A 70,801-nucleotide genomic window follows, 5' to 3' on the forward strand; every position below is an offset into this window, starting at 1 on the left:
TATCTATTAGTCGTATACATAATGGTATTACTGAATCGTTATGCCATGCGTTATCTATGACCGTCTCTTTTACAACAATAATTTAACCATTAAGAAAAGCATTATATATGAGAACTTCTTATTATGACAATTATTATGTATGAGCATCATTTTTTATTTTTCAATTTTTTATTAATTCATTTTTTCAAAACTATAATATACCCATTTTAAAAAATTGTTGATCTAAAAATTAAAAATTAAAATAAGAAATATATTTTTTAAATTAGTATTTAAATAGATTAAAGTTAATTTTAATTATTGAAAATGAGTTCAAACAATTTTGTATTTTAATTAAAAAAAAGTAAAAAATAACTTGACATCGAAAAAAGTAAAAATCCTAAATTCTTCTACATTTAGACAACCATCGTCGCTCCTCCTTCACGCTGCCCAACCTTAATTCCTTTTCAGCGCCACCGCCTGTTTCTCTCTCCCGGACGCCGGCCTCTTTCTATCGTCTGCCACTTGCCATCGCCCCCACTTTATTCAATTGTGTTGCCCTGCCTCAGAGCCTCCATGACAAACCAGTATAAACCTACAGCCCACCACGCCTCAGGGTATGACTGCGTGACCTAGTCTTCTTCGTCGCCTTGCCTCGCCTCCTCTGAACTCGGTACCTCCAGGTAGGGCAGAAGCCCTCACGCTATTTTTTTTTTACCGAATTCTTTCCTATAATTAAATGAGTTTATATTTTCATTTTTCAGCTATAAACTAAGTAGAACCTTCGCGGCTTCACTGAACTGCAGCCTACTTGTTGCCGTCAGTTGCCACCATCACCGCCGACAGCAATAGCAAGTGCTATTGCCACCTCTATTTAACGGAGACGACTAGCCTTCTCAACCACCACAGTCGTCGGTTTCTCAACCTTAGTTAAATTGTTTGTTCACTTGTTTGCCTCAAATTAACAGTGTTGCACTTTTATTTATTTTTGCTTTGTCCAGTTGTGCGACTTTATGTCACAATTTGCTTTATGTTACAAATATTGAAGAGTTGTTTATTGTATAGCTATTGACATTTGATGATGGAAAATTGTGATTGACAGTTAATCTATGTTGGAGATACTATACAAGCTTCAAACATGACATTACGTGCATAGAGAGAAGTTTCAACGGCTTTCGAAGTAAAAACTGATGAAATCTTTTATTTCTCTTGGTGTCGTGGTCCTTTGAGATCATGGTGGTGTTGCACCATGAATGAAAATTAGAAAAAAAATATTTCGGGATGTGCTCAAAGCATTGTGTATGAATGTTTAGATGGCAATGTATGAATGTTTTGTATGATATATAATATATGTTATTGATGAATTTATCATTTTGTTGTTTCAAAATAATTTATTCATTTTTGAGATAAATAACAGGAAAATTTGAGAAAAAAAAATACTCCCTCCGTCCTGTAGTATATCACATAAGGGATGGTGTGGGTTTTAAGAAAAAAGTTGGTAGATAAATTGTTGAGTAAAAATGAATGGTTGTGGTTAAATTGATTGTGGGATTATGTATAGATGAGTGATTGTGGCTAAAAGGGGAAAGTGGGGTCATGTCCCAAAATGGAAGTGATACACTCTTACGGAACGGACGAAAATGGAAAATGTGATACACTCTTTTGGGATGGATGGACTATTAAATATGCTAAAAGTTGTAGTTGGAATACATAATGGTATAAAATTCGTCATCTAAAATAGAAAAAATCATTATCTATAACAATATTACAAAACAAAAATAAAAACATATATAACGATAAAAAAAAAGTGTTATGTATTATTACATAGATAACGGTTAAAATCGTTGTGTGAATATTTCTCATGTCTAAAATTAAAGATAATTTGAGTATTTCTCATTCATCTTTTTTTCACTCTAACAAAATATAATAATATCACATTAAAAATAAAGGGATATTTTCTCTCTTTAGAGTGAAAATAAAAAATGTAAAACAACGGAATTCTTTTTTACAGAAAATGAGGGAAAAAAATATTAAGGAAAAAAGAAAATTTATTTCTTATTTTCTCGTGATAAATTTTTAAGCCAAAAAATCACACCTTAATTAATTTATTTCCTCTAAAATTTTATGATTTTGATGGTACAACATGGGGGCATGCATTATTATTTTCAAAATATCAAGATCTTTCTTGACTATAGAAACAGAAGCATTCGTCATTCGTAACAAATAGTGACAGTTGAACTTGGCCGAGAGCAAATTAAATTTTCAATTATGATAAGTATACATACCGCATACGTAGAGAGAGCACAAGTGGCTTGCATGCAAATTGAAGGGCTATAAATTTAGGCCAAATTCCAAGTCCCAAACCCTCAATTTATTTGTTCTCATACGACTAAAAGTAGAAATCTTTGCTTTTTTTTGAACATGGATTCCATCATCAAAAATGTTGGGGTCTTGAGTTGGTTGTGAAAAGCATAATGTCTAAAGCACAAACCTTCACAACTTTTTTCTTGCATTACGTATATATGTTTAAAATATTTAGTCCATTTTGGCTTCACATGGTTTTCGGTTTTCTGTATTTGAACTTCTTTCCAGCAAAAGCTTAATTTCCTTGAATTTAGAAAGTTAAAAATGGCCAAAAAATCATTTTTATACGGTAGTCCATCCGTCCCAATTTAAAAGGTGCACTTATTTTCGATACGAGATTTAAGGAGAATAAACTTGTAATGTAAAAGTGTGTGGGGTCACATTGATTGTAGTGTAAAATTATTACCAAAAATAGAAACGCATCATTTTAGGTGAGACGGCTCAAAAAGAAATACGCACCATTTAAGTTGGGACGGAGGAAGTATTATTTTTTCTGTTTGAGTAAATTTTTTTGAAACAATGATTTAGTAGGAAATTAAACACACAAACTTATAAGAAACAATATACTTGCATGATCATTTTGAAGAAGGAAACACAATATTTAGCCACTAATTGAAAAAAATACAAAATTTGACAATTTGTTACGTTTTAGGACTGTTTTGCCCTTAATTATGGCGGACGAGATTCGGGTTTGCGCGCGGGTTAGGCACACATGGCACTTTTAGTGCCATTAATGTCATATACTCAGTGCTGCACGAATGGTACTTATGACCATATCATTAGTGCAATACGAATGGTGCTTATGGCCATATTAGTGTCATATACCTGTGTGCTAATATTATTTAGATGGGTACAGTTATATGACCATTTTGAACACTTCGCCGTAGGGTTTAAATTATCCATTTAGGGTTTAGATTATCATTTAGGGTTTAAATTTCTCATGTAACGGTTTAGATTATCCATTTAGAGTTTAGATTCTCCATTTAATGTGCTGCACGAACAGTACTTATGACCATATTAGTGTCATTAGTGTCATATACTCTCTTATGTAGTGTTGCACGAATGGTACTTATGGCCATATTAGTGCCATTAGTGCAATATACTTCGATTTTTTTTTCAGTTGGCACATATGGCACTAATAATGCCATATGTGCCTAACTCGAGTGCAAACCCGAATTCGATCCGAATCCGGTCCGCCCTAATTAAGGGCAAAATAGTCTTTACACGTAATAAATGGTCAAATTTTGTATTTTTTTTAATTAGTGGCCAAATATTGCGTTTTCTTCTTCAAAATGGCTATTTAAAAAGAGCTCTCAACTTATAACCATCGACCATAGGATTTAAAGAATTATAAGATTTTTATATACTCATATTCTGAGGCGAAGTTATTATCTAGCTAAGTCTCTCTCTCAATTTCAAACATATATTACATGTAGTGGGAAATGAGGTTTTTTTCGTATCATTTATCTCAAGAGGTAGCGAGCAATACTAGAAACAACTCGTACAAATGAGATTTTTTCGTACTATTCGCCCCAAAAACTTGCGACATCTCTAATGACGAATGGTAAGAATTGGCCCATTCATCCTAAAAATTGGCACACAATACTTGGTACGAGTCAGGCACGCCAAATACAAATTGTTTTTTGTACAACTGAATAAAATATAACAACTACACCTGGAATATATATATATATATATATATATATATATATATAGGGTGTGGTTCTAGAGAGAACTACATTATTTGTGAGAACGTGAGAATCATCAAATCTAATGCATTCACTGTAAAAATTAATGCATTCGCTGTTAAAATTAATGCATTCAAAAAAATTAAAAAAATTGCTCCCTTCAGGATTCGAACCCAGGATCTGCATTCATCCAACAAGATGATACATCCACCGTAGATCTTGATAATCGAATGGCTGAAAATGGTTCTCCGTTCTTTTTTTATTTATGGTTCTTTCCTGAACCTCTCCATATATATATATATATATATATATATATATATATATATATATATATATATATATAGGGGTGAGCTAGAATAAAAACACTCTTAAGTGTATAAAATATAAACGTTTCTTAATGTACGAATTTTATGTAGAACACGTATGAATTTATCCAACAGAGTTACGAATTGCGAAAAATAAATTTTTGTTACCTTTGGGATTCGAACTCAGGACCACGAATTCATCCAACAGGGTTACGAATCATCCGTAGATCTTGATGATCTAAGGGCTGAAAATCATTTATATTTTATACACTTAAGAGCGTTTTTATTCTCGCCCTCCCCTATATATATATATATATATATATATATATATATATATATATATATATATAGTGAAGAAACACCAAAAATTGACTAGTTAAACATCAAATATGATTAAAAAAAAAGTACATTCGGAGCCCTAAATAGAAGAAGGAGGTGAAACACCAAAATTCCTTCAAAAAGTATATGAAGAAGATGACCAGAAAAATATATGGAGAAGATGATTATAAAAGTAAATAAGGTGAAGAAAACTTTTAGCAAAATAAACACTTGATAATACGAATGTTTTCCCCGAAAAAATTACCTACACCGAAAGGAATTGGGTTTGAAAAGGTGAAAAGAGAGAGTGATGAGGACAAAAATATGCATCACTTGAAGATCGGAAGATTATCCAACCTATATACGCTGATAATGAAGTTGTTGGCTAGGGAACAACCCTGATTTTGTGGGATTTGATGCTATCTTGAAGGATTTAAGCATCCGATAAAGTTGGAGATCAAGTTGGATATAAGATCAACTTAAAGAGTTTTAGTTCTATTATAATATATATAATTAAAGTCCTATTTATAATAGGATTCTCCATGTTTTTAACCTATAAATATGGGTATATATTCATTATTCATCGCTCAACTCTGTAATTATAAATCCCAACCACAAATAGTGAATTTTTCGGCTGACTCTTTGTAGACGTAGATCTTTATGATCGAACCACGTAAATTCTTGCGTTCTTTTAACTTTTCGTTAAAACTGTTATTTTTTAGCACAACAAAGAGATAACATGAGATATAGAGAAAGGAGTTGATTATAAAAATTTACCATAATAGAAATATAACAAGAGACGTCTTTTTGTATGAATATTGTTGTGCATGTGTGCTTATGAATCTATAAGAGGCGTATTTTTTATTTAATCAAGAGACGTCTTTTTGTATGAATATTATTATGTGTATTTATGAATATATAGGAATATAACCACATTATTATATATGAATATTGTTGTGTATATATACTTATGAATCTATAATAGTAGCAACATTATTATAGTATACTGGTGGTAGGATGTGATGAAAGACCAATTGTCATTTCAGAAAAGAAGGTTTGGATATAAACAGTGACGTACGTAGCTAAAAATATATTTTAAAGAGCTAACTTATCATAATTTTTTCATAATTAAATTGTAAAGATTAAATTTAGAAATGAATAAAAAATATATATAATACGGTTTAAATCATATCATAATTCAATGTGTAATAAAAAAAAAAAGTATCAAAAGTAAAATAGGATCCCCTCATAATATTTCTCTGCTATGCTTCATAATCTAAAAGTGCTCCATACTAGTGTAAATTGGTAACATTTCCAAATGCATCATTCATTTTCTAGTAGAAGTAATGTAAGTCCCAGAACTGCATCGCCTTTGTCGCCTCTTCCTTGTTACGAATTTAGACTATTATGAAGCACTTTTAAATTATGAAGCATAACATAGAAATATTATGAGCTAATCCTATTTTACTTTTGATATTTGTTTTTATTACATCGAATTATGATATGATTTAAATAAAATAATGTTTTTTTATTCATTCCAAACTTAATCTTTACAATTTAATTATGACAAAATTATGATAACCTGTATTTTTAGCTACGTACGTCACTGATCATATCTAAACCTTCTGTTATGAAATGACTATTGGTCTTTCATCACATTCTACAACCGGTATACTATAATAATGTTCCTACTATTATAGATTCATAAATATACATAAACAACAATATTCATATACTCATCCGTCTCACAAAAAATGAACATTTGTAAGTTGCATTTGTAAGTTGCACGGATTTTAAAAAATATTAGATAAAATTGTATTGTGAGTGAAAAATGAGTCACATTTTATAAAAAGTAGAGATAAAAGTAAAGGGATTATGGTGGGGTAGTGTACAAAAATAGAAATGTTCATGTTTTTGTGAGACGGTCCAAAATGGCAAAATATTCATATTTTTGTGAGACGAAGAGAGTATAATAATGTGGTTATATTCCTACTCTTATAGATTCATAACTAGAAATCGTGTTGGTTGTGAATTCAAGTTTTAAAATTTGAATTCACAACCAACAATAATGTTGGTTGTGAATTCAATTAATTCACAACCAACATTAGTTATGCCGTTGTGAACTCGAGTTTCAAAGCTTGATTTCACAACTATTTCTTGGTTGTGAATTCAATTAATTCAAAACCAACACTAGTTATCCAGTTGTGGATTCAAGTTTTAAAACTTGATTTCACAATTAAAAATAGTGTTGGTTGTGAATTCAAGTTTTAAAATTTGAATTCACAACCAACATTATTGCTAGTTGTGAATTAAATTAATTCACAACTGACAGTAGTGTTGGTTGTGAATTTGAGCTTGAATTCAATTAATTCTCAGCTGGAGCAAGGCGACGTAGAACGACAGTCAGTGCGGGCGGTAGACGGCGTAGAACACGGCAACAACGATGAGGGGGAGGACGAGGATGATTAAGAGAGTCGTCCAGAGGCTGATGGAGCAGCAGCAGCTCCGCCAATGACCTCGTCGCGGTGGTTGTGGGCGGTACGCCGGTCAATTGGCGTTATAGAGCTGAGCTTTGGTCGCCAGGAATGTAAGGTTGGCGTCGCCGTTGACAGCAATGGGGACGGGACCGCCGTTGGCGATTGGCTTTGTTGTTGGATACACTTTGTATGTCATGTGTATAGAGAGATAGAGTTATTGTTTCTCAGAAAGAAAGAGCCACTGCTGAAAGAAGTTTTGGAAGAAAAGAATAGAATGGAAAGAGAAAAAATGGCTAATTTTTAAGTTTTTAATGTTAAGGGTAAATTTGTATTTTTGCACAAAAAATGACTAATATTTAAATTTTTTATGTGAGTGGACAATTTTTATTTTTAGTATAGCAAAATAATCATTTTTATACACGGACTAAAAAGAAAATTACCAAATTAATTTAGATTATTCGAAAAGGAAAAGAAAAGTGTACTAAATGATATATCTCGTGAACTAATTAAATTTTTCATTTTTGTAGGGTGGTAGGATCACACAAGAAGATGTCTAGTGTGATTACCACATCTTTCAAGAAAGTGAAGAACCCAACTAACTTTAATTGGAAATCGACTCCCAACAACATCAAAAGATTGTACTTTGATGAATTCAAAGTAAGTGTTATATATTGATTTATGTTATTTTACATTTATCCTTAATGAATATTAATGAACAATTTTTCTATAGAAAGTGTACACATGGTCCGAAAAGTTTGAGAATCAAGTCTACAAAAAATGGTCTCAAAGGACAGCCATGAGATATAGTGACTTCGTGTACAACATGAAGTTAAAGAGGGGATAATACAGTTGAGGGAGGAGGTATGCCTGGATACATTGAAGATGATGCATGGGAGGGCTTTTGTCAGTATCGGGATACCGAAAGTGTCAAAGCAAAGTCGGAATAGGCAAGACAATGCAGGTTATCTGAGCCTGATAGACCGGGCACCAGGATTGTCAAACATAACAGTGGGTCAAAATCTGTCGAGGTTATCGCTCAAGAGTTGGTGAGTACCTTAAGTTAATATCATTATTATTATTGTTGTTGTTATTATTTATCGTATAGTTTATTTATATCTTCATAAACAGGCTGCAGCGAAGGGAGTCTCAGTGTCAAGTGTGATCTATGATTCTTTTCGAGCTTTCCATGTGAAGAATGATGAGACTTACACCGATAAGAAGTCTAAAAGAATCGATGCAAGTCTTATTTAAAATTCTTTAATATGTATCTTAATATATTTTATACAATATTTTTATCGACGATGAAGCGCAGTCTATTGGTAAGACGCTTCTCCTCCAATCAATAGGTCGGAGGTTCGAATCACCTAGAGGGCTAGAGTGTGAGTGTGTTTTTCCTTTCTTTGGGCATAACAATTAAAAAAAATACAATATTTTTTATCAATTAGGTGGAGGTACAAGAAATTGTTGCGGAGATGGGCCGATCTCATCCTGATACGCCCGTGGATATGAACAAAATTTATTTGGATGTCTTGGGTGGCGGTCTAGATAAAAAGCAAAGATTGTTAGGCACAGGTAGCCTCGCATCAACCTTGAAAATCGATATTTCAGGAGAGAGTAGCACTTCAGCTATGTTCGATATCGACAAAGAGCAGTATGTCACTCGCCTAGGAGATGTAGAGCAGCAGCTGCAAGCAGAGCGAGAAAGGACATCTTGATTAGAGGAACAAGTTAAAGTTGCAATGGAGATTATCAAGCAGTTGCAAGGGCAATCAAGTAGCGCCACTAGCCATCCAAATCCACCACCACAAGTTCCATGATCATACATGTGTGATTTCTAAACTATTTTGGTTTATGGACTACTATTTCTAGGTGTTTAATTTTGAAATACTTGTTAGATATGTGATTTCTAAAGTATTTTGGTTAATGGACTACTATTTCTAGGTGTTTGGTTTTGAAATACTTGTTAGATAGTATGTGATGATTTCTAAACTATTTTGGTTTATGGCTTTGATATTGACTATTATTAGGTGTTTAATTGGTATTAAAATAGTTGATGGGATAATGAGTATGTGTGTTGGATATTGAAATAATATTAATTGTTGAAAATCGAGTATGTAACAGGTTGTAACTAGGTAAACAAAAATTAAAATAAAAAATACTCCCTCCGTCCACCAAAAGTATTCCACTTTGGCCGGGCACGGAGTTTAATGAAATGTGTGATGATGTTGATGTAGTGGAGAAAGGGTCCCACCACTTTATGAGATGTGTGGTTGAGATTGAATTTGGGGTGAGTTTTTTGTAAATAAAGAGTGTTTGTAAGGATAAAATATAAAGGTGGATGGTGGGACCATGGCTTAAAAAGGAAAGTGGAATACTTTTTGAGGACGCCAATTATAGTAATTGTGGAATACTTTTGGCGGACGGAGGGAGTACAAAATTTAGCAACTTAGCTACGAATTAGCTACGGATTTTTCCATAGCTAAATCCAAATCGCCGGAAAAAAACTCCGATCGCCGGATTCGATTACTGACAGACTAGGTATGAATGTTTTCATAGCCACTTAGCGACGGATTTTTCCATAGCTAATTCCGTTGCTGATCGTTAGGCGACGAGGCGACACACTCCGGCGAGGGAGATTTCCATAGCTAAATCCGTAGCTAACATTAACGATAGAACGCTTTACCGTGGCTAAAAATTTAGCAATGAGCCATATATCATCGGACGACGTCCGTTTCCTATCCGTAGGTAAAACTGTTTAGCTACGGAATTAGTGTTTTTAGCTACGGAAATTTCCGTAGCTATTTTCGGCGAAATTTGTAGTGAATTCGGTTCCTTCACTCCAATTATTATTTTATTGTTTTGAGATAATGTATTTTATTTGTCAAAGTTTTAACTTTTGCTAACAACAAAATTGAGTCGTTATCTTTTGACTTAGGTCAAGATTTTTTTTATTTTTATTTTTATTTTTAAATAAGACTTAGGTCAAGATTAGCTTGTTGCAAACGCAATTTTTGCCACGTATATGAACAAAAGTATATGAACTTCTGTTTTACAAATAAAAATACTGGAACACATTTAAAATAAAATAAATGAAGTATAGAAACGTAATCAAGAAAAATAAGTGCACGGATTCAGAAAAATATTCAATTCATAGAACTCAAACATACTTTAACTAATATTCCTTTCAAAGTAAAATATATATTTTTTTGTACCAAAGGACAATTTAATATATTGATATATAGTATAAAGTTACCTTTAATTTCTGCACCGCCAATTAATCTAAAGATTTTATATACGCATCTTTGACTTGAGGAATTATAAACAAATTATTAAAATGTTTCTCCCACCAAAAGAACAGCTTTGACGTTCATCTCAGCACTTAGAATAAATTTTGCATGGTTATGATCTTAATTAATTAAAAGCATTATTTTTCTTATTAATATGTAGAACAATATGATGAGACCTGCATGACTCTGACACGCATGTGGATATAAACAATGCAAGTAATCAAATTTGGCTGTGATATATATCAAGAGTTAATTACATTGAACTAGCATTTGCACCCCGTGCAATGCACGGGAAATATTTTTATATTTCTAAATTTATATAAAATTGATAACAACTCAATATCACATTTATACATATAATAAAAAAAATTAACTTTACCTAATTAAATATATTTTATTGATTATTGAAAAAAAAAAAGAATCCACAATAATAAAAAAAATTGATATTATGTAAATAAAAAAAATAAGTTAAAAAATTAAAAATTTAAACAATTAAAAAAATTATTCAAAAAAAAATGAGAGGAGAGATAATTTTTAAATAAATATAAATTTTATATTATAAATAAAATATATCAAATTAAAGTTCTTATCACAATCTTTAATTTAATATGCATATTAAATATTTTATAATTAAACGAATTTCAAAATTTTTGAAAGGAACAAACAAAGAAATAAAAAGATAAAGAAAAAGAAAATAAAACCCTTTTTATAGATTCTAGAACTGTAAATAAACGTTTGTTAGAAATGTGAGTTAGTTGACTTAAATATTTTAATATTTTATTTTAAATTATGAATCGTAAAAAAAAAGTTTACAAAATTAAAAAATAATGAAAAATGAATTAAAGAATAGATTTAGTAAAAAAAGATGAGAGAGGAGAGAGAAATTTTTAAAATTTTAATATTTAAACTAATATAATTTTTACATTTTAAATCTTATATTTACATAAACAATAGCAAATTAAAGCTCTTATCGTGATCTTTAATTTGATAGGCATATTGAATATTTTATAATTAATCGAATTTCATAATTTTAGAAATAAATAAAACAAAAAAATAAGAAGTTAAAGAAAAGAAAATGAAAAGAATAAATAGAGTTTATAAATAAATCTTCAATTTTGTCTTAACTACAAAATCGCCATTCAATTTTCAAATTGATTTGAAATCAATTTCTAATTGAAAACTGCTGTTTTAATATAGTATAGATGTGAGATTTTGGCTCTCTTTTTTTTTTTTTTTTTTTTTGGCCTACACCAATATTTCATTTGAACTTATTGAATCGAGAGAATCATGACCAATATGAGTTGAAGTTGATTGACAAAGAATATTGTGAAAATCTGGTTTAAAATTAATTTGATTATTTTACACTATTCTTAGAATTTATTTATTTCTTTTAACATTTTTTTAATTATTTTATTATCGAACTAGACTCAAAAGAAAAAAAAAGTAAGTATATACAAAGGAGCTGAAAATGAGCTAACTATTTAGTTGCAAATTAATTATTGAATATCACATTTAGTTTCAAAATAATTATCAAATTTGATACGAATGAATAAGTACGTAGTTAAGAGCTGATCAAGGAACATGTACGAGGTATCAAGAAAAAAATGTGTAATTCGGGATTTCGGGGTAATTGTTTTTCTTAATTCCATAAACTTTGATACGTTTTTTTTTTTTTGAGGGGTAATTGTGTAAACTTTAATTTTTTTTTTTTTTTTTTTTTTTGAGGGGAAAAGGACTTCCATTAGAAAACTAAAGTGTCAGTTTACAAATGGAATGTCGAAAAAACGAGAAACCAAAGCAGAACGAGAAAAAAGGCCTTGTTTAGCCAAAGAATCAGCAGTGTCATTGTTCTCCCGAGGACACCAGCTAAGCTCCACATTTGCAGCTATGGTTTTCGGCTCGGCATAGAGGAAACAACAATCTGTGGTTTGAGGGCTCTCTCTGCAATTGTTAGACACTCAATGTGGGTGATTTTCTTATCCTGAAAGACAGAGGTTTTGAGCATACCAGCAAGCCCAACACAGAGAAGCAAAAAGGTTATGAACTTCTTTATCCGGAATGCTTCGTATCCTTTCAACCCAAACCTTGACATTCCATGGATCACTTTGATTTACCGGTGTGAGGCGAAGAGGAGAAATTTCCCAAAGAAACGCTGCCCACGAGCAGTCCCGAATAGCATGCTCAATACTCTCCATTTCCTCTCCACATCTTCTACACCACGGTTGAAGCTCAACTGATCTGGAAACGAGGGCTTGAGCAGTAGGAAGGCTTCCACTCAAACACTTCCAAAGGAAAAGTTTGACTTTGGGTATAACTTCCAGACCCCACACCCAATTCCACAGCTCAGAGTCATCCACCGACGTCGAAGCTTCATGAGAACTCCTAAGGGAACTCGCAAGTAAATACCCTGATTTAACCGAAAAAGCATTTCCCTTCCCTGTCGGCCAAATGGGTCTATCAGAAACAGTCGGTTTAATCTTAAAGTTATCTGTGAATTTCCAAAGTTCATCCCGAGGTACAATCGCTTCCAGTTTGTCCATGTCCCACGAAGGGTTAAGCTCCATCAATAAACTCTCTGGCTTTTCATCCTTCCATCTAGGGCTGTCTAAATGGTTATCGGGTTTTGGGTATCCAATTAATCGAACCGAAATTCTCGGGTTTAGGTATCCAATAACCGAATTTTTCGGGTAATGGATCGGTTTCGGTTATTGATTTTACAAAATTTTCGGTTATCGGTTAACCCGATAACTGAATCGGGTTAACCGAATAACCGAAAATTATTTTATAAATTATTTAATATATATATATATATATATATATATATATATATATCATATATAATATATTTGTAAATTAAAATTAGAACTTTAGAAATCAAAACCCAGAATTAGCTCTTCTTCACCCGCCCGCCTCCGCCCAGCTCCCTGAATCCCATCGGCCGTCGCTTCGTCCGCCTCCTTCACCCTCTCCGACGCTTGACGCCGTCCACCGCCCTCCGTCCGCCGCCCTTCGTCAGTTCCTTCCCTCCAGTCCAGGCCGCTCCGCCACGCCGCCACGCCGTTGAGTTCCGGCAACTGGCAGTCCGGCAGGTTTCCTTTGTGAAATTTTAGCTGCATTTGAATTTCAGTGAAAGAATTTAACTATTTGAGCTCCATTAATTAACCTCTTTTTATATCTTGCGAATTTAGTAATTGCTGATGACTGATGAGTGATGCTTTAGATCTGAACTCCTTAAAATTATTGCCGTGATGTAGCGTGATAGGGGTGACATTCATTTTGCTGTGATTTGAATCTAATTGTTGCTGTGAAATTAGATTCGAACTAATTGCTTTGGAATTGTTTTGCAAATTATTTGAATTTTATTTTTTAAATGGGTATTTCGGATACCCAAATAACCCAATCGGTTAACTGAAGCGGTTATTGGGTAACCGAACACCTAAAACGGTTCGGGAACGGGTATTGAAATTTGACAATTTCGGGTTCGGGTAACCGAAAATTCGGGTACGGGTAACCGAACCCGAACCGATCAACACCCCTACTTCCATCTGTGCTGCACTCTTGCAATTGAGAAGTTGCCGTTGCCATCAGGAATCCAAGCATCGACCCCAATTCGAATCCGTTTCCCGTCCCCAAGGCGCCACGCTATTCCCTTAAGAATAAGGTCACGTCCAGCTATCAAGCTTTTCCAAACGAAATAAGGAGTATGGGCTTGAGTAGCTAGGAGGATGTCCGATCTAGGAAAATACCGGGCTTTCAGTGAACGAGCAAGGAGAGTGGAATCATTTTGAAGGATTCACCACACTTGTTTAGCTAGCAACGCTTGGTTAAACAGATTGATGTCTCTAAACCCGAGACCTCCCTCCCTCTTTGTAGTACAAAGTTTTCGCCAATTCTTCCAATGGATACGTCTCTCCTCGTTCTTTTGGCCCCAGAAAAAGCTCGCAGCGATGCTATTCAACCTTTGGCAAATCTGATCGGGAATGAGAAAACAACTCATTAAATAGGTTGGGATGGATTGAAGCACAGATTTGATGAGAATTGTCTTTCCAGCACCCGAAAGGAATCGACGCTTCCAATCTTTGGCCTTTTTCCTTGTGCGATCAACCAACATTTGGAAGATTTCCACTTTAGATCTTCCCACTACACTCGGAATACCCAGATACTTCCCTTGTTGATCAACAATTCTAACACCCATAAGATCCGCCAGATCCACTTTCAAATGCTCCGCTATTCCGCCACTAAAAGAGATGGAAGACTTCTCAAGACTAACCTTCTGCCCCGAGGCCAATTCATACTACTGCAGCACCGAACGAACCACCTCCACTTTCGCCACACAAGCTCTGCCGAAAATAATACAGTCATCCGCGAAAAGCAGATGACTGATCCGAGGGGCAGTTCTGCAGAGACGCGCTCCATGAAGTAGATTTCTAGTCTCAGCATTGCGCAGTAAACCTGAAAGAGCTTCAGCACAAAAAAGAAACAAGAAAGGTGATAGCGGGTCTCCTTGTCTAAGCCCGCGGCTTGGCACAAAAGAGTCTCCCGGTGAGCCATTGGCAAGAACACTGAAAGAAACTGAGGTCACACAACGCATCACCAAATCAACCACAGAGGAATGAAAGCTAAGTTGTCTCATCATAGCATCAAGAAACCTCCACTCAACCCTATCATACGCTTTGGCCATATCAAGCTTAAACGCGAAACACCCTCTGTCTTTTGCTTTATTAAGTTTCATCATGTGAAAGATCTCAAACACTAAAAGGGCATTATCAGTAATTTGGCGACCCGGGACGAAGGCAGATTGACTTTCATTGATAACAGCAGGAAGACACAACTTAATCCAATTAGTAATAACTTTGGAGACAAGCTTATAAATGACGTTGCAAAGACTAATAGGACGGAACTCTGAAGGGACAAGACACTTTTTCTTTTTAGGGATTAAACAAATGAAAGTTATCAACTCAACTTTGATACGTTGATAACATTTCATAAGTGCTTTATACAGGGGTGGACTAAAATAAAAACACATTTTAGAATATAAAAAAGAAACAATTTTCAGCCCTTAGATCATCAAGATCTACGGTTGATTCATCACCTAGCTGGATGAATTCATAGTCCCGAGTTTGAATCTCATAGGCAGTAAAAAATTTATTTTTCGCAATTCATATATTTACACAGTGAATTCATATGTGTTCTACAGAAAATCCATACATTTTAAACAATTCGTATGTCATATGTTAAGAAGTGTTTATACCGTAGTCCTCCCCAATATATATATATATATATATATATATATATATATATATTAAAGCGGGGAAGGCTAAAATAAGTACACTTCTTAAGATATAAAATAAGAATCATTTTCAGTCCTCAGATCATCAAGATCTACGGTTGATTCATCATCCTGTTGAATGAATTCATAGTCCTGAGTTCGAATCTCAAAGGTAGCAAAAATTTATTTTTCGCAATTCATACATTTATACAGCGAATTCATACGTATTCTACATAAAATTCATACATTTTTCCTAGTTTTTATTTCTTAATTTAAGAGGTGCTCTCACAATAGTCATTCCCTATATATATATCCACTCCCTCATAGTACATAGGTCCAAATTTGGACCACATAATGGGGCCACGTGGCTCACTAGAAGCACGCAACGTGGCAGCAGCCTCCCGAGACCTTCCAAAGCATTTCAAGGAAAAAAACACGGACGGGTAAAATAATCATTTCAAAAATTAAAAAAAAAATTAAAATATATATATATATATATATATATATATTATGCATATAATTGAACACCAATATGCATAAACATAAATCTAAATATACATAACGTTGGATAGAAATATGCATGAGAAAGTATCAATATGCAAACCCTCTGGTGTCTCTCGCCGTCGAATAATGCTATGCATATTTGTGTGTAACGGTATGCATATTTATATTTTTCTTTATGCATATTCGTGTTGAACTATATGCATAGTATTATGCGACATCGTCAGGTAGCTCTCGCTGCTGGTCATTTGACGGATCATACTTTTTCAGATGGGTCACATACTGACCATGCATATTTCTATCTAGCGACATGCATATTTGTGTTTACCTTTATGCATATTGGTGTTCAATTACATGCATAATTTTTACGAAGGTCGTGAAAAAAAAATGAATTTTTGGTAAATAAATAATATATATATATGTATATATATTATAATTTCCAAAATTTTATTCCTATTTTATCATTTTGTGTATTTTACCTTGGAAGGCATCCGTCACGTGTCACTCTCCTAGCGCGTCATGTACACATAATGCGGTCCTTAATTAGGATCTATATACTATTATAAGGGGTGGGATCTACATGATCCACTCCTTATATATATATTAGAACGAGTTTTATGTATAAATTTGATGCGTTAGAACAATATATTCAAAGTCTTGTATTGTACGTTGTTTAGGCTTACAGTTTCATTAGATTTGTTCTCCGTGCGATGCATGATGATAATTATAATTAAAATAATATATATTAAATATAATATATATATATATATATATATATATATATATATATATTATAGTAGTTATATTATTTCAATATTGATTGTAAAGTACACAAATTTTAAATACCATAATTTGATGTCAATCCAAACAGCACTATATTTCATTATGTAATTGGGCCGTTTCTGTCTGCCCATTTTATGTAATTCTGCTTCCTTTTAAAAAATGGTTAGTTGTGAATTTTTTTGGATACGCTGGGCTTCAAGTTGTTTCAATGTTGGATAACTTTTTACACACCTCTTATTTTATTTATTAGTAGTCCTTTATTTAAAATAATTATAAAAATACTAACAATTGTATACTATTTTATCCATATAACCCCCAAATTAAAATCTTAATAATAATTTCTCATTGCAATTATACTTTTAGAATTCTAAGAAGCTGTGTGGTAGACTCAAATTAAAATTTTGAAATGTTGAATTGGTCTTCTCAGAATAAATTATCATCTATTTTCTCAAAGCTAAGTTGTAGTGATCTGCTTCTCTAAAAATTCCCTTTTTTAAACTTAATTAAATGAAAATTTGGTCATGATGTTTGATAGATATAATTCAGCTCAAACCCAACAAAGATGTTTGCAAATTTTTCGAGGAGTTCGGCAAATTATATGCAACTGAAATGATACAAGATTTAACTTCAAAAAAAAATGATACAAGATTTAGATTCGAATTCCTACATCATCACGAATGAAAGGCTGCTACTGCTACTAATAATTGCATTATAATGGAAGGATGCATTTATATGTGCATGGTTTTAAATTAATAATTACTAATGCCCTCATTATTATTATTATTATTATTATTATTATTATTATTATTATTATTATTATTATTATTATTATTATTATTATTATTATTATTATTATTATTATTATCTAACAATTGATTGACTAAAAAGATAATGGGCTTATTTATGTTATTATCTAAAACCATAATTTTCTCTCTTTAACCTTTTTTGTTAATGTTAGGCATGCATGTAAGTTGCTTCTCAATTCGTATTTAAAATTTATTATGAGATCAAAGAGTTTGAAACCTTAATCTTTTTGTTTCTCCAGTTTCCTCTTTCAATTTCCAAAAGTTCAGTTTTGCACATTTTCACAATATAGTGCACCGATCGATCAAATTAGAATCTTCATGCCTTTTCACACACCGATTGTGACAACCCGACCCCGGGAGAATAAGAAACGGCTACTTAAGGGGATTTGCTAGACTTTGTTAGAATAAAATGGGAGATATGTTTTTAGATTTAGGTAATACATTGTTAATAAAGGAGTGCCGCAATTGAAGGATAATAAATACAACAATTGAGATAGAAATCTTCCCAACCAGGATCAAAAGTTCGGAGGTCTGAGGCAACAAGATAACACTTCATACTAGACATTCGTATATGCGAGATTCAATTGCTAGAAATGCGATTGCCAAAAGAGTTCATAATAATTAGGCTAAGAATATTTAAAGAGTCATTCTCAAAAGATATCCACCTAAGTGAATATTACGGCAGCGGAAATTATTATATGAAACTACAGCAACATCCTCCCTCAGCCTCGCACGACACCACTTGCCGCTCAACCTGCAAAAGGTTTTGAAAACAATTGCAGGGCTGAGTACTAATATACTCAGTGGGTTTAGCCATTTGAAAATCCATTTAAAAGAATAATCCATGCTATGAACAGTATAACATAGAAATATTTGGAAGCATTCCATGCATACTTAAAATAAATTTGTGGATCCATTTTCAGTCTTCTCTCTATTGGTGCTTCACCTATTATGTGAACTTGTGGGAGCAGCCCACAGAGGTCCACTACCATGCATGTTTCAGAAATGGGAGCAGCCCAAGTCTGACAGTCTGAGGCAAGTGGGAGCAGCCCACAATACCCCCTTGTGTGTACACAATCCTAACCGGGGCGATCCAATCGCTACGCCGGCTAGGACCCGATCGTTAGATAACATAGGAGCACTTTAAACAATAGAGATATAAGAAACATTTTAACATGGATATTCATTTGCGTTTGCATAATACAAGTAGAGTTCAATAACTCAAAGCATACTTTGGAAAATAAAACCCACCTTGATAGAACAAGCTCGTAGATAAAAGATGTACAATTCTCTTCTTGTAAAAGCAATGCTAATTCCTTCTCTCAAGTGGACCTACAAGACAATCTAATCTTAATAGGTCTCAAAATATCGTATGAACTAACGATTCTACAAAGCTGCTAAATCTTAATATTCTGCGCCCGGATTTTCAAAACTCAATTAAAAGTCTTGGACAAAATCAATTTATAAAAATACTATAATTGCATCATAGTATGCAAAATCAGTTCGTGTTTTAATTCTCATAAATAAACACACTTAATCTATGCGTAAAATAATTGATCAAAACTCAAATTATAGAGTCTAATTAAATAATTAGACCATTAAATCATTATCCAAATTACTCAACTAATTAAAGATATTTGAGTAAAGGCTGATTTAAAGAAATAAATTAGCCCAAAACCTTAAAATAAAACCCAACTCAATTTTAATAATATTAGCCCAACTTTCCAGCCCAATACTAAATTAAAGCTTTAGCCCATCCTTGAGCCCAACTTCCTTATCTCTCCCTAAAATCCCTAATTTAACTCTCACACCCCAACACACACATACAACTCACGCACCCTCCTCTCTCTCTCTGCCGCTCACTCCCCACCCTCTCTGCGCCCTCCTGCCGTCGCCACCGGACGGCGGCGCCGTCCCCGGAGGCCAGCGGCTCCGCCTCCTCTCTCCTTCCCTTCGACCTCTCTCTGTCTTCCCTCAGCCCTCTCTCTTCTCCTCTCTCTCTCTCTCTTCCCCCAGCCCTCTCTCTCTCCTCTCATTTCTTCCTCTTCTCCGTCGACGGCAGGGGAAGCCACCGCCGGTGCCGCGTCGACAGCAGCACGGCAGCAGCGGCGTCGCTCCCTCTCTTCTCCTCCTGCTCGCGGCGGGCAGCCGCTCCGGGAACAACAGCGCCGCCGCGGCGACCGCAGCAGCACTGCTGCCTTCTCTTCTTTCTTCCTCTCGGCCGGGCGAGCAGCAGCACCCCGAAGGACCGTCGCGCCGCCGTCCTCGCCACCACCACCTCCGATTCTCCCTCTCGACCGGCAGCAGCAGCTGCCTTCGCCGTCCCTGCACGGAGCAGCGCCGCTGCCTCTCCTTTCCTCCAGATCCGGCGACGCCGTTGCCCTCGCTCCGTCCGACAACAGCACAGCACAGCAGCAGCAGCAGCACCGGCACCGCCTCTCCTGCCACGCCGAGCAGCCGATGCTGCTCTGCTTCTCCGGCTAAAACCGCCGGCCAACACCCCTCCCCAAAAACCTCAAAACCCCTATCTCATTCTAACCTTCTAATTTCTTTGAAAAGGTGAAGGAAAAATTGTAATCTTTTCTTATGCAAAATTCAGTTTTTTCTTATGCAAAAATTCAATCTTTTCTTATGAAATGGGCAAAACACTTGAGAAATATATATACTTACAACATGTGTTCTTTGTTTTTGTGATGTATGGTGTAACAGATTTGCTTTTTGGGACAGAACTTCCTTGAAGGGATGCTTGTGATTTGAATGAATTTTTGGAGAGGAAAGAAAGCTGATGATAATTGTATTTTCTGTGAATGATCTGATCTTTGAGTTTTGGCAAGTTTATTGTGGAAAGGAAAATTTGCATGTAAGATGATTGGCTTAAGAAGTGGTGAATGGTAGAGTGAAACGTGGTTGAATTTTTGATGACTATGGACAAGTGGCTGCTGCCAAAGTAACACATAAATCTCTCTACAAAAACAAAAGTTAAAAATCTACAAAATTTAATGAGGCATGTGGGCTGACATGAATTAAAAAAATTTATGGATCAAAATGGGCTTATAAAATACACATAATCTTAATTCAAAAATAAGTAAGACCCAAACTAGATAAGTTAGTATAATAATTCTATTTAGGTCCAATTCAAATTAAAAGTAAATGAAAAAAAAAATGTAATATGAAATATATTCACATAGTCACGTATTTGCATTTAATCTCTCTTGGTAAAATTTAATAAAATCTTTCATTAAAAGAAATACCCTTTTTTGTTTTTCAACAAAAAATTTATCCGGGCGAGAATTCACTTAAATAATATTCTAAGTTCAAGTATTATCGGGAAATCCTATTAGGAAAAATCGGGGTGTTACATCCTTCCCCCCTAAAAAAAATTTCATCCTCGAAATTTGGTATACCTAGGCTAGCAAACTCGACTTCTAGTCTACACATACTTTCTCGTTCGTAGTGATTCTATAAAGGCAGAATAAATCCGCTTGCCCCATAAAGTTTTGATCTTTCGATCGAATATGTCCATCAATCTCTTCTCATTTTTTTTTTTTGAATCCCAGTATGACTAACGTGTCATGCTTCCTTATTATTCTCTATATATCATCTCGAAAGCTTCCACCACCATAGGCTTTAAACTTAACATGCATGTAAAGATAAAAGTGTGAAGCTCTTGATGTTAAAGCAGATACGTCAATTTATGACGATTGTACCTTCTAAATCTTCAGGTGCTTGGGCTGCTTGTTGCTGGTTAAGAGCATAAGCCTTAGCACGTCCAGGTTGTCTCTGATTTGGTCGTTCATTGCCAATTGGTACCTGATTCTGTCCTTGAGGGGCAAAGTTATGAGGTTGTGGAATTCTCATGTTCTCATTATTGTTTGGACAGTCTCTGGCGAAATGCCCTGGTTGCTTGCACCTAAAGCAGTCGTTGGAACCTATCTTACATTCACCATAGTGATTTTTCTGACATGTTGGACATAACGGCTTTCCTTCCGCATGTCCTTGCTGTTGTTGTCGATTTCCTCTCCATGGTTGCTTTCTTTTTTCTAGGTTTCCTTCATTTCCGTCTTCCCATTTACGTTTCATTTTTCCATAGTCTTGGGTCGGTGCTTGTGCTAACACACTCTCTTTTTCTTTTGGTAGTATTGCTTCGATGTTTAGGGCCCTGCTCAAAGATTGAGTATATGTTAGCGCTCCCTGACTTGCTAGTGGAACGGCTATCTCAAGCCGCAGACCTTGTCGAAACTTTTCTGCACATTTCTCATCTGTGTCAACTAGATGGGGAGCATATCGCGAAAGCTGGTTAAACATTTGGTCGTACTCTGTGACCGTCATACTTCCTTGTCGTAAATTCCAAAACTCATCCTGTTTCTTTTTCCTATAGCATCCAGGGATATACTTTTCATATAATCTTTCTTTAAAATCATTCCACGTGTACACCTCCCATTGCTCGGGGGTCAAGGTTCGTCGCACTGATTCCCACCAGAATTCAGCCTCATCAACGAGTTGGAAAATTGCGCATGTGAGTTTCTCCCTATCCCCACAGCCAACGTGGTTGAGTATCCTCTCAGTAGCTCTTACCCATCTCTCGGCATCCAGAGGATCACCGAGCCCATCAAAAGTTGGTGGATTATGCTTGCGAAACCTTTCTTCCACACTTCGCTCTGGTATAATTCGTGGCGCATGTCCTTCAGGGTTAGGTCCTCTTTCTCCTTCTCCAGCCATTATGTATTCAATTAATAATGTTGAACTCCTTCTTCATTCTTTCTAATAAAAATCCGTGATACTGGTGACATAAGGATCCTTCTATTGTCTGAAACGATCGTTGGTTGTCTACAAGTCATCCTTTCATGTATCGTGCTTTGATATTCTAACTTTCGTATTCTGACTTTCTATATATGGTTTACCCTTCCTTGATCATCTTTCTATGTTATGTCATTCTATACTTTCTATGTTCTCTCTGTCTATGTTCAGTGCTTTCAATGTATAGTTCTTTCTATTTCTAGTCTGTTCATGTCCTCTAAAATCCTCTGATCATAAAAATCTAAAGACATCCTTCATCAGTTCACTAAGCGACTATAGTCTGTCATCATATCCTTTCTAGGTTCATAACCTAACTAAAATTGTAATAACACATAGTGGTTGAATCATCTCATGGTAATAAATTGTATATCATGCAGTTATGCAACATTTGCTTATTAAAATCAAGTTAGCACATAGTCTTGCATGATAAAAATGTTTTCAATCTTAAATTCATGTTTAGTCTCAATATAGGTTAAGGTTCCATACATGTTGCGTTTCAGTGTACGGACGTCTCCATACATGATCCGCTTCAGTGTATGTTCAGTCACAATTCATATCAATACATTCAATCTTAAAACACATTAATTCTTATTGCATGTTCAGTCTCAGCATGTATATTCTATCTCAATGCATGTTCAGCCTCAATGCGTTTATAGTTTCAATACATGCTATGTTTCAATGCATGTTCAGTCTCAATACATGTTCCGTCTCAATGCATGTCTTGTCTCAGTGCATGTTCAGTCTCAATGCATGTCCCGTCTCTATGCATATTCAGTCTCAATACATGTTCATCTCAATGCAAGTTCAATCATAATGCATGTTCCATCTCAATGCATATTCAATCTTAACATGTTCTATAACATATTCATTTGGTGCATGCATTTCAGTAAACATTTTGAAAACATGATTAACGTACCTTGGTTGAGGGCAGTGTGACGACGAGCTGAGAGTTGATGTATAAACTTTTAGAAGTCTAGAGATGCTATCCTAGACTCAACATAAATGAACTTGTGGTCTCAGAGCCAAGAACTTTTGCTCTGATACCATCTGTGACAACCCGACCCCGGGAGAATAAGAAACGGCTACTTAAGGGGATTTGCTAGACTTTGTTAGAATAAAATGGGAGATATGTTTTTAGATTTAGGTAATACATTGTTAATAAAGGAGTGCCGCAATTGAAGGATAATAAATACAACAATTGAGATAGAAATCTTCCCAACCAGGATCAAAAGTTCGGAGGTCTGAGGCAACAAGATAACACTTCATACTAGACATTCGTATATGCGAGATTCAATTGCTAGAAATGCGATTGCCAAAAGAGTTCATAATAATTAGGCTAAGAATATTTAAAGAGTCATTCTCAAAAGATATCCACCTAAGTGAATATTACGGCAGCGGAAATTATTATATGAAACTACAGCAACATCCTCCCTCAGCCTCGCACGACACCACTTGCCGCTCAACCTGCAAAAGGTTTTGAAAACAATTGCAGGGCTGAGTACTAATATACTCAGTGGGTTTAGCCATTTGAAAATCCATTTAAAAGAATAATCCATGCTATGAACAGTATAACATAGAAATATTTGGAAGCATTCCATGCATACTTAAAATAAATTTGTGGATCCATTTTCAGTCTTCTCTCTATTGGTGCTTCACCTATTATGTGAACTTGTGGGAGCAGCCCACAGAGGTCCACTACCATGCATGTTTCAGAAATGGGAGCAGCCCAAGTCTGACAGTCTGAGGCAAGTGGGAGCAGCCCACAATACCCCCTTGTGTGTACACAATCCTAACCGGGGCGATCCAATCGCTACGCCGGCTAGGACCCGATCGTTAGATAACATAGGAGCACTTTAAACAATAGAGATATAAGAAACATTTTAACATGGATATTCATTTGCGTTTGCATAATACAAGTAGAGTTCAATAACTCAAAGCATACTTTGGAAAATAAAACCCACCTTGATAGAACAAGCTCGTAGATAAAAGATGTACAATTCTCTTCTTGTAAAAGCAATGCTAATTCCTTCTCTCAAGTGGACCTACAAGACAATCTAATCTTAATAGGTCTCAAAATATCGTATGAACTAACGATTCTACAAAGCTGCTAAATCTTAATATTCTGCGCCCGGATTTTCAAAACTCAATTAAAAGTCTTGGACAAAATCAATTTATAAAAATACTATAATTGCATCATAGTATGCAAAATCAGTTCGTGTTTTAATTCTCATAAATAAACACACTTAATCTATGCGTAAAATAATTGATCAAAACTCAAATTATAGAGTCTAATTAAATAATTAGACCATTAAATCATTATCCAAATTACTCAACTAATTAAAGATATTTGAGTAAAGGCTGATTTAAAGAAATAAATTAGCCCAAAACCTTAAAATAAAACCCAACTCAATTTTAATAATATTAGCCCAACTTTCCAGCCCAATACTAAATTAAAGCTTTAGCCCATCCTTGAGCCCAACTTCCCTATCTCTCCCTTAAATCCCTAATTTAACTCTCACACCCCAACACACACATACAACTCACGCACCCTCCTCTCTCTCTCTGCCGCTCACTCCCCACCCTCTCTGCGCCCTTCTGCCGTCGCCACCGGACGGCGGCGCCGTCCCCGGAGGCCAGCGGCTCCGCCTCCTCTCTCCTTCCCTTCGACCTCTCTCTGTCTTCCCTCAGCCCTCTCTCTTCTCCTCTCTCTCTCTCTCTTCCCCCAGCCCTCTCTCTCTCCTCTCATTTTTTCCTCTTCTCCGTCGACGGCAGGGGAAGCCACCGCCGGCGCCGCGTCGACAGCAGCACGGCAGCAGCGGCGTCGCTCCCTCTCTTCTCCTCTTGCTCGCGGCGGGCAGCCGCTCCGGGAACAACAGCGCCGCCGTGGCGACCGCAGCAGCACTGCTGCCTTCTCTTCTTTCTTCCTCTCGGCCGGGCGAGCAGCAGCACCCCGAAGGACCGCCGCGCCGCCGTCCTCGCCACCACCACCTCCGATTCTCCCTCTCGACCGGCAGCAGCAGCTGCCTTCGCCGTCCCTGCACGGAGCAGCGCCGCTGCCTCTCATTTCCTCCAGATCCGGCGACGCCGTCGCCCTCGCTCCGTCCGACAACAGCACAGCACAGCAGCAGCAGCAACACCGGCACCGCCTCCTCCTGCCACGCCGAGCAGCCGATGCTGCTCTGCTTCTCCGGCTAAAACCGCCGGCCAACACCCCTCCCCAAAAACCTCAAAACCCCTATCTCATTCTAACCTTCTAATTTCTTTGAAAAGGTGAAGGAAAAATTGTAATCTTTTCTTATGCAAAATTCAGTCTTTTCTTATGCAAAAATTCAATCTTTTCTTATGAAATGGGCAAAACACTTGAGAAATATATATACTTACAGCATGTGTTCTTTGTTTTTGTGATGTATGGTGTAACAGATTTGCTTTTCGGGACAGAACTTCCTTGAAGGGATGCTTGTGATTTGAATGAATTTTTGGAGAGGAAAGAAAGCTGATGATAATTGTATTTTCTGTGAATGATCTGATCTTTGAGTTTTGGCAAGTTTATTGTGGAAAGGAAAATTTGCATGTAAGATGATTGGCTTAAGAAGTGGTGAATGGTAGAGTGAAACGTGGTTGAATTTTTGATGACTATGGACAAGTGGCTGCTGCCAAAGTAACACATAAATCTCTCTACAAAAACAAAAGTTAAAAATCCACAAAATTTAATAAGGCATGTGGGCTGACATGAATTAAAAAAATTTATGGATCAAAATGGGCTTATAAAATACACATAATCTTAATTCAAAAATAAGTAAGACCCAAGCTAGATAAGTTAGTATAATAATTCTATTTAGGTCCAATTCAAATTAAAAGTAAATGAAAAAAAAAATGTAATATGAAATATATTCACATAGTCACGTATTTGCATTTAATCTCTCTTGGTAAAATTTAATAAAATCTTTCATTAAAAGAAATACCCTTTTTTGTTTTTCAACAAAAATTTTATCCGGGCGAGAATTCACTTAAATAATATTCTAAGTTCAAGTATTATCGGGAAATCCTATTAGGAAAAATCGGGGTGTTACACCGATCAACTTAATTTAATTAAATTCTCGCATTGCACTTATAGAATCTTCATCAAATCAATACCTTTCTACAAATATATAGTTCTTGAGATGAACTTCAATTATGTGGAAAAGAGAAAATGATGAATAAATATAGTATATATCAATTAGAATGAAGGGTCTAGTCACGTACATCAAAATCAGAGGTTGCATGGATTTTTCAAACTACAATTTATATATATGCTGCTTAGCTGGCATATATTCTTCTTTATTACGTGCTTCATTCCAACTCTACTGCCCTTTTCAATGTTATACATATATGAATTCACTCTTAAATTTAATGTATTTACCACGTCCCAATGATACTATCACGAATTGCCTGTAAAAAGTTACTAATTCAATTTTGTTTTTTTGGCTATATCTAGGGGATCTAAACACTGAATTATAAATTTGTACATCAAAGTGATCAATCTGCCGTAGACATTCACGATATAAAGATTGAAAATGGTCCATATTTTACATGATAAACACCTAAACTCATTTGAATCAATGCATATATATATATATATGATTGATCTTAAGGATTTTTATTACGAAGATAAGATTTGTGGGTGTCTTGGACAGACTAATATACATTATAAAATATTGAGATCTATTGGTTACTGTTTTTTGGTTCGATCACCAATTACTTGTCATGAATTTAGTCTCATGCATATTGATTCCGACTTCGATAAAAATTACTACGTTGCAATGTGACCAATGCGCCATTTCGAATATTAAACCACAAGTCAAATGTATATATAATTTTGCAGTATAAGTTTGAGTTTTCAGTTTGAGCTTTGTTTGATATATAATCAAATAAAATCACCGGACTATGAAAATACATATGAAGACACTAACTAATTATCAAGTATAGGTAAAAAAAGGATAAAAAGTGGCCTCAATTAAAGAAAGATATGCTAATGCGACCAAAGGTGGTTCTTGGAGTGGATGGGGGGAACTAACTACTAACATCTAACATGACTTTGCCTGATCAAAAAAAAAAAATGCGACCAAAGGATAAACACGTAAAATAAATTCTAAATTGCACGTAAGCATTAATGTAATAAGCCATTTTGCAAGAAAAAAACACAAAAGTTGCTAAGATATATCGAGAAGCATATTATATGGTAATGAGTCTAATGACATTATCATTATCTAGGAAACAAGAATTGATAGAATTAAATTCAATTAAAGTCACACTACTACAAAAGTTTACATACATAACAGTGCATAGATAACGGTTTTTTTCAAAAACCGTTATGTATGAGCGCACTTTTAGGAATAGATAACGGTTTTGCAAAAATCCGTTATCTATGTAGTGTTGTCTATATGCATAGATAACGGTTTCAATTAATTCGTTATGTTTTTGTGTTATCTATTAGGTACATACATAACGGTATTACAAACCGTTAAGCGGACCGTTATCTATGTGCGTATTTTTGAACTCTTACATAACGATTATTGAAACCGTTAAGACAAAGTGTTATGTATGCGATTATTTCATTTAATTTTTTATTTTCATAATTAATTTATTAATTAAATAATTTAAAAATATTGTAAAATTGTACTATCTCTCAAACTCGATTCTCCTCCCCAAATCTCTCTCTCTCTTCGCGATCTCTCCCTCTTTGAGAGATAGTCGCCGCCGTGCCGAGGCAAGTTCCGGCGAATGGTAGCTATTCGCCCTCTTCCGGCGACATCGGTCGCCGCGACCTCGCCTAGCTAGGGCAAAGGTCGAGCCCTAGTTCTTCTCTGTTCGGTACAACCCAGTTGTCGCCATCTCAGGGAGATCGGCGAGCTGCGCGACCTAGAACCCGCCCATCGTTGCTGGTGGTCCGAGGATCGGCGAGCCGATGGTGTTCTACGGCCGGTTCTCTTCTCAACTCCACACAATCGAGGCAGGAAAGGGGGAAAGCCCTAATTCTCCTCTCATCCTCTATCTGTCGTTTCGGCCGTGAGCTTTCGGTGAGGCCACCGCTGGTAAGCTTTCCCTTTCTATGTCGTCTCTCATTTTTCCCAATTCCCACTGGAAAACAAAAGCCCTAATTTTTTTTAAGAAATCCCCAAATTTTCAGATTCGGTCAACCTCTCCTCCGATTCCACAGTTCACCGTCGATTTAGAATAGGTGTAAGTGAGTGGCTCCAACTATATGGATGTCCCAATGGCAAAGAAATTGCTAATTTCTTCAAATTGATTGATGCCAATGACAACTTACTTTGTTCATTAAAGTTTGGTGGATACCTGCATCTGTTTTTGAAGTATTTTAGATCTGTTTGGATTATTTTTCAGATTGGTGATGGGTTGGTTGAGATTTTCTGAAGCTTGGAGAAAAATTGATTGGGGAACAAGTTGGGTGGAGTCGGAGGAGATGGGAGAAGGATGCAGATTGCTCATGGATTTGGGGCGTCCATGGCTGAACCGTGGTTGGCTGCTCATGAAGATTTATCTAGGTATATGCTTTGATCCTATTTAGTTGAAAATTGAAATTGAAATATTCTTGAAATGGAGACTGAAACTTTTTTATTCTTTGATGCTTGCTTAGATGATCTTGAAATTTTCTGAATTTGCTTCTGATTTATTGAATTCAATGCATATGATTGGTTTTGGTATTTGCATTAGGTCAAGTGACTTGTGTTTCTTGTCATTTATGTCCATTCCTTCTCTCTCGGATTGGTGTTTCTTCCATCAGTGAACTCATTTGCACTCAACTTCTTTTGTTTGAACCGAAACAGCTCCTAACCCAAATATGCCTCGCAATATCGACCCTTATACTTCACGCCGCAGAGCATGGCAAGCCCATCGAGAAGCTCTTCTACAGCCTGCAGAATTTACAGAGCCAAGATAATGGAAATGCCGCTGTTTTGGAGATGCTGACAGTCTTGCCTGAAATCATTGAAGATCAAAATGGTGATTTCCGTGTAACCTCTGCTCGACGTAAAGAGTATGGACAAGAGGTTTTGCAATCTGATTCATGCAACTTCACTGGATTTTTCCTTGTCTGGGGATTGCGTTCCAGTTATTTGTTCATGATAGAATGTACTTTTGGTGGTGCAGCTTCTTGCACAAACTCCTACGGTGCTGGAGTTTCTAATGCAGCAGATTGGTGAGGGTGTTGGGAACAACGTCCAACATCATGACAGGAACAGAAAGATATTACGTTGTTTGCTGAGCTGGGTAAGAACTGATAAAATAATTTATATACCGTTTATTGTCTAACCTGGGAAATGACACGGTACTTCCTTTACAGGAGAATGGTTTTTATTACTATTAAAATGTGCAAATTTTTGATTCAAGAATTAGAGGTTCTAAATTCCCTTGAGTTGTTTCTGATGAAGTTAAAGTTCTGCTTCCTGACTTTCATAATTAAACTTCATTAGAGTTAAAGGGGGGAAAGTTTTTCCAACTGCATATTTTTCATTGTTGAATAGTGCCAGTTGCAATATTCATTTTGCACAATATTCATTTTGCACATACTGATGACTTGTTATTTATTCTAGACTTTGGATATTCTCCTGCAAATTCTTGTTGTCTTCCCAAAGGTAGAACCCCTGCGAAGTAAGGTAAGAATTGCAGATCTCTCCACTTGATGGCCATATTCCAAACTCTATCTAACGACACATTTTTTTCTAGGTTACCTCTTTCATTCATCGTATGGTGGACACTCTAGGACCTTCAATATTTCCTTATCTTCCGAATGCACTGGGCCAGTTGCTAATAGAAAGTGAGGTATAAAGATTTGTCTCTTAATCGTTTTTCTTGAATCTTCTATTTATTTTACTACTTCTAATTTTATATACTGAACTTTGTGTGGGGGTGTAATGGTCAGTTACTGATAAAAGTTATGCTGAGTTCTTGTGTTCATATGTTCTGAAATAATAAGTACCCTTTTGCCTTGATGTTTTGGACTTTCTGGTGTCTGTGATTTTATATGGTTGATGATTTTACATTTGCAGCAACATCTTCAGCTAAATGGGCTGAGTGCATGTTTGATCATCAGGCTTGTATGGTTTAGATACACTTCTATTGTATGGAAACTATACTTTCGACCAAGTATATGGTCATATGTTTTCCTCAGCCTCATTAAGTACTTATTGAGAGGGATGAGAGGCGTGGCGCTTTGCTTGATTCTGTTGTTTGAATCGCTGCTTGGCTTCTTGGGCTTGCTGTGCTCGACGGTGGTGCCCACCGCGGGCGGATTGAGCAGCAGGGACTGGATTAGCTGGGCATTCGTGTTTCAGGCCGTCGTATACACGGGGTTTATGACGATTATGTTGCTCTACAGTGTGGCGGCTACTGCTGTGCTGTTTATGTATTGCAAGGCTTTGCAGGGGGAGCTTGCCTTTGAGATTGCGGAGGAGCTCGCGCAGGAGTATATCCGGCTGCCTTTCGATGATGGGAAGCTTTCCCACGTTGTCTACGTCGTGTAGCTGAGGTTTGCAGCTTAAACCTTGTGAAATTTTCCTGCTTATGACCTTGCTATATCGTTGGTTTACAATGCTTCTTCATATGCTGTTAGAGGTGTATCTTGTGTAGTTGTGGGGTTGTACAGGAGATGTAGACTTGTGATAATAAAAAAAATGATCTTTTTGAATGAGACTGCCTTTTTTGAAGCTTCTTAGACTTGAGATGGCAATGGATTAATGCAGGGAGTAGTGCTACTATTTTTTTTTTTTTTTTGATCAGTAAAATTAAATATTTTATTGAGATTAAAAGCAAGGCACCAGGGATGCCAATTAAAACAAGAAGGAAAGATTGAAACCCTTTGAGCACCACATGGTGAAAGGTATTATCAACTCTAAAACTTTATAAACCTCATTCCAACTCCAAAGTCTACCCTTGATCTGTAAAACAAGTCTCTCAATATCCCAAATCTTTCCTTGAAAACGACTCTCGTTTCTTTTTTCCCACAGCGTCCAAACAGTTCCTACCCATAACGCATTTAGCAATCTTCTTCCTTTCTTCTTTTTGGCAGCAGAGATGAAGGAAGTGTAGTGATGTAGAGTACCTCTTGGATTTGCCGTTTTGATGTGTAACCATTGGAAGATTTGGTCCCACACCGCCGCAACTTTCGGGCAATGAAGAAACAGATGTTCCGTCGTCTCCTCTCCAGCAACGCAGGCGTTGCATCCTCTCTCTTCCCAGCTAATTTGAATTTGTCGTCTTCTCAAGTTGTCATAGGTAGCCAAACGATTTCTAAGACATCTCCACGCCGTCACCTTGGCTTTGTGCGATGTTGGAGCCTCCCAAATCATTGCCATCTCAGCCGGTTGAGTTTGTTGCGCCTCTCTGGAAGCCGCCACCAAATCATAAGCCGACTTTGTTGAGAATATACCGTCCGTAGTTGCCCTCCAACTCCATCCATCAGTTAAACCTGTAGAAGGGACAAAAGCAGCAACAAGTCTCAAAAGTTCCTCCACCTGTCTAGTCTCCCTTTCCCTTAAAGCCCTCCTCCAATTCACCGACCACACCCACTCTTCTCCTTCCCAAAACCCACTATCTCCAACGAGGCCTTTCTTATTCGAACACAAGTTATACAATCTCGGGAAAAAGAACTTGAGAGGTTTGTTAACAGCCCACACGTCCTCCCAGAACATTGTATTCATCCCATCCCCGAGACGGTGTTGTAGGTGATCAATTAACCATCTATCGTCCCTTCCTCCCCCTTTCTCCACAATTTTCGCCCACCACCCCAACTGCCCACTTCTTCCCACCACCGAGCAATCCCCCTCTTCGCCCCAGACAAGTTCCCCATAAATAGATTTAATCACTCTCGCCCACAAAGCTCCCCCATCCACCAAAAATCTCCAAAGCCATTTAATTAACAGAACATGATTAAACCATTCCACGTCCCGAAACCCAAGACCTCCTGTTTTCTTATTGGAACACAAGGAGCTCCATTTAAACCAGGTGATTCTTCCCGACTGAGAGCCTCCACCCCACAGAAATCTGGAGAACAAGGAATTGAGATTCTTGATCACAGTCTTGGGAATGAAAGCGTATGCCAGTTGATAAACCGGAATCGATTGAAGCACCGATTTAACAAGAGTGATCCTCCCTGCCAAAGAAAGAGGTCTTTTTCTCCAGCTTGCAATTTTGTTTGAGACTTTATCCACCAAGAACTTCCACTCGCTAACACCATTGCTTCGGCCTCCAATTTTGGTTCCCAAGTAAAGAGACGGGAAGGAACCAATCTTGCAATGGAGAAACGAAGCCCATGTCCTCTCGACTGACTCATTCACTCCCACCGTCATCAGGCTGCTCTTCGCGAAGTTGACAGCAAGACCCGATACAAAATGAAAGAGAAGTAACAGACTTTTCAGTGATTCCACATTACGTTCATCAGCCTCTAAAATAAATAAGGTGTCATCCGCGTACTGGAGGTGTGTAATCGGCACTTCATCCTTACCAATCTTAATAGGAAACAATAACTGTCGTTCCAATGCTCTCTCAACGAGCGCATTCAACCCTTCCGCAACAATGAGGAACAAGAAGGGAGACATCGGGTCGCCCTGTCGCAAGCCTCTCTCCATTTTGAAATCTCCCGTTGATGACCCGTTGACAAGGACACTTGCCGTGGCTGACTGTAGACACCCTTGAATCCATTTCCTCCAAATCCCATCGAAGTTCATTCTGTCAAGCAAAGTATCCAAAAAGTCCCATTGAACTGAATCGAAAGCTTTGGCAAAGTCAATCTTAAAGAAGATCCGGCCTCGTCGCTTCTTTTTTGACTCAACCACAACTTCATTCAAAATGACCGCCCCATCGAGAATGAATCGGCCTTTAACGAAAGCGCTTTGATTATCAGAGATGATCGACCCCATCACCTTCGTCAGTCTCCCCGCCAAGATCTTGGCAATGATTTTATACAAGCTGGTAATGAGCGATATTGGGCGAAATTCGTTCAAAGAATCAGCCCCTTCTTTCTTCGGTATTAAAACGATGAAAGAAGCATTACCTCCTTTAGGAATTTTACCGTTCGCGTGGAAGTCCTTCAAGACCTGGAGGATATCCTCCTTAACCACATGCCAAGCCGATCTCCAGAATGAAAAGTTAAAGCCATCAGGTCCTGGACTCTTATCGCCAGAGCACCTCCAGACCGCTTCTTTAACTTCTTCAGGTTCGAAACCTCTAATCAGCCAATTTCTCTCCTCATCAGAGATTTTCCTTCTCACAAAGTCAATGGGAATAACAGGCATCTGTCTATCTTTCCGCTTGAAAAAGGTTTCAAAATGATTTCTCACCCTAGCTTTTACCTCTTCCGGTTTGGAGATCCATGAGTTATCAAAGATCAGTCCGCCTATGTCATTCTTCAACCGCCTCCCTTTAATCGCCTTATGGAAGAAGCCAGAATTTACATCTCCCTCCTTAAGCCATTTCTGTTTAGCCTTCTGTTGTAAAGTCATCTGCTTATGCTTCAGCTGAAGGGAAAGGAGAGCTTGAAGCTCATTTCTTCTGATAACATCCACTTCGCCTAAAGAACTCTGCTCATCAAGCTCATCTTTCTGTTGTAACTCCTTCTTTAATTCGTGAATTTTAGAATCAATCTCACCAAATGATGTGCGATTCCAAACTTTTAAAGCCTCGCGAAGTTTCTTCAATTTCTCCTTAACCACGAAAAAGCTCCATCCCTGACAGTCAGTCCCCGTCCACACTTTCTTTACAACCTCCTCAAACTCCGGGTGATTCGTCCAAGCATTTAGGAACCTAAAAGGTCTTGGTCCCCAATCCTCCGTTCTAGTAGTGAGAACAATCGGACAGTGATCCGAGATCGAACGCTGAAGACCACGTGCAGAACTTCCTTCCCAATTAAGCATCCAAGTTTCGTTAACAAGGAAACGATCGATCTTGCTCTTGCATTTGCCATTGGGCTTGTACCAAGTGTACTTTCGACCTTGTGTATGAATTTCCTTCAGATCGTTTCCCCTAATAAATTCCTCGAAAAACCTTGCATCCGACGCTCGAAACGTCTCCCCGCTGCCCACCCTCTCTTCTCTTCTCCTGACGGCGTTAAAATCTCCCAAAATACACACACTTCGATCCGCATTCTGTTCAACAATAGAACCAATTGCATCCCAGAGAATCCTCTTTTCATTTGATTCAGTTGGCGCATAAACATTGATAAAGCAGCACAAGAGACCGCCCTCCTTATACCTACCGTTAACAACCACGGCCCCCGGTAAATCCCAAGAACTAGATGCTTCGAACACCTCCCTATTCCATAAACACACAATTCCCCCAGCTCTCCCCTCAGAGTTCCTGATTGCCTTATCTGTGTTATTAAATCCCCACCAAGAATTACAAAAAACATCACTAAAAGTCTCCATTTTTGTCTCTTGTAAACAACAAATGTCAATCTTATGCCCTCTTACAAGTTCACTAACATCTCGCTGTTTCGCAATGCTCCCCAAGCCCCTAATGTTGTATGACAGTAAATTCATGGACAATTCATCTGACTCCCAGCATTATTGAAGGAAAGGAAGTTACCTTGCATCTCGATTTGGCGGACAATCTCCTCTTCTTCTGTCTGACTTGAAAGCCCTAACTTCTTCCCAAAGTCCCAAATTTTCTGTCCTGAAATTCCCCCATCCTCTGTCGAAAGCACCCCTTTTTGACTCTCCCCAGCGTCTTCCTTCCTTGCGGCCTCCTCCCCTCTCCCATTTAGTGGTTCTATTTCAGAGATGAAACGCCCCCAATTCTCCTTCTCTTTCGCTCTATTCTTCTTTTTCCTTTTACCTTTTTTTCCTTTTGTGCATTTGGGATCAGCCCTTTTCTTGTTGGAAGGCAGCCTCGCTTCCCCTGCTTGGGAGCCCGAAGAAACATCCTTTTCGGTCACGTCAAGACTGTCACTGTTATCTTCCAGATCGTCAGTTCCCCCTTGTAGAAGAATGGTTTCCTTTTCTCTCACAGCAGGAACCGTGGGCAAGGAAAGAAGTTCCCCCTTGTAGAAGAATGTTTCCTTTTCTCTCACAGCAGGAACCGTGGGCAAGGAAGAGGTACCTCACAAAAGTTTTCGACAGGCCCACAAGGGTACTCCAATAAGTTTTCACTTGGGATTTTATCTTGGACCTTTGAGTTTTCAGCCCAAAGGAGGGCAATCCTCCTGCTCGGCCCTGCAAGAAGACTGGCCTAAACCTTCGGCAACAACCACATTCAAAAGTAATCTCGAGCCTCCCAACGTTGTCTCATCATGATTGGTAACCTCGACTGACGTTTCTGGAACTGTTTGTTGTGAAGGAATCGAAGAGTTCAATTCTTGGAAAACCGAAACGTCTTGCGAAGGAATCGAAGAGTTCAATTCTTGGAGAACCGAAACGTCTCCATCTCTCACACCGATGTCGTCCATCATTCCGATGGTAGCGATAGCTGGATCCATAGACTCCGCTCCATCCGACCATCCTGAATCCGATTCCGATTCCGACTCATCTAAATTCGGTTCTCCGAACAAGGACGAGAGTGGGTTATCCTGAATTTCTTCAATGCGAAGTGTGAAACTAGCTCCATCAATGCAGCACTCCAATACTTGGTCAATGGATTTGAGACCTGTAGAGATTTGGATCAAAGCTTCGTCCAATTTCTCTCTTTCTTTCGTCAGTTCGTGAATTTTCAAAACCCGCCCAAAGTTTGCCGTCACCGAATCAAAGAAACGAGAGTTCCATGCATGAAGCGGGATCCCAATCCATCTCGTCCAAATAGCTCGCTGTTGGTGCACATCCACGAAGTTCCATTTCCTCTTCCAAAGAAACCAGAAGTCACTCCATTCATCCAACTCCGTGAGAACTTCTTGTGTTGGCAATTCACAAATACTTCGGATGAGCACCAAACTTCCCCCCATCGTCGAAACTTTCAGTTTCCCGGCACATTCGCTGTTGATTTCTTCTTTGATTTCATCCCAGGAGAAATCATCTTTGATGAAACCTGTGAATGTTCCTTCAAGCCACTTTGAATCCTCCTCCGAAGTTTTGAATTGTAGTTTTTCTCTTGTGCAGGTTTCTCCTTTAGAGACTCCAGTGAGAACTTCTTTAAAGGAAACTCCAGGCTTTTTCTTTGCAGAATCCAAAAATTGGAAGCATTCCGGTTTCTTTCCAGTAAATCTTTTTGCGTCGAACCCCTTTTTTTCTTCATCCCTCACCACCCTCTCAAACCTTGGTTTAAAAACCCTAATTTTGTAGCTTCCAATCCAAAGTTGATTCAACTGTTCAAGCAGACCTTCCGTATCCTCGACACCTTCGAATCGGACAAAGCCAAAAGGCTTCCCTTTTTTATCTCTCTTATTGGGACAGAAAATGTCAGTCGGTACGCGAATGGCTCCAAACTTCCTTCTCAAGAAATCAAAGCTGCAATCTTCGGGAATGTTGTTGAAGAAGAATGTAACTCTCTGTGATCTCGAAAGAGGTTTAACCTCACCAGTGTATCGATCAGCTCCACTCCTCCAAGACTTCGTCTGCCTATGAAAGTTATTGCTCCGTTGATACACCACATTGCCTACTGCTCTGGTCCTCTCGTGCCCCATTCTCCTGCCTTCTGCTCTGTTCCTCTCGTGCCCCATTCTCCTCACCACCCTCCAAACCTCCTCACGACTCATCCTCTCCGTTCAATGAAAAAAACTCTTAACCACTCCACAATTACTTCAACTCCAATAACCATTGGTCAGACAATTATCCATTCTAGTAAACATTGATATCCAAGCATGATCAGTTTCATTAACAGAAAACCATTGCAAACATCAATTGAAATCAAAAAGCGAAAGCAATGGAGCTCTCTGATTCTGATAGTAATGCTGTAGGTTCAGTTGATGACGCCGTATTTGATGGCGGAGAAGAGGCCGGATCGCACAGAAAGGATGCAATAGATGCAGTTGTTAACGCCGGATCTGACGGCGGCGGAGAGGCCGGAGCTGACTGCGTCAACGAGGGAGGGTCGGACGGCGGCGAAGAGGCCGGATCGGACGGAAGAGATGTTGTAGATGCAGTTGTTGGCGCCGGATCTGACGACGGCGAAGAGGCCGGATCGGACGAAATTGATGCGGTAGATACAGTTTTTGATGCGGACGAAATCTGACGGGATGGATGCTGTATTTGCAGTTCTTGATGGTGTTTGACTCCAGATCTCTCAAACTGCTACATCATGGGCAACAGCGCGGCGGAAACATCATGGACTGAAGGCGTTGCGGCGCGTCAGCGAGCTTGCGCCGGCGAGGATCCGAGGGCTGAAACTGCACCAGACGTTCTTCGGCGGGGACTAGCGGACGGCGTCGGATATCCGGTATTAGCTCAGCGATCTGTTTCTACACGTCACACCATCGGACAGCTGGCATGTAGTCGGGGGAAGCAGCAGACAGCAGAAAAACACTTCTCGTCGTTGATAGCGGATAGCCGTCTGGGTGCCGCTGTGTGGTGTGACGATGACGCCGGAAGAGCGACAGCGGGCGGCGTTTGATGGGGCAGAGAGTTCAAATTTTAGTGAGAGAATTTTTATTTGATAGTTGGAGTAGTGCTACTATTAAGTGCAGCAGTGAGCCATTTGTGACAAAAGTGTTTTAGTGTAACTGTAGGTTCTTGAACCGGGCAGCGCTGAAGAGACTAGAAGAGTTTGGAACAGAAGGTTCCATGATAAGTCCATGGAAAAGATGCTGCTATTCTTGTCCCTGGTGATGTAGTTTGTATAAAATTGGGCGAAATTAAGAAGCTGATACTTGTATGGTGGGAGAATTGGTAGACAGAAATGTATGTGATATTTACTACATGCGCATGTAGTAAAACATGTATTAACAGGCAACTTGTGTAGCTCGAATTGTTGGATGTTATGTTATATATGCTAATATTATCTTGTCAATGTTATTTTATTATTTGAATTTTTTTTATTGATTTTTAGATATTCATAAAAGGAAAAATTAAGAATAAATAAAAAATATGTGAAAAACTGTCATCTAATACATACAAAACCGTTATCTATGTCTTACAAAGATAACGGTTTAAACCGTTATAAAAAGTATAAAAACTGTTATCTATAATATGAGAAAAAAGAAATATTATATAATACATAACAGATTAATTCTAATACATAACAGTCGAAAACCGTTATCTTTTTCTTACAAAGATAACGGTTTAAACCGTTATAAAAAGTATAAAAAACTGTTAACTATAATATGAAAAAAAATATGTATTATGGAATAGATAACGGTCGAAAACCGTTATCTTTTTCTTACAAAGATAACGGTTTAAACCGTTATAAAAAGTATAAAAAACTGTTAACTATAATATGAAAAAATATATATTATGGAATAGATAACGGATAAATTATAATACATAACAGTCGAAAACCGTTATGTATAATCAATATAGATAACGGTTTTATAACCGTTATGTATGTGTGGTAAAACTGTTATCTTTTCCCTTCATAGATAACGGTTTTTAAACCGTTGTGTATGACACCTATAATAGATAACACCACTATACACAACGGTTTTTTTGCTCATAGATAGTGTCAGAAAATCGCCTGTCATCCAATAAAATATGTAGATACACATACCTATCTATTTATACACAAATGAATGTCATTAATTATACTTGATCACTAATCCCATTAAGACACGTCTAACTATTTTTTTCGTATATATCAAGAAAACGAATTACGACTACATAGCTACTAGCTAGTATAGCATATTGCAACTGTATTATTTGCTTATAGTAGTAAATTTTTTGATAATACCAACAGTAAATTTAAAGATCGTGATATAATAGACTCCAACTTCAAACCTTTGACTTTAAATATTAATTACTCTATCACTAAATTAACACATCACTTATTTATTTATAGTAAGGGTTAATTACGCCAAAAATCATGAACTTTGGTCGGATTTCCAAACTTTTCATGATTTTTTTTTATATATCAAAAATTCCTGAATGTAATCGTCTGAATAATTTTTCCATGATTTTTGAAAATTCCCAAATTGAGTGCTGACATGACATTTTTGAGTGACCTGAAAAATAATATGGCACCGCCGGACGGGAACCAAAGCAACGTCGTTTAGTTGGGCGTAAAACGACGTCGTTTTACCTCAAATTCTAGCCCCCGTCTTCTCCTCTCTGAACTCCGGCGAAGAGCCACCCACCGGACCGCCCCTGCCCTCAGTTTTGCAGAGCCCTAGTTTTCCAAATCTCTCATTCCTTAATCTTGCCAGAGCGATGAAAGGCGGCGCGAGGTTGGGTGGTGGCGCCGTGCGAAAGGGGCGCAACCCTAGGCGGCGCGAGGTCGAGTGGTGGCGCAGCGTGAAAGGGGGCGCAAACCCTAGGCGGCGAGAGGTCGGGTGGTGGCGCCGCGTGAAAGGGGGCGCAAACCCTAGGTGGCGTGAGGTCGGGTGGTGGCGCCGCACGAAAGGAGGCGCAAACCCTAGTGAGGTGTGAGGTCGGCGGAGCGAGATCTGGGGAAGAAGAAGAATTTTTTAGGGAGAAGAAGTGGACGGCGATGATGGATGTTTGGGGAAGAAGAAGAACGGCGTGAGGTTTGTGGTGGACGGCTACGGTGGAGGTCTGGGGAGAAGAAGAATTTCTGGAATGATGCGAGGTCTGCGGTGGACGGCAGCGGTGGAGGTCTGCGGTGGACGATTCGCGAAAGTGGACGAGGTCTGGAACGACGTGAGCACAACAGCGTCTGTTTGGGGATGAGGTTTTTGGCGGAGGCGGGCCTTCGTGTCTGAGATCGAGGGAGGTGATCGTCGCGAAGGAGGAAGGTGGAGGTGGTGGCCCTTGGTGCTGCTTCGCCGGAGGAAGGCAGCGACGGTCCTTTGGCAGCGGTCCACCGGCCGACCTGGAGGAAGGGGAGGAAAATAATCGATTTTCTATTTTTTTGTTTATTTTTTTTCCAAGTAGGCGCAACATCAGTTCGGTATTACCACGTAGGCGCCATGTCAGCTCGGTATTGCCACGTAGGCGCCAGCTAAGACCGGACCTTCACCGGAGGTAAAAACCGTCGAAAAACCGTTCAGGCATTTAAATTCAGGGAATATTAAAAAAATAGTTCATGAAAAGTTTGAAAATCGCACCAAAATTCATGATTTTTCACGTAATTAACCCTTATAGTAACTTATTCACGTATCCTTGTAGTCCAAGACACAAATTTGAATGATACTATTGATCCATGCAGTCTATAAAACTAGCATTATATATCTACAATTTAGGCCGATCAATTGTTAAAAAAAAGAAGAAGGGGAAAATACCCATTTTCATGATTCGGAGTTATTAATGTTTAAGTCGATGAACTATTATTTAGGAGAAATTAGTATTGTCATATATATAAGGAAAACGAGAGTACCAAGGGACACTTCTATAGCAATAAAACAACTACAAATTATCTGTAAAGCCCACAAATGACTTGGAATGAAAGTGATTGTTCTTTAAAACAAAAAAAAAAAAAAAAACGTTGGTGCACGTGTAAAAATGATAAACATGCATTTTTGTCTCTTGGTGTACGTGTAAAAATGATAAACATGTGTCATATTTGATGCTTACTTGTGAGGATTTTGTGTGTTTTATGGTTTATTTGAATATATATTGTTTTATTGTCGAAAACTTATTACTAAGTTCATCTCTATACGATTTCGTGAGCGTGAACGGATCGAAAATCGGAAATCGAACGAGGGAAAACTGGCCAAAATAAAATTGCTGCGCAAAACTGTCAGGATCCTACGGTCCCGACCGTGGCCACGGGCCTGACCGCGGGCAATTCGGCGACGAACGCGGTCTGATCGCGTGGCCGCATCTCAGGCCACGTGTTTGCTCAATTTTTGCGCATTTTTTGAGTTTTTTTGACTATTTTTTCGATTCTACACGGTTTTGATATTTTGAGACCTATTGCATATAAATACTCCCCAGAAACATATTGAAGAGACTTTTACATTATTCTAATTTTTTTAAGAGCTGAGAGAGACAGAAGGAGAAGACCTGAAGAGCAAGAACTGAAGATTCATAGATTTCCTTACGGTTTATTTGTTGAATATTCATCTATTCCTTTGATATTTTTATTCTAGTTCATATGTCTATGTGTGGCTAGAACATTTTTTATCCTAGGGTTTAGGTAGTAAACAAATTTGGATTTTAACTTTCTTTGATTCAACTTATCAAGATTTAATTTATATTTTTTATGTTCTTGTGCATGTTGTTTGCTTAATTGATTGACCACCAATTTTGCACGTTTTTAGGTTTATATTTGATATCGGAAGATGATAATTATTACCTGGACTAAGAACATAAAACACACTTGTCAATATTAGCGTGAGGGCTTGAGATAAGTGTGAGGACATTAATCCTAAGGACTATTTGGAGTTGCATGTTTAAGAGTGATCCAAAGATGGTAGCCTTGCATGTAATTAACTGTTTGTATGCCACGAGAATGAGTATAAACTAGCTTTGAGATTGTCTTAGAAGAATTTATCTTGATTTATTGAATTGAATTTATTAGGTTATCTGAATCTGTTGAAACTTTTACCTTGAGATAATATATTTCCATTAGTTTTTCTCTGTCAGCTTGATTTATTTTCTCTCTGTTTATTTATTTTCTTTGCGTTAAACCAAACAAATCTTTATTTGTTCTTCAAATAGAGAAAGACATTTTAGGATAGTATAATTAATTGTAATCAATCAATTATACCCATATACTTGCAGTGTGTTAAGAAATTAGCGAATAAAAAATTTCAATGGATACATAATTAATTTCATAATTATTTCTTGATTATTGTACCTAAGATTAATGATTATGTTAGATTTAATAAGGAAGTTATTGAGTTATTCTAAAATCATGATTGCAATAAGAAAAAGTAAGGGGGTAATGTACAAAAAAGGAAATGTTCATGTTTTTGTGAGACACCCCAAAATGGAAAAATGTTCATGTTTTTGTGAGACGGAGGGAATATACATTAGCTCACATAGAGGATTAGGCTAAAAACAACTCTTAAAGGTGTGTTTGCTTTGAGGTATAAAGAAGGGATACTATTTACCACCTTATACATCGTTTGCTTAAACATAATAAAAAATTTGGACAAATGATATAAATTTTCGGGCAACACATTTTCCCTTGGAAAATGAATAATATTATACTAAGGGAGGGTGGCATAATTTTATACTACCTTGTGAGGCGTGGATAAATGTATCATCATTCAAACCAAACAAGATTTAAACAATGTGATCTCCACTTTAAGTGATAAATTTATATCTCATTATATTATCCCTCTATTTAGAGAGATAAAAAGCGAACACACCCATAGGGCGTGTTCTTTTTAGTTGTAAGTTTATCATTAGAAAATAAGGGAGAAAAATAGAAAAAATTTATCACATTCTAGTGAAAAAATGGGCAAAATATTGTTTTTCATCTTTTTCCATCAAAGAGAACACACTCTTAGAGTATAAAATATAAATAGATTTGCATCACTGATCTAATAATAATCTAACAGTTGATATTTAATCATCGAGAAATTGTATGAATTCTATGTAGAACACGCATGAATTTGTTGTGTAAATGTCTGAATTGTGAAAAATAAAATTTTCGTTACCTATGATATTCGAATTCAAGAACATGAATTCATTTAATATAGTGATAAATCAATTGTAGATCTTGATAATTTAAGAATTAAAAATAATTTTAATTTTATATTTTAAGATATATTTATATTTTAGCCAACCTTAACCTCGCATACACGTAATTAAGGTATCTCAATTACGAAGCTGTTGATAGAAGTATTTGCTCTTTCATATTTGGAATTTGTAGTGGTTAGTTTAATTAGTTCAATTTTTTTTTTCTTTTATGTGGTTTGCAATATCTTAGTAGGTTGCATGTAGACTACCCTAAATAAACAATAAATTAATACGTGATGTAGGTCGCCCTTATCACAAAAAAGCAAAATATCAAAATGGTAACCTCTCTTTCCCATTTTGAAAATCCCTTATATTTTTTTGGAATGCCTTATGATATAGCCTATTTTTAAATTTAAATTGTATTAATTGTTTTTATTATTTTTATTTAATATTGATGCAGATAATATGTAAATTAAAACAATATATAGATAAAATAAAATAGTTTCATATATGTGTAAAAAGATAATAAGTACTATATAACAAAATGAAAGGAAGGATAATATTATAAATTCAGCCATAGCTATTGCTTGAGATACTCTTTTCTTAAAATAGACTTTCTTTAAAAAAATAATGCATTCTAACAAACTCATTACATCATCCCCACCGAATATCTCGATAAGGTCAAATTTTAGATTTAAAAAAAAAAAAAAGTGGAAGTGGTACTATCTTTTTCTTTAATCAAATTGTACTTTTTTCATAGCATTAAAGGGAAAAAACAAAAAGAAAGAAAATTTTGATAGCGAATTAACTATTTACCAAAATCATACAGACAAGCAGCCTAATGAACTCCAAACATGTTATATTTGTTTCAGAAAAAGGTTTGGTAACATAAAAAAGAAAGGTGATTTTATGAGTGGTTTCCACTCCACAAATTGCAAAAAATTAGCTGTTAACAAATAAATGAATTATTAAGATTTGTGGGGCAAGGAACTATGATTTTATTTTCTTTTTACTTTTTTTTTTTATTGTTTCATTTATACTATATAGATTTTGGATTCAATTGGTCTTTTCATTAGGCATGGAGTTTTCACATCCATCCGGGGTGGATTCCATTGCCTCTCTACACATTTTACATCATACATGATGTACTTTATTTTAACTTATCTGCACTCCATATTCATGAATATGTTCAAAGCATTTTAATTTTAAAAAAGAAAATACTGATAAAATTGTAATAGTACAATCTTAATTAATTATTACTCCCTCCGTCCCACCTCCATAATCCACTTCACTTTTTCACACATATTAAGAAAATGCAATAAATAGTGCTTGAAAAATTCAAATAGTACTTAAAAAATACAAAATACATGTAATTATTCAATTTTGCCCTTATTTATTCTATGTTTGACTATATTTAAATAAGGTTACTTTGGTAAAAAAAAAAATTTGGAAAGTGGACTATATTGTGGGACATCTAAAAATGGAATAAGGGACTATGGAGGTGGGACGGAGGGATTATAATATTTCACCCTATCAAACCTTTTCATTTAATTATATATTTAAGGCTAATATTTACTATCGTTAAAACCTCTACGGAGAAAACTCAATGGGAAAAATCCAATCGTCTATCAGCGTTATATTATGTATCTGATGAAGATAGAATTGTATAATATATTATATCTTTAATTATTGATTTGTCTTGTTGGTCAAGTTAGTTTGTTTCCTTTTAGATGTTTAGGGTTTTATTATAAATAGGAGTTTTATTTATGTTCTAGTGGAGTCGAATTGAGAGTTAAAATGTAGAGGGTGGGATTGTTCCCTTCTCGTGGTGTTCTTCCAATATTCATGAGTGAATCAACGGATTAACCCTTATTGTACGCATTCCGGTATACAGTGGTTATCAACGGAGTTCGTATATTTATCAGTATCAAATATATTTCACGCTTCTACCTACATCAGTATCTTTGTGACTTTTCATTTTAACCATCATAAATTATATATGGACTAAAATAAGAAAATGCAAATGGATTTTATATCGATAGTTCGATGACATTACCTCTCGGAAATAATCGTGCTGCAACCACCTCCACAACAAATATTGTTACTAATTGTTTCATTGAAGGAACGTAGTTTATATTAAATGCATGTAGTCGTCATATTTAAAGACGGTTTTCGGCCAAAAAATGAATATATGCAGATCGATAAGATTTGCTTTTATTATTAGAATATTGGCAAATATTATTATACAATTTGATCTGGTTTTTCCCAAACTGCAACAAGACCAATTGGTTTTGTGTGGCACATGGGATTGGTATATTATAAAACCAATATCTAAAGCAAATTACGGAAAGAATGAATTGATTGTTACGCAGCGTGTTTCACTAATAATAGGTACGGTGATGATTGGTACATCAAAATAAAATGAAAATATAATTTGAATGACTTTTATATATGTTCATTTCAAATGTTAGGTTGATATGCCTTTTCTATTATGCATAACATTTCTAAAGAAATGTCGGTTTGCATGAGGTTGAGATTAGTCATTCATCCACTCTTTCACGAAATAATCAATCATCCTTAAATAAAGTTTATTTTTTTTAGGGTTGTTGGCGTGTAAATGAACTAATTTTGGATGAATTGTGGTTTTTTTGATGTGAACTTTAAAAAATGACAAATAATACATGAACTTTTAATTTGTTTGGAATTTATCACGGAGTAAAATTTTCGTCAAATTGAAACTAGCGTGACAAATTAAAATTATAGCTATTGGCATGCAAATACATCAACAGTACTGGACGGATTTTGATTTTGAATATGAACTTAAAAAGCGTCAAACAATATATGAACTTTTAATTTGTTTTCAATTTGCCACGTCAATGTCACGTTAGTTTGAATTTGGGGCAAATTTTACTTCGTGATAAATTCCAAACAAATTAAAGTTCATGCATATGTATTATTTGACAATTTTTAAAGTTCATGTTAAAAACCAAATTTCATCCAAAGTGGGCACCAATAACCTTTTTTTAAAATGAAACTATTCTTGTTTATTTTTCATTTTAACAATCTAAATCTTCAATAGGCCATAAATCATTAGTAAATAATTTTTTTTCTCAATATTAACAGGACGACAAGAATAAAAAATTAATAAAAAGTGACAATAAATTTATAAGAGATTATTTCTAAAAAACACATGAAAAATAAGCTTTTAATTAAATTTTAGAAAGTCAATAAAAAAATCAGCAAACTCATGTGAAAAGGTTTATTCCATATGATATGAACAAACATAAGATTTTCTTTTTGGATATAAAAAAATATATTTGAAAATTAAAAGGTATAAAATACGTAAATCATAGAATAGTTTATAAAACTTTGCAAAAGCTCGTTAATAATTTATGCACTAAGCACAATTCATAAAACAACTTAACGGAAAATGTTAAAAGTTTAAAACTATTGGAAGGATGATTGAATTTCCTCAAAGCGTCCATATATGAGACAAAAGTCGCAAAATTTATTGAATAAAGTGATTTAGTAATAACAGTAAATATCTTAAATTGTACTATATTAGATAACAAATTTAATTCAATATGTGCATTTAATTAATTACTAGTTAGCAATTGTTATAACTAAATTAATTTAGAAATTATAATCTCATTGAAGTCGCAAGAAAAAAGTATTACTAGTATTTTCTTCCATCTTTCATTAGCAATTGTTATAACTAAATTAGTTTCTACCATCATTTTACTTCCAAATTCATTTCGTCCTATTTATTTTCATTTATAGACACACTAACCATCCCTATTCTTTTTATATATTAATTATGAATTATAAATTATGTATATTGCGCTTTTTTTAAAAGAAAAAATTAAGGACATCCATTTGACTCATTAAAATTGAATGTGCATAAGGAAAATAATAAAGACATGTGGGCTTGAGATTAATATCGCTCGTGTTGGGAAAATCAAAAAAGTAAATTTACATAAATAATACATGGGAAAATGCTGGGATGTCAAAATATAGGTTACATGGGATGGAATATATGTTGCATCTTTTTTTTTTTTTGAGAATGGAATGTTGCATTATTATTTTATGGCAAATTCTCTCGTGCGGTCAACCGCATACGATGCGAATGATTTGAAAGTTTATATTTCTTCACAATAATGTTTACTTTTATTCATATGAACTTTTAGTTTTAGTTATTTTCACTCATTAATACTTTTATTCTTAACTATTTGGTCAAGTAATCAGTGTCGTAATAAAAAGTAATTATTGTTACAATGAAATGTATAATATTTCTAAATTATTACATTTATTCACGATAAATGTTACTTTTATTTATGTGAACTTGTACTATTACATAAGTATACATCTGTACAAACAAATGTATATCTTATGCTCATTAAAAATAATCCACCGCATGGGATGCGGTCAACCGCACAGGAGACCAACCCTTATTTTATTAATTTAATAAAAAGAAGGATAAAAATATATTATACTATTATTTTTTAATTTGTATGTTATTCTTATAAATACCTTCTGTCCTGTCATGGCCTAGATTCTATCTTTCGAAAACTTTAATTAATTAGTGAAGTCAACTGATTTAAGCACGCAAATGTTTTTTTAATTATAAAGACTGATTAATGATTCTGCCAAGCTAATTGTCCGTACACCTTGGTAGACATTGACTTTCAAATTTAATGAATTAAAAGTTTGTATTAATCTACTGAATTAATAATAATAATAATAATAATAATAATAATAATAATATGATGAAATATGAGGATGAATCTGTAATGTTAATTAAAATTTTAAATCTTATGACTAATATTAACTTTCTCATATTAAGGAATCAATCCGAATAAAAAACACATGTTTTAGCTAAACTTAATTTCTAAATCACGAATTTTCCACCATTTGACTTTGTTTGATTGAAACAAAGTTGACAAGTGTCCCGAGAATATTTGGATGATTGAGACATGACTTTGGATGTTTCTTTAAGAGCTAGGTAGAAAAAAAGTTATGGGTGAGTTAAATTTTATGATTTGAGCTCTGGATTTTGATTTGCTAATTTTTTTCCTCGATTTTATTGTTAAAGGAATGGATGGATGCATAATAATAATTCACACAAAATATAATTCACACAAAATACCTTATCTGAGTCGTGGTAACTATTTATGATAGATAATATTACTTTGTATATTCTCGCCACCATGGATCCGTCTTGATCTGCTCTACATTTGATGGAATCGCCGAACAAAATTTCTCATTTCAAATAAAGGCAATCGACACTATGATGGGCCGGGAAGTCGACGATGTTGACACTGGATATTCCATCCAACATATTTATTTAACTTTGTGACGCGACGATTTCACTGTCTTCAGCCATTGAATACATTTTATTGTGCAACAAAACGTATTGAATTGTCGCGCAACTTAATTTGTGTACAACGATTTGATCGGGTCTGAGATCCATTGCCACTCGACTCAAGTTCCGATAATTTCTACAAATAAAGCTTTGCATAAAGTTAGGTTAGCTAGAGAGAAATATTGGCTTGATTTGAGTAATAACTTGAAAGATTTGATGGAATTCTAACCTTTAATTTGTTGAGCTGAATAATGATGAACATTGAGGGTTGGGCGTCAATTTCTGATGCTATGATTAGGGTTTTCGATATGCGTAATATATATGAGATTCAACCATAGCTTACTAGAGTTATAAAGTAAAAGAAAAATAAATTATTGAATTCCAAAGTAAGAGTATTTCAGACTTTAAAGTGCCAAAAGAAATTATATTTTATGCAAACGATTTTTTTTTTTTAACATTTTCTTATCCTATATATAACTAGAACCACCACCACCACCACCCGTAAAAATTAATTTGAGTATACTCAAGTGTACAAATATACAATGCATGTATCTACTTCAATTTGATTACTCCCTCCATCTTTAAATAACTATCATATGATATATAAAACTACACGTACTAAGGAGGGAGTATAATTTTACATGCATATTCTTAATTTTCGTAATTTTAAAATTTTATTTAATTAATATTAAGACATGAATAGATTGAAAGTTTAGCTCAATTTTACTCTAAAATTCCACAATATGACTCTTAAAAGTGAACAAAGAAAACTCTACATTGTGACACTTATTTGAAGATGGAAGGTAATAATTTTCAATTATAATTTATTAATTTTAAATTCTAATATATTAATTTCAATTATGATTATTAATTACAATTGAAATTTAATTAGGACGGATATACTTCCTGTTTAAAGTTTTCTCTATATATCCCCCCTACTCCTTCATATATTTTATCTTTATCATTTAAATTAAACAAATTTATTTCAATATCGTCTTACATGTCAAACTTAGTAAGATAAATATATATATAGGGGAGGGATAAAATAAGTACACTACTTAAGATGTAAAATAAGAATTATTTCCTGCCCTTAGATCATCAAGATCTACGATTGATTCATCATCTTGTTGGATGAATTCATGGTCCTGAGTTCGAATCTCAAAAGTAGCAAAAATTTATTTTTCACAATTCATACCTTTATACAGTGAATTCATCGTGTTCTACATAAAATTCATACATTTTTCTTAGTTCTTATTTCTTATTTTAAAATGTTCTCTCACGGTAGCCTTTCCATATATATATATGAAAGTGCTAAAATTATTAAATTGCGGTTTTATATAAAAAGAAAGAAAAAAGAAAAAGAAACCCGTGAAAGCACAAAGACGGGGTCCGAGACTCTCAAAAGAGCTCGTAAAAAAGAGAGAAAGAGAACGAAACTCAACGCTAAAAAAGCTTCAACACGCTAAACGCACAAACATCTAATAATAAGGAAAATCCATGTTTGTGTGAAGATCGTGCAACTCCATTTCATCAGACCAGCGACTGTTAGCGATATTATCCATAACCCTCATACTAGGACTTTTGCTATGATCAACAACAAAGGCCCTCGGCTTATAACCCATTTCCTCCGCATTCCTGAGGCGACTTTTTATATTATCTTCCTGAGTTTGAGTTACACGCGGACGCTCAATCCCCTTCGGGGGACGGCCCCGTCGCTTAGGCGTCGCAACGAGCAGTTGCATGCCTTGACTAACTTGCTCTTCTAACCTACTAAGACGACAAGCAAAATCTTCCGACGCAGTGGGATCCTTGTCGTCCTGTGAAACCAATTCAGCTGCCACATTAGTCTGGGCAACCTCCTCTCCCTTACCAGCCTCAGTTATCTGATCGACCACTCCACCAGCCACCTCAGTCACCGAATCAACAGCCACATGAACCTCCAAAGGATGCTCCGCTGCCTTATTAATAATTTCAGCATCATCAGCCTTCAATTCCTCATCCACAGAACTATTAGTGTTCGCATCTGCACCGCTAGATTGTTGGACATTAGCGACCTGCAGATCTTTCGGATCTCCCTGACTAGCTGCAACCTCTCTATGACCCAACAAATCACAATGATAGGCTGCCTCCCTTCCATCCATGACTGAACTGTCCTCCGCTAGAGGGCCAAAAGAGTTGATGTCCAACTCACGCCCAATAGCAGCATCCTTGTCCACAGTAACAGCAACCTTGCCCGCCACCTTGCTGCTAGGAACAACCTGGTGCCACTCGTGTGTCGGCCTTGGCAGCAAAGCAGACGGCTTAGTCTGCAGACATGGTTGAATAATCGGTGGCGGCTTCGGCAACACCACACCCTCGCCATTAACCTCACTCAACATCGTTGCTTTAATCTTATGGCACTTGTCGGGAGAGTGTCCCGTGATCTTGCAACGACCACAAAAAAGTGGAAGATTTTCGAAAACGAACTCAACATGAAAAGAAAAGTCATCCATATCAATAAGTAAAGTATTAGGTAAAGGGAGCGACATATCTATTTCAACGAGAACTCTAGCGAATTGCCCGAAATCTCTTCCAGCTGAAGCTCCATGAATCTTCAAAGGATGACCCAAGAAACGAGCAATACCAGAAATAACTTGTGGATTCCAGTACTCGATCGGAAGAAAGTGGATGCGAACCCAAACGTTAGCCAAGGGAGAGTTTTCCTTGAAAGGATCAAAATTCCGAGACCACTCCCGTAACCGAAAGTCTCCCTTCGAGAGTTCCCAAATAATCTTCCCTTGAAAGTGCTAAAATAAAAACACTTCTGAAAATATAAAATATAAATAATTTTCAGCCCTTAGATCATCAAGATATATATATATATATATATATATATATATATATATATATATAAACTCATATTTAAGATATATTTATAAATTTATAGATATTTTAAATCTCATCATAATTAGTCTGCCTCCCATTTTTTTTAATTACAAGAGACATCTGAATATAATTAATTATGCAATCCGCACGCAGGCGAGACCTCATCACCACTCAAACGGTGGGAAAACATCACCGTACACAGGCGAGAAACGTCTTGCGTGTGGGACCTCAACACCAAATAATACAACACCGCACGCAGACGGAAATACAACATTAGGGTTGTAAACAAATCGAATAGTATTGAATATCGTGATTTTGTATTCGTATTTGAATACTAATCGAATCGAATCGAACATATATATTCCGAATCGAATATTTATCGAATACGAATATCAAAATTCGTATATCGAATTGAATACGAATTATTTGATTAGCTCACAATCGCAATGATAAAGCGCGACTTGTATTGGAAGAATGACTTCAATTTAAATTTTTCATTTTATAAAATATTAAGTTTTACTTTATAAATTGTGAAAAATGACTTTAATGTGTGTACATTATGATTCTTTGTATGTTTCCTTTTTAAAATTATCAATTATTATATAATATCATAATTCTTTTATTATTTCTTTTCTAATATTATAATTCTTATTAATATAAAATTAAGTAAAATTTTGAGTCTTTAAGTGCCTCAACTTTGTCATTAAAACAAAGTCTCACTGGCATCTGCCTCACAAATTTTGATTCGTGATGGTCTCACACGAGTTTCCCCCTTGAATTATGCAATATTTGCATAAACTTGCATGGAATGGGATGTCAGTTTTTCTTATCCAAATGTTATTTTTTGCATCTAAAAAATGTTCATGTTGCAACGTAATTAATTTTTGAAGGCATTTTTACTTGTTCTTGTTTCTCATTTAAATACACGTATTGAGAAATTAATGAAATATCCTTGTCCTTGTTTTGATGATACCAAAATCCTTAGATTTTTCTTGTCTAGACTAGAACTTTTTGAACTCATGTGTTAGAGTTCAGTTTACTAGCTAGACTGAAGACTGTTGGACTAAAGATCGAAGATCTGAAGACGCTTGAACTGAAGATTAGAACTGAAAAAGGCTAAAGACAAAGTACTGAAGAATTTGAAGGATGAAACTTTCGCTGAAGACGCAGTACTTATGACTGAATACTTGTGCTTGCCACGTGGAAAAAGCGGACTGATACTTGAATAAAGTATCAGTAGACATTCTTCCTCGGATTGAAGACTTAAGTTGAAGACAAGCCACGTATTCAAGCCAAGTACAGCTGCATTAAATGCACTTGATATGAAGATCGTCCTTGTCTGAGCAGAGCTTTCCTATTTCGTGTTTTTCAGAAGCGTCATGCTCCTACTGCTAAGGACGCCCAATCCTCAACCAATCAGGAGCCTTGAAGATTGAAGCCTCAGCTGAAGATTCAAATTTGTCTCACAACGGCATAAATCTTGAAGACCATCTCACCATCAGATCTATTCAAAATTTCGCCTATAGATAGAGCTCGAGGATCATCTTCAATCTTCACCGATTCAAACACTCAAGCTGAAGCTCTGCCAAATTTGCGACTCAGCCTATTCACTGCTTACCAAAGTTTGAATTGAAGAAGAGAATATCTAAAGCCCATATTAGTTCACTGATTACTAAAATTCTCTTACATTCTTAGGCATTTTCATTGTAAACCCTTAGCCTAAGCTTCGATTACTGAGAGCCTGTTCTCAGTAATCTAGTTGGTATTCGAACCATTTTCAAAAAGAGTGAAAAGAGAGTTTGAGAGAGAGAGTTCTAGACTATTGTCTGAACTCAAGAGTTCTTGGCTTCCGCAAGCTAGACGTGTGTTGTCATAGCAACTGCGAGTTGAGAAGGAGACGAGAAGTCTAATCCAGTGTATTGGCACTGAAACCTTTACTGTTTTAGTTTAAGGTTTGTTGTGCACCCGTAAGCACAAGCCCAGAGTATTTGTTAGTTTGATTAGCTGGCCGTGGACGTAGGAACTCATTTTTCGAACCACGTAAAATTCGTTGTGTTGATTATCGCTTTCAGTTATTTCTTTTCTTCCGTTGTGTTCAAACTCTTTATCTAACTGAAACTGTTTAACTGAAAAGAGAAACCTAAAACTGACTAAGTGTTAATCAAATGCTATTTCTTAAAGTTTAATTTCCGCTGCTGGTGTTATCAGTCTAACTGACAAATCCTTGGATAGTCAGTAAGATTTATAACACTTATCTGATTTCAAATTCTAGACTGAAACCTTACGTGGATTATCAGTTTATTGAGTTGTTGCTAAACTGAAATCAAATACTGAAACTTTTTCAGTATCAGTCTAAACCATTTCCTAAACCTCTTTGACTGTTGACTTCAGTCTACACTTTTCAATATCAGTTGATGCTCACTTCAGTTTTGAAAATAGCCTACTTGTGTATTCCCCCCATATACCAGTTCAATGACCCTCTGGAACCTAACAACACGCAATCAATAAAAAGAAAAATGCTCGCATAGTAAGATGTGTCAATAAAATTTTAAGTATATTATTTGTAATTTAAAATTGCAAATACTAATTAATTATGAATATTTAGAAACGAATTTTGACTTGTCTCAATCTTACATAAGTTATTGAGTTAATAAAATAACACATTTTTTTTTTTAAATATGATAGAAATTAAGAGTCGAACATTGTAAGTCGGATTGTAATAAATGATTGTTGTGTCTTGCGGACCAATTTTTTCGATAAAGATATTAGACACTTAATTGCTGATTTAAATTTTAAAACGAGAGAGAGAAAGAGTTGATTTTAAATAATTAAAAACGCAAAAAATATCGAGTGTCGATTTCACAAAAAAGCGCACCGCGGATTCACCCGCTTTTATGGATATTGATCGAAGAGAAGTAGTATACGACCACGTTCTCTCCACTTCTATTTCTTCACAAATTAAATTCCAAATCTAATCAAATCCCAAAAATAGAAAAATAAATAAAATAAAACAGAAAGGGCCCTCATCTCATCACACCAACATGTTACTCTCCACAACTCTAATATGGAACATTTACAAAATGCCAATTTTATGTACGTCACTCTGTGTGTGTGTGTGTGGTTGCAGTAACCAACTGTGGGATAAAGTATCTGCAGGAAAGTTAGGGATTTTAAATTATTTATTAGTTACAATCCATTTCGAAGAGATTATTTCAATTGTGTCGATTCTGTTAAACGATCGTCAAAATCTACTATAATTGCAACAATTACAATATTTTCTCAAGTTTTCCCAATTAAAGAAAAAAGGAATACTGAGTCAAGTTACTCAACTTTGAGTCACTATTTGGTTAAAATGGGTTTGTATATGCATGGTCACGATTTTCGTAAATGGAAAAAGAATAATTTTATTTCAAGGTAAACTACAGAAACAATGTATATATATGGGAATTCGAAAACTAGCTTAAATAATAGAAATAATCAAGAACATTGGGATATTCAAAACTTTTAATCCATCAGAGTAAATAATGGATTAATCTTACTATCTATATCTATTAAAACTAATCTTCTAAAGTAACCCCTCCTAATAAGTGTTTGTTCATCAATTAAGTTGATCAGTAGGCTTTAATCTTCATGCACTTCAACTTTGATCTTGAATTCTCTCTTAACTTAGTACCTGTAAAAACAAACATAGCTTCCGAACAAGTAAGCTATAAACTAATTATATTACAAATCATCATTTTAGAGGATTTTGATATTAATCAATACTTTTAGAATTTTACCAACAGCATTGTATTATTGCAAATTTACTATTTAGTGCGTGAAATAATATTGTATTTAAAGATGTAAAATGTGCATGTCATGTATACCTAATTAACTAAGCGGCCATCCCATTTACGATTTTGTTAATAATAGCAGAAAGGAAGATATCAGGCTTCAAAAAAAAAAAAGAAAAAAGAAGAAGAAGAAGAAGAAGAAGATATGAAAGTATGCATTTATCTTTGATATATCCTATATTCTCGATAATGCCTAGTTAGCAATGAATAAATTTACTTCATCTTCAAATTTAGGACGTACTTATTCTTTCGGAACAGATTAGCAATCAAAAAGTATGTAAATTGTAATCAAACAAAAGCCATTTTTTTTTAGATTTTCAATTGTCAACACTGCAATATATCTCGATTTACTATTAGTGGAACGATCCTAAAATTGAAAATAAATTCAATTTAGTTGATACTAATATGTTTATTACCGAAAGTGTGAGACAATATTTATGAAAAAGAGAATATGCACTCATATAGTCATGTTGAGCAATAACACTCAATTTTCGGTCATCCATCTTAAAAACACAAATCATGGTAATTTTTTTATATAATTTATTCATTTGTACCAATTGTACCATCATAACCCGCACACTCCAACCCGAAGCCGAAGCCCAACCAGTGCGCAAACCCTAACATGGTCCGCCCTAATTAAGAGCAAAACAGTTCTTAAACATAAAAATGGCCAAAATTTGTGGTTTTTAGATGAGAGGCCAAATATTGAGTTTCATTGCTCAATATGACTATCTCAAAAGTTGATTCTATGAAAAAAAAAAAACTCATACTTTACCAATTATTTTTTCTACTACATTTTAATAATTGTCGATAATACCCCTATTTTTCACCATGAATTAATTTTAATAATGTCAAAGCGTTTCTCTCACGACTGAATCGTGACATAGCGTTCCCATAAAATTATCTATTATTTCACCGAGGCTTGTTAATAAGATTAAACACGGATCTAGAAAATGTAAACACTTTTCAATTATAAATAGTGAAACATGAAATGATAAGATTTATGGATTAGGATATTCTTTCAGGAGAAACTCTCTAGTCATTACTATAAATTGTTTCCTTTTTATTTAAAATTTATGATTTTGATGGGGGCCATTTTCGAAATATCAAGATCTTGAGTATAGAAACAGAAGCATTCGTCATTGGCAATAAATAGTGAGAGTTGAAGTTGGAAGAGTGCAAATTAAAATTTGAATTATGATAAGTATACTTACGTAGAGAGAGCACAAGTGGCTTGCATGCAAATTGAATGGCTATAAATTTAGGCCGAATTTCAAGTCCCAAAACCCGCAATTTACTTGTTCTCATACGGCTAAAAGTAGAAATCTTAGCTTTTTTTGGATATGGATTCCATCACCTAAAATGTTTTGTTGTAAAAACCACAACCCTTCACAACTCTTTTCTTGCATTACGTATATATACTTGTATAAAATATTTACGCCATTTTGGTTTTCACATGGTTTTCGGTTTCTGTATTTGAACTTCTTTTGGGCAAAAGATTAATTTCCTTGAATTTTGAAAGTTTAAAATGATCAAAATATATTATTTTTTCAGTTTGAGTATTTTTTTTCAAACAATGTTTTAGTAGGAAATTAAACACACAAATTAACTTATAACCAGTCGGCCATTGCAAGATTTTTATACACTCATATTTAGAGTCAGAGCTATCTAAGCCTCTCTCTCAATTCTAAATATATGGAGTATTATATATTCATAAATTATCGATAAATTGTTGAACTTATTTAATTATGAAGCCTGAATATACTTATACGAAGGTTTATCGGTGATAGCTCCCGAGCTAATTTTTTAAGTAATGAATATAATGCGTCTTTTCGACTAAAGTGAAATCTTGAATTTAGGATTATGGCTCAGTCACTTGCTATTATAAATAATTACTCTCTCCGTCCCAATTCAATAGGTCATGTTTCCTTATTTGGACGTCTCATTTCAATGGGCCACATTTTAAAATGAAAAGGCAATACATAACAAATATCCGCACATAACTTATTATTTACATCAAATGTCATTGTACCTTACATATAATCATCTCTTCTTTATTTCTCTCATATTTTATTTTAACTATTCATTTTTTAACATTTGTTTCCAAATTCTGTAACCTATTGAATTGGGACGGAGGGAGTATTATCTTTCAATTGATTTAAAAACAAGTACAACGCATTTTTAAAAAATGTTATTATCTATAATAAAATTAATTTTTATTACTAATACTTCACAATCTTATTTCAACTTATTCAAATTTAGAATTGAAAAATTAACTAAGAAAGGGAAACGTGACAAAAAATAACACAAATTTAATAAATTAATACTCCCTCCGTCTATGATAAAACTTCATAGGAGGTGACATGAGTTTTAAGATGAAGTTGTTGAGCATATTGCAGTAGTGAAAATATGTTGTAATTATTGTTGTGTACTTGTGTTATTTTAATTTGTATTGAGAATGATGAAAAGTAAAAAGTAAAAGTAATGAGGTATTATAATTAAGTAGTGGGGTATAGTCCAAAAATAAAATTGTAAAAAAATTTTATGGATGTCCTAAAAAAGAAAAGTAGTAAATTATATTATATACGCAGAAAAGGGAGTATAACAAATCATTGTAAAATGTTAAGCAATTAATGTGCATGCTATAATTATTAAAAAATTATGTTATATATATTATCTTTTTTTTTAATAATAATATATAAGACTATTAACAAGCACTCAGGGGTTGATCGAGGAGAAAATCCCCTCCTCCTCCTCCTAATAATAATAATAATATTATTATTATTCAAGTTTTGAGTTTTAAATTCTAAGCTAATTTCGAAGATGACTCTTGTGATTTAATTTTTATGTTGAATTGCTTTAATTATTATAGCAATTACTGATTTTGTTACTAAAATTAAATATTTTAGTAAAAAGCATTTAGTTCTTTGAAATATTAATATTAAGGCGTATGAGAAAAACAAATTTATGGAAGATTACTTCTACTAGCATAGAATATAAATATTATGAGGTGATCCTATTTTATTTTTAATATTTTCTGGTACATTATGATATGAGTTAAACAGTATTATGCTTTTTATTCATTTCTAATTTTAATATTTACAAGGGTTAATAGTGTTTTATGTCTCGAACTTTCAACATTTTTCACAAAATGTCCCAAACTTTCATTTTCTCCTAAAAAAACTTAAACTTTTAATTTTTTCCATAAAATGTGCCGCTATACAAAATTCGATGACAGAAAGATGATAAAAAGCCCCGAACATTCAGCGTTTTCCATTAATGGTGGTTTCCAATAATGGCTGTCCCCAAAATATTTCTTTTGGCTAGATAATTCATCTTTTTGTCACCCAATTTTGTATAATAGGACATTTTATGGAAAAAACTGAAAGTTCAGGATTCTTTAGAAGAAAATGAAAGTTCGGGACACTTTGTGAAAAACGCTAAAAGTTCGGGACATAAAACACTATTAACCCTATTTACAATTTAATTATGATAGGTTGGCCATCTAAAAATACTTTTACCTTATCACCGATCATATCCAAACCTTCTGTTATGAAATGACAATTGATTTTTCATCGCATCCTACAAGTGGTATACTATAATAATGTTCCTACTCTTATAAATTCATAACTTATGCACAATAATATTCATATATAATAATGTGGTTATATTCCTATTCTTATAGATTCATAAGTATGCACAAAATACTAATGCAAAAAGATGTCTCTTATCTCTCCCTCTATATGAGTATATCATTAATTAATATTGATGCAGAATGATTCCTTTTTTCCTTTCAATCTATTAAAGGTGTGATCCTTTGCATCAATTTGATTCGGATCAGATGCAATAAATATTCAATTTTAATATAAAATAATATTTTTATTTTTTTATATTTTATATTTCATAATTTTAAGATATATATATACTGGGAACCAAAAATTCATTAAATATTTGTATTTTTACTAAGAATTTTGACAAAATTATCATTAAATTTGCTTTAAAAGTCAACGTTAAATGAATATTTTTATTTTAAAATAATGATAATTTATTTTGATTAAAATATATAATTTTTTTTCATTTTATTTTAAAAATATGTTCAATTATTTAAATTAAAATTATACTCCATCCGTCCACGAAAAAAAGTTCCATTTGAAGGTAGACACGAGTTTTAATAAAGTTGTTAAAATTGTTGTAAGTAGAATAAAGGTAAAATTTGTAGGGGTAGTGTTAGTACAAAAAAAAAATAGAATAAAGGTATATTATTAGTTAAAATAGAATTAAAGTACAATTTATAGTTAAATATAGGAGATGAGATATGGTGTGATGATTCAAAAACTGAAATAAGACTCTCTTTTTGGTGGACCAAAAAATGAATAAGTATGACTCCTTTTTGTGAAATAAGTGCCATACGTGCAGCACACAGATCAGATCAGATCTGCCATAAGTGACATACGTGCAGCACACAGATCAGATCAGATCAGATCTGCCATGGCTGAAATCGAAGGAGGCGGAGATCAGATCTGCCGATGGAGGAGGCGGCGCAACGATCAGATCAGATCCACCGCCGCCGCCTCATCAGACCAGATCTGCCGCCGCCGCGCGCTGGAAAGAGAGAGAGGGAGATGAGAAAGAGAGAGGAGAGAGCGGTAGCCGCTGGAGAGAGAGAGGGAGGATCTCCTCCACCACCGCCGCGAGAGCTCCGATGAATTCTCCAAGCTCGGCGCCGCTGTCGCGCAGCCGCTGGAGAGAGAGAGAGAGAGGGAGATGAGAAAGAGAGAGGAGCCGTTGGAGCAGAGAGAGGGAGATGAGAAAGAGAGAGGAGCCGCTGGAGAGAGAGTGTGGGAGATGAGAAAGAGAGAGGAGAGAGTGAGAAGGGTAGAATAGTCATGACATACAAAAAATGGCCAAAATTGATGTTTTTTCAAATGGTGGACAAAATTTGATGTTGTATGTTGAATAAGGTCATTCGGCCCTATTGTTTCTATATATATATATATATATTACAAGTAGCAATTGGAGCAACATTTGGTGTCTATTTGAGCTTAATCTATTCCAACTTCTTCAAGGGTAGAAGACACGTTGAGCAATGTTTGTCTTTGCTTCTTTGCATTCTCACACATTAATTTCAATAGTTTCACCACGGATTCGGTCACAAAAGTTTATTATTGGCCATGAGAATAACTTTTCTCACTAGGCACTGAGCAAATGTCAATAGATTTAAATTCCACACAGTGGAATATGGGTCGAGAAACAAAACTGACAAGAGCAGAATTTGCATGAAGGGTTTAGTGTGAGGTGGAGTTCAACAAGATTATTATGGACGTTTGTTGGAGGTTGAGATTTTGAAGTATCATGGACTACCAACCAAACAAATCACTTTGTTCAAGTGTCAATGGTTAGACCTTTTTCCAACTTGGACATTGGTGGATCGAAAATTTAAGGTGGTTTCCATCAACCAAACTTATTTATACAACAAATATAAACCATTTGTCCTAGCATCACAAGCCATTCAAGTTGATTAGTGCACTTACCCAAGTAGAAATGTGACTAGGCAAAATTGGTTGGACGCTTGTAGAAGTTTCGAGCAATAAAACAACAACAATAACGTTTTTGCCTTTCCAGGATGAGTTATTTACCCAAGTACATCATACAATAATAGATGATGATCCAATTCTCGTTCATCTTGATGGTGGTTTGGTAGACACTGTAGACGATCAAGATGAAGATGTAGATGCAATTCAGGAAGGCATTTTGAAAACATAATCGGTGAAGCTAATGATTTAGATGATATAGAGTATTTGTTCATTACATGTTTGTGAACATTAAATCTTCATTAAACTCTCAAACGAACACCTTTGTTTTCATCTTAATTAACTAATTTCATAATGATTGTTTTAGAAAGATGATGAGTAGTACTGCTTCGTATCAAACCGACTCAGACGCGACCTTGCCAAGATCTGATGATGAGCTTGAGACCCGCGTTCCTGAGATGCAAGCATTGTCGACCCGTCCGATCTTAGCACCTGATGGTAGCTAGGCTTATCTGTTGGTTGGAAGATGGGTATGTAGATCTGTCAGTCAACTTAATTCAAATGTAATGATATCTTTAATTTAATTTACTAATATTAAATTCAATACTTAATAATTCAGCATTATGAGGTTGACTAACCCTATCCGACGTAGAGCTACTTCAAGCTTCATTGATCCTAATGGCATCAACTGGAAGAATTTATCGTCCACCTCTATAGACGTATATTACACTGAGTTCAAGGCATATTATTGTAAATATTATGTTTAGATATCACTAAATTTATACTAACTTCAAATTCAAATATTATAGAAAACATTTACATGGGACGAGGAAGTTTAGAGCTCGAATGTCATTCGTAGGACATGGATCGCATAGGCTAAGATTGTTTATAAAAATTTTATCCAAAGATGTAAAATTAATATCGATATGAGGAATATTCCTAAATTTCTTCATAAAGACGTTGTCACAAAGTGGAAGAAATTTTGGGCGATGCCTGAATTCAGGGCTAAGTTGTAGTAGGCTAACAAAAATCGTCTATCTGAGACTGCTAGCCCAGGTACAAGAATATTTATCCACTATGGAGGCTCTTGTAGTGCTATTGATCACGCTTAGAAGTTGATAAGTTTTTGCAAACATATTTAATTTTTGTAAAAAAAATCAATATTTCATTAATATAATTATGAACCTCTATATGTTCATTATAGGCTCAAGAGAAGAACATTCCTACCACAACTCCACAGTACGATACTTTCATGAGGATGCACTGTAAGAAATGACAATACGACAGAAGGGCACAGGCTCAAGGGCGTAAGTTAAATAATTTTTTTATTCTAATCATTTAATTACTTCTATTTTTATTACATTTTAAGTTGTGCATCGTGAATCAAAATATAGCACGAGATACAATGGCGAGTCGGGGAGTTACGCTCTACTCAGAGATAAGATGTCACTTCAGATGAGGTCAGTCAAATTTATAGGAATATGCCGACGCCAGACTAGAATAGGTGCAGACTAGGATTGTGCATGATTTCGAAGAGGACTCATTCGATGAGCACGTCTCAATTTGCTTCAGCAGCATTCTCCGCTCAGATTGTACAGCTCCAAATGGAGTTAGAGCGGACACAACAATTAAAGATTTCTCTATAGACTAAGGTCGAGGATCGATGACGGAGGGATGCAAAAATGGAAACTAGGCAGCTGGAGATGCAACAACAACTCGCTCAAATCATGCAACTCTTCCGGTCATCATCGGGGTGTTCCCCCGCCCTCCACTTTGGTGGAGTGTTCCCATCCATAAATACATGATTTGTGCTTGTTATATATTGTTATTAGTTTGTTTTTGTTGCAACATTTAGAAATTTATTACAGTAACATGTATCTATTGAGACGTTCTTATTAGTTTGTTAGTTCATCAGCTCAAACATTGTACTGGTTTTGTAATTTATTGTAATGTTGTATTTTAGGTAGAATAGAAACATGTATTATTAAAAAAATAAAAAAAATAATTTATAATATATAACGATGACTGTGCGACAGAAAATAAAATAAATATATATTATTTGACGCTTTTATGACGAAATTATTAGCAACGCTTTTACGACTGAATGTAAAAAAAAATATATTCTATATAATTAACAAAGGCTTTACGACAAAAAATAACAAAATAATACTCCCTCCGTCCCTGAAATAAGTTCATCTTTTTCCATTTTGGGACGTCCCCCAAATAAGTTCCTCTTTCTTTCTTTCTATTTTTGGACAACTACCCTACCACTAATAATACTTTATTTATTCTTACTTTTCACTTTTTCACCACTCCCAATACTAATTATAATACTTTTTCACATTTTCACCACTCCCAATACTAATTATAACATATTTTTTTCACTATCAATACACTTTACCATTTTCCTTAAAACCCGTGCCGTCCCCAAAGAGGAACTTATTTTGGGGACGGAGGGAGTATATAAATAACGACTCCTATACAAAGAAATATAAATAATAAAAAATAAAATAAATATAGCTACGACTTTACGATAATTTTTTTTTGAAAAATGTCAATAAACGACACTAAAATGGTCGTCGTTGTGATTTAACAACGCTTTATCCATCATTAATGACTATATTGCGTCATTGGTGAACCGTATGATCAAGCATAACTCGATGCCTGCTATTTCATCGTTAATCAAGAATTTCTACAATTTAAGTATAAAATTTTCGTCATTAATTTTGAATTTTTTGTAGTGCTTCACTCTAATTATTATTTTTGTCACGACCGCACTTGCTAAGGATAGCAAATTCGGGGAAACCGCGACTAGGGGAGGGGATTTAGGAGCGGGATTAGAAAAGGGGCATGCTTAGCTTCTTGATGACTCGACTTTGTATAAGGGAAACAATCGAAATAACTAGATATTAACGAAGGCCATAAGGGGACCGTACATAATATTATCCAAAAAGGGTACTCAATGAGTTCGAGTACATTGTTAAATAATACATATTGTTTGACGAATGACATAACATCTTTTCGTAATCAGTGTTCGCAGCGGAAAAATAACAATTTGAGTATATGTATGAAGACATATACTCCACTCTGAGGTTCTCGTCTCCGCTTGCACACTACATCCCCGATCACAGCTCAACCTGCACATTTAAAAATACATGCAGGGCTACGTACGGGAGTACTTAGTGGACACTTGCCGAAATTTACATACATGCATAATATTTTATTGTCAAGCCCTTAACAGTAGTAAGATACGAGGGTTTTCCTTTAAAGACTCGTATTTACCAAAAATAACATCATTTCTTTCATTAGTCACCCGCACAGACATTTTAATATCATTAATCACCATATCAGTAACTCGTGCCGAGAGGGAGGCCTCCCTCTACGGTCACTAGGATCGGCCAACCCGCTAGATGACTCACGATCACAAGCGTGTACACTAATTCCGAAGGGATTTGCGGTCCCATCCGGAATCCGAATTCGATTAACATCAGATAGGCAATTAATAACAAAACATAAAGCATTTAGGCATTGACAATATCATTCAAATTCATAAGCATAAAGTCTTAACAATTCTACTATATGGTTTTAGTTTATACGTAAGAAAGCCCACCTGGTAGTGGAGACTCACGACTAAGCCTTAAACTCTTGCGTTCAACCTTGATTCGGAAAAGAATAACGTAAGGTCTTAGTCCGAGAAAATTCTCAAATAAATGAGGATGCGTAATGTAATTATGCATGGCTCATATTCATTTTTATTAAACAATTAACCAAACTAGGTTCGTGTAAGCAAGGGAAAGAAAAATAATAATGATTTAAACACCATATGTTCTCTTCTCTCTCTCTCTCGCGGTCTGCTCTGCTTCTTCGCTTTCTGCTCTGGAGGTCAGCTCTGGCCTCTAAGTCAGCTCTGGCTGAGTTAGCTCTGTGGCGAAGTGATTCCTCTGGCGAGGAACGATTCCTCTGGTGAAAGTGATTCCTCTGGCGAGGAACGATTCCTCTGGTGAAAGTGATTCCTCTGGCAAAGTGATTCCTCTGGCGAAGTGATTCCTCTGGCGAGGAACGACTTCTCTGGCGAAGTGATTCCTCTGGCGAGGAACGACTTCTCTGGCGAGACCATTTCTCTGGTCTGGCATTTCCAGGTCTGGGAAGAACGACGGGGACTCCAGTTTCCAAAACCAGAATTCTCCGTCCTTATCTCGCCTCAATTTTCACTCGTATACAGACCTTAATCTCTACCTATGTGAGCATGCTGTGATTATTCACGTTCGTCTACGTTTAAAGCTAAAGTTCTCGTCGTTCATCAAGGTTTCAAGTTGTAGGTTCCACAAAAACGTGACTTAACAAGCTTTTTGTTCATTCGTTTACAGCCCATAAAATATGATTTCTGCGAGTGTGATTCATGCCGATTGGAGTAGCAACAGAGGTCGAAGGTTACCTTGATATATCGCGTGCTTTGGTCGGTTAAAGAACGATGGTTTCTCTCTCGCTTTTTCGAGCGTCGAGGTGCAAACTGAGAATGAAATGGCTGTTGTTCTTAGGCCGAAACAGGTGGAAGGAAACATGGCGAAGGGTGGAAAATTAAGCCGAGTTTTTACCTTGTTCAAGTCGGCAGCAAGAATCTCGCTCTACTCCCCTTCGTGCAAGGCGTCGAGAGAGATGAAACCTCCTGCTGTTGCTGCTGAAAATTCTAAGTGTTGAAAAGAGAAAGGGGTGGCTCAAGGATTGAAGAGTGAATTTATACTAGGAGCTCGGTTGGTGTGCACTTGAGTGCCGAAGGGAGGAGCATGGTTGTAGTGTGGCTGAAATGACATGTTAGGTGTACTTGGGCATGGTTTGTTGCATGGGAAAGCTGCTGCAGCACACCTTTCTCACCCTTTTTCCTTCTTTTTCCTTAAATCTTGGATGTGGCAGACGTAGAGTGGTGTAGGGTGGGCGTGTGATGTGATCTAAATAAAAGGTCTAAATAAAACCCTTCAGTGTTGGTTTCTCTGTATTAGAAATACTGGTTTCGTGTTTGCTAAAATCGATAAATGCTAAATTAAATCCGTAGATTTAATTCGTTCGTCATTCTAATACTTAAATTAAATCCGTAGATTTAATTAGCTTCAAAGTCGGAAATAATTCACGACTTAAGTAACAACATGAAAAAAACTCTATCTTGATTAATAAATAACACAACTTCGCTAAGTTGGTTATAACTGAGTAATAATAATTCATCGACTCAAAGATTCTCGTCGCGGTCTTAAACACGCGAAGATAAATAAAAATGCATACTGCTAGTGTAGTGACTCTATCTCCAAAATACGTAATTCAGAAACATAGTTGAAATCATAAGGTGCTTCATTTACTAGCAGATAGATAAATAAACACGCAATACTGTAATTAAATACTGATAAAAGAGCGGGTTGTTACAATTTTATTGTTTTGAGATAATATATTTTTATTTGTCGAAAGTTTTAACTTTTACTAACCTCAAAATTGAGTTGTTATATTTTGAATTGGGTCAAGATTAGGTTGTTGTGCAACATGAAAGGAAAAAAAGCAAACCTAATTTTTATCACATATATGGACAATACAAACTTCTGTTTTAATTACAAATAAAATACTCAAAGATGACAAAATAAAATTAAAATTAAGGAGTGATGGCGAGCTCAAAGATGACAAAATAAGGAGATTTAGGAGAGAGAGTATTTTTCTTGACTGATAGAGCCACACATTGTTGTTGGCAGTATTGCAAAAAATCATCACGTTTTTTTTTAGTTTAACATGACCGGAATTTAAAGAAAAATATCATCGCGTTGCTTGTCGACTGAAATTTAAAGGAAAAATCATTATTTTTGTTGTTGTGTACATAAGTAAATAAGTGGTTTCAATAACAATTTATTAAATTTGATAGTATTAATTAAAAAAATGAACTGAAATTCAGACTAGTTTTATGGTGTGAATTAAATTGGTAACATGAATGAATAGAACAATTGATCAATCTTCTCAATATGTATGAATCTTTTTAGTTTTCCATGCATATAATCTAAATGTATATATTTTTTAATTTGTTGAATTTCATTTTCAATCTCTGGATATCACAATCATTGTGTGAACATAGATGATATGGATATTATTAGACATGTTATGTACGAGTTATTTAGATTAAGCGATTATGATAGTCTTATGAATTATGACAATTTATGACACGACGAAGATGGTGAAGATGCTAATAGGGATGATGTACAATATGATGATGATGTTCATGATTATAATGATGAAGTAACAAGTGGTGAGTATAAATGAGAGGTACATTTTTAGAAGGTGGACAAAAGACGTGCATCGCCCATACTAAGTTTTTTTTTCTTTTTTTCGTGGAGGTTATCTGCATATGACTGAGGAATACAGAAAATTCAGAGAAGTGGAGTACATTTTTCATGAATGTGATTTATTGTTAAATTTCATTTCAAAGTCATCATTAATTAAGTAAATATTTGCATTTAATTGTTTTTGTAATTTATTTTAATAAAAATTTATAATTTTGTATTCTATTTTTAAATATGTTAAATTATTTAAATAAAATTATAATATATGTAATTCAAATTTTGAACTTAATTCAATTGTTCACTAATTAAGTCACCTTTAGTCTAATTGTTACAATTGAAGTGTAGTTTCGTCACTAATATATATGAGTAACGACTTACATTTAGTCATCGCCAACATTATTAAATTAGCGATTTTTATAAAAGAGAAAACCTAAAAAGAAACCCTTGAAAGCACAGAAAGCAGACTAAGGGCCGGGCCTCATTAAAACCTTGTTAAAGAAAACCCAAAGGGAAAAACCTTAACAAGGAAAAAGAGTACCCGTCTAAGAAGAAACAAGAAAAAACCGAGAAAACCAAAACAGGCAACGAAAGGTGAAACGACTTCAGGAGCTCCGGCCTAACCATTGCCCCTAAGAAGTTTCGGACCATTTCGCTACCCCAAAAACAAACCAAAATCGTACCATCGACCCAGCCGAGAGACGACGTCCAGCAAAAACGGGCTAAAAAACCCATCACCAACTCCACGATGACGGTCCAGTTGGTGACAAAAAAACTCAAGACCGAAGGACTAGAGCCCCAGAAGCCCAACGCCTTGCAACCAGCAGAGAACGCACCCCACAGCCCCAAGCCTGAGCGCACCCAGAGCTTGCAAAAAAGCTGTGTGTCGCCCCAAAAAACACCACCCGAAGAACAGCAACCAAACCCGCCCACACCGCTGCGAAACGCCAGCTCCAACCTCCCGCAACCTCCCTGCGCAGTACCAAACCCCGCAGACTGCTTTGCCAAATCCAGCCCGATCCAGCCAGCCACCACAACCAACCCCGGAGCCCATCCCTGCGCACACAAAGCACCAGAAAGCTGCTCGTCCCTGAAGGTCTCCGCAAAATAACCCCACCACCAAAGGAACCAAGATCCGAGCAAACAAGGATGTCGGATAAAATCATTTAACGCGAACATGCGAATGAGAGCACATGTCCAAGCGTGCCGCCTGCTTAATCTCTTCAATTTCGTGAGGCCACCATCCTTCAGTGCGGACCGGATTCGCCATGATGTCCGCCACTTTATTGCCTTCTCGAAAAATATGCGTTGCATGGAGCTGAAAATTCTCCAGCAGCTTCAAAGTATTCTCCCAAATAGCAAGAAAACGCCAAGGCACCTTTTTGGATCTTTCTTGAAGAAGACTCACAACGTAAGTCGAATCAGCTTCCATCCAGAGACGAAACCAACCCCTTGCATGAGCAATTCTAATGGCAGTGATCACCGCCATTAACTCAGCCTCAAACGCGTAACCAGTGCCATGCTTGTAGTGAAAACAGCCTCTAACCCAACCCCAATTATCTCTGAAGACGCCTCCAGTGCCAATCGCTCCCGGCGCCCCCAAAGCAGAACCGTCGGTGTTCACCTTCATCCAAGAAGGAGAGGGGGGCCACCAGCTAACCGAGATAAGATTCAAAGGAGGCGCAGCTCTACCCTTCACGCCAATCGTGTGAAGAATCACATAGTCCGACCACTCGTTATTCATATGCCCCAAATGCTTGAAGCTCTGCTCCATCTCGACGAAGGCCACTTTAGCCAAGTGAAGAACTTGTCTATAAGAAAATTGTTTATTCTCAAAGATACAGCTGTTACGCTGCGTCCAAACCGACCAAATAATCGTAATAATTCCAGCCTTCCAGAACTTCTGCACCTGCAAACTGGACTTTCTATTCCACGCAGCTACCAGAAAACTTTTGATATCTAATTCATAAAGAGCTTGCGGGAAATTAAACCAAGTTAAAAAAACCACCCACACTTGTCGAACCTGCACGCAGTTCCAAAAAGTGTGATCCACCGTCTCCTCATTTCCCCTGCAAATCGAGCACCAGTTAGGAGAAACCAGCCCCTGTTTTATGAGACGATCATAAGTAGGCATTCTATCATGAAGAAGGCGCCAACAAACCAGCGAACGTCGAACCGGGATAAACGTCTCCCAAATCCAAGAACCCAGGAAACCTTCGGAAACTTCTGCCCATGATGAGCAAACGCTAAAGCAGACGTAACCTTCCCTTGCAGAGACGGCTTCCAGAATCTCGTATCAGAATCACCAATCGGAACCATCAGAATATCACACACAATATGCGGGAAAGTGTTGACAAATTCCTGAGTGAAGTGCCAAATCCCATCAAAGAAGTAATCCGCGACAGTATGATCAAGAGAATCTCTCATGAAGAATGGCACCCCGCATTTATCCATTAACCGATACCCCAGCCAATCATCCCTCCAAAAGAGCGTCTCCATTCCATTGCCAATATAACTGTAAGAGTCGGCGACGAGCTCCCCGATCTGATCGCGAAGCCCAAGCCAAACAGAAGACGAAGTCACGTTTCTTATCAAGCAGTGGGGAGTCAAGTAACGTTGTTTCAGGATATCATAACCGAAGATGTTCCCCTCAATCACCTTCCAAGCCATTTTCATAAGAAAACACTTATTCATAGTTTTGAACGATCTAACACCAAGACCACCTTCTGACTTAAGAGAGCAAACACGGTCCCAGCTCACCGAGCACGTTGGTTTTTTACGGATATCCCCATTCTAAAGGAAATTTCTGCAGCTCGAGTCAAGGCTTTTCAATAAATCACGAGGCCAACGGTACACCAGCATAGAATGAGTAAGAGAGCTGCTAATCACCGAATTGATTAAACACAATCTACCCGCCATAGACAGCTGAATCCCTTTCCAGTTGCCAAACTTGTTAATAATACGATCATGGATAGCGCGTAAATGAGACGCTTTCGGCTTACCCCGAAAAATCGGAACCCCCAAATACACAAAGGGCAGGGAACCCGTAGCAATGGGCAGATGGCGCGACACCTGCCTCTTAGTATTCGTCACCACCTTTTCCGAGAAGTAGATGTATGATTTCGTTGGGCTGAAAATCTGTCCCGACATGTGGCCATAGAACTCCAAGATTTTGCGAAGAGTCTTTGCATTCATCTTAGTAGCCTTGCAAAAAATTAAAATGTCATCCGCGTAAAACAGATGTGTCGGGAAAGGAACACCCCTGCTAAACTGCATAGGAACTAAATGACCAGAACTCTGACAGTTATTAAACAGCGCGCTGAGGGCATCCTCAGCAATACCAAAAAGGATAGGCGAAAGCGGATCACCTTGCCTAACCCCTCTCGAGCACCCAAAGTAACCACAAAGCTCACCGTTGTACAGAATGGAAAGACGAGCCGATTGAAGAATGATCTCAATCCACCCAATGAAGCGCTGGCAATACCCGCAAACTTTAAGCACATTGATTAAAAAATCCCAACGCAGCGTATCAAAAGCCTTGGTAATATCCACTTTACACGCCATATTCTGCCCACCGCAAGAACGGTTTAAACAATTAATTCCCTCAGAGCCCAACATGATACAGTCATGAATCGATCTCCCACTGATGAAGCCAAATTGATTCCTCGAAACAGAGT

General features: G+C 35.9%; 3 protein-coding genes across 5 annotated transcripts; 1 reads left to right on the plus strand and 2 right to left on the minus strand.

Moving 5' to 3' along the window:
- Positions 1 to 12,391: 12,391 nt before the first annotated feature.
- On the minus strand, positions 12,392 to 12,979 carry LOC131026073 (uncharacterized). Its single transcript, XM_057955848.1, has one exon. It carries the CDS (start codon positions 12,977 to 12,979, stop codon positions 12,392 to 12,394), a length of 588 nt encoding a protein of 195 aa, XP_057811831.1.
- A 4,998-nt stretch (positions 12,980 to 17,977) lies between these two features.
- Positions 17,978 to 26,091, minus strand: LOC130987151 (uncharacterized). Of its 3 annotated transcripts, XM_057910790.1 has the most exons (5): positions 25,953 to 26,091; positions 24,533 to 24,613; positions 20,445 to 24,035; positions 19,026 to 19,106; positions 17,978 to 18,528 (listed from the first exon to the last, which is right to left on the minus strand). In XM_057910790.1, the coding sequence occupies exon 3, from the start codon at positions 22,491 to 22,493 to the stop codon at positions 21,462 to 21,464; it is 1,032 nt and encodes a 343-aa protein (XP_057766773.1). In that variant the 5' UTR covers positions 22,494 to 24,035; positions 24,533 to 24,613; positions 25,953 to 26,091; the 3' UTR covers positions 17,978 to 18,528; positions 19,026 to 19,106; positions 20,445 to 21,461. The 3 variants fall into 3 exon arrangements, with proteins under 3 accessions (XP_057766773.1, XP_057766774.1, XP_057766775.1); XM_057910791.1 differs by lacking the exon at positions 19,026 to 19,106; XM_057910792.1 differs by lacking the exon at positions 24,533 to 24,613 and having other exon boundaries at positions 25,953 to 26,088.
- A 2,904-nt stretch (positions 26,092 to 28,995) lies between these two features.
- LOC131026074 (uncharacterized) lies at positions 28,996 to 31,090 on the plus strand. Its single transcript, XM_057955849.1, has 6 exons — positions 28,996 to 29,113; positions 29,396 to 29,617; positions 29,718 to 29,837; positions 30,161 to 30,223; positions 30,294 to 30,389; positions 30,617 to 31,090. Exons 2-6 carry the CDS (start codon positions 29,531 to 29,533, stop codon positions 31,088 to 31,090), a joined length of 840 nt encoding a protein of 279 aa, XP_057811832.1. The 5' UTR covers positions 28,996 to 29,113; positions 29,396 to 29,530.
- Positions 31,091 to 70,801: the final 39,711 nt, after the last annotated feature.

This window comes from Salvia miltiorrhiza, chromosome 5 (assembly GCF_028751815.1).
Source record: "Salvia miltiorrhiza cultivar Shanhuang (shh) chromosome 5, IMPLAD_Smil_shh, whole genome shotgun sequence".
NCBI classification, from domain to species: domain Eukaryota; kingdom Viridiplantae; phylum Streptophyta; class Magnoliopsida; order Lamiales; family Lamiaceae; genus Salvia; species Salvia miltiorrhiza.

What these genes read in the sequence shown, in the direction of transcription:
- LOC131026073 (XM_057955848.1), bottom strand. Translation starts at nt 12,979, where the DNA reads ATGGAGCTTAACCCTTCGTGGGACATGGACAAACTGGAAGCGATTGTA.
- LOC130987151 (XM_057910791.1), bottom strand. Translation starts at nt 22,493, where the DNA reads ATGGCTGGAGAAGGAGAAAGAGGACCTAACCCTGAAGGACATGCGCCA.
- LOC131026074 (XM_057955849.1), top strand. Translation starts at nt 29,531, where the DNA reads ATGCTGACAGTCTTGCCTGAAATCATTGAAGATCAAAATGGTGATTTC. An exon ending in GTAAAGAGTATGGACAAGAG is followed by an intron (nt 29,618 to 29,717) that starts GTTTTGCAATCT and finishes TTGGTGGTGCAG; the next exon opens with CTTCTTGCACAAACTCCTAC. An exon ending in AGTTGCTAATAGAAAGTGAG is followed by an intron (nt 30,390 to 30,616) that starts GTATAAAGATTT and finishes TTACATTTGCAG; the next exon opens with CAACATCTTCAGCTAAATGG.